Raw genomic sequence first — 59,624 nt, forward strand, 5'->3', positions numbered from 1 at the left:
ACAAAAAAGCCCAGCGCCATCGCTGCGTTCCTGCAAACGGCGTTTTGCAAAGCACCCTAACCTCAGGGGTGATGAAAAAGCTGCTGAAATCCATGGTTTGGCGATGTCAATTTTTAAATGCATTGGGGAAGACATTTAAGAAGGACTGGGTGGATGGTTGAGCAAATGACGTCAGTGATTAGTCTGACAGGCCACGTATGAAAACCAATGGGAAACCAGAGCGGGGGGGGAGGGTAGAAATCATGAAGGAATGGAAAAAATCTGCACAGATTTACGGAGGGACAAGCAATTGACAGACAAAACTGATACCATTTTTGATACATAGAAATGTTAGAGGCTCTCAAAAGGACTAAATATCTCAGTCAAAAATGCCAGGAGGCATTAAAATATAGTTTTAAATAGAGTCAAAGCATAGGTTCTGTTGCCATACATACATAACCAATATTTAAGCTATGCATAGATACATCTAAGCAAGGAATACTAGTGACTAATCATCCCCAGGAGGGCTGGAAAGACTTAGGGAGCAGGGCTCACAAGCGACCTCGTGCGAGTTCTCAGCCAGATGCTGAAGCTGACGGCATCTTTAAACGTTTAGTTATTTCCCTCCTTAAAAAAAAAAAAAAAAAAAAAAAAAAAAATCAAACCCCAACAAAAACGAGTGAGCATTTTTGTCCAGTGCCTAAAGTCACTTCATGATGATGGCAGTTCAGTCAGGCTGAGAAAGGCACACTAGGAGTCTGAGGAGATGAGGAAGCTGGAGGCCATGTGCCTTCAGTGAGATTTCAGGATCTGCTTGGGGTCCAGCACCTAAAGCAGTACCCAACTGGGTAACTAAAAAGCTGGAAATTACAGTGATTACAAACCACTTATTTTCTTCTGTCCTAGGACTCAGAGCAAGGCCAACAAAGGTTGCTTGCTTGTTTGGTGCAGAGTTGGGCAACGTTAGAGGAGGGCTTTAAGACCTGCAGTGTTAAGAGTTGTCCACCCAAACTACATGTATTCTCATTTGGCAACCTTGAATTTCACCCACCATTTTAACAACCCAGTCACTTGGTCACAAGATCCTTCTGCAGCTTTCCACAGGCTGATTCAGTGTTGAGTGTTCAGCATCATTTTGCGTAATCAACAAACCTTGGCACTCCATGCTCCAAACTGTGCTGAAGGTGTTGAATAGAAACAACCCTGGAGCCGATGTCCTCAGACACTGGCTGCTTGCACCTTCTCTCTCAGTCCCCACCAGCCTTGCCACTAGTTTTCAGCCTGGAAAGGGTGGTCTTCCCTGTCCTGGGGCAGTTTGGGTTCTTTAAAAGGTTTTACCAATTTTTTTTTTTTCCTAAATACAGTTGCTGTTCATCAAGTGGGAGCTGATGTGAGTGGTGAATTACAGCACGGTTGGTTCCCTGGTCATGCCTTTCATGCTGGAGACCACCTGAGTCTGGCACCTGCTACTGAGGGTTTGCTGCCCTTCATGTCATGGACATATTCTCAAGTCCTGACGCTTCGGTTTGCAACGGTGGCTTCAAGAGGATGGGGTCAGGCTCTTTTTGGTGGTGCCTGGTGACAGGACAAGGAGAAACAGACACAAGCTGGAACACAGGAAATTCCATCTGAGCATAAGGAAAAACTTTGTTACTTTGAGGATGGCAGAGCCCTGGAACAGGCTGCCCAGGGAGGGTGTGGAGTCTCCTTCTCTGGAGATACTCAAAACCCTCCCGGACACGTTCCCGTCCAGCCTGCTCCAGGTGAACCTGCTCTGGCAGGGGGGTTGGACTAGATGATCCCCGAAGGTCTCTTCCAACCCCTACCATTCTGTGATTCATCTCATTGCTGCTGAGGAAAAAAAAAAAAAAAATCTTGTCTGGGAACACCCCGAAGCTCCTCTGACAGCAAAACATCAGTTTCACTTACCTGCTGTGGCCTTAGCTTCCCTAATCACTTCCCCCACCATCTTCCGTTTTTTTGGCAGCTTTCTTGTCTCCAAGCTGCATTTGAAAAAGGTTTCCGTACTACCTTTTCTATTTGTCACATAGTTTCCTAAAATTCTGCCCTTTCTTAGGCTCTTAAGTTTAATTTGCTAGTATTTATGAGCTTTTTCTTCCATTTTCGTTTGACTACAGCTCCAGCTTTTTGAAGGCTGTCTTTTCAAATCCTATGCAGTGAAGTATAACCCGTTACTGTTGTTCCTTCTAGGAACGTTTAATTGCGACTAACTCCCTCAAGCAGATGACACTTCTATAGTAATATATGGAGGTAAGTTAGCTGTCCTGTAGCACAAAATTGTACTCAGCTCAGAAGAGTAACAAATTACTTGGTTTTTGCAGTGTTGCATACACCAGGATTGCCCAAGTGTAGGCAGCTTGTTTTTGACGAAATGCCTGCTTTCTGGGAGTACTGCCTGTGCCCGCAGTGGCATTTGCATACCCTGACTGTAAGTCGTCAACCTGCGCTCGGTGAATGGCAGCTGTTAAAAAGGAAGCATTTGGAACATTATCATTTAAGATCTTTGGCTTATACGACTGTCCAATATATGCCTTTGTAGTCTTTCCTAGCGGAGCCCTGTATCTCCTCTTCCTTGCACAGACCTTGTTGATTGCTTTGTTCAAAGCTTCATTTACTTTAGAAGTGGACAGACTACATTTTAAATGTCCAAGACTTATTTTTTTTTACTATGCTTATGCGGTCACCATTTTGTTACATTTTGGTGTTGTGTTTTTTTTTTTTTTTCAAGCAAGCTTAATTAGTTTCTATATCTGATCAAGACGATTTTCACTACATGGCCTCTTACTTAATGCTGAAGTTTCATGCTGACATCTTGAGAAGAAGGTGGTCTGAGGGCAACTAGCCGTTTCTTGGGGGAGTAATGCCTGCGTGGTAGGGTGTGCTAATACCAATGAAGCATAAAATAATCTCTCTAAACATTCAAAGCTGCCATGAAAGGGAATTTTCCTGTAACACCACTGCTAATTAGCCATACCGCAGCGTCACTTGAATTTCCTCTGTCTTGACAAAGAAAATAAAAGGTGCAACTTACCACCTCTAGCAATGGTTGGCTGCCCATCAGAGAAGCTGTCCCATGGGTCGGCCGGAGAGCTTTGTGTCAGTGCAGCCCTGCAAAGGCGTGAACCCAGATCTCACGTACATCCCTCTCCCACGATGGCCCAGCAGAGCGAGCCCTGGTACCCGGCCAGTCGAGGAAGGCGAGAGTCAAGCGTTTGGCCAGGGCTGGTGTCTTGCTATACCTTCCCCTTGCAAGGTGTTCATAAACCAGGATGGATTCTGGCTTATCGCAGCTGCTCTTAGAGCTGGTTTGTCCCAGCAGAGTAGGACGATCGTTTTTAGGTCCTTTGCTGAAGAAGAGCCTCTTTATGTCCGTGTGAGTGCCTGCCTTCCACTGAGCAAGCATTTCTATCAGTATTCCTTAGAAATGCTTTAAGAGCAAACCTGGAGCTCTGCTACCTGGGAGAAAAACTCTTCTCCAGAGAGAGAAGCAGCTGCCACAGCAGATCTCCCGTCTTTATCCCAATGCCATCCACAGTCATATATATCAATTGAAGTGGGGGGGGGGATTTAGGATGAGATTGCAGTTCTTGGACAGGTTGACCACTGAGCTAGCTTTTCCATCTGTCCGGAGGGGCCTTGCTGTGGTGCCATCTGCAGGCACAGTGTCTGGATACAGAAATGAGGATTTAGAAGAGCTGCGCTTTTTTGGGAGCTTATATGAGACAGGAAACCCAGCCCTCCAGGCGGTCCAAAGGCTGCACCACTTGTTTGCCATACTTGCTCTCCCTGTTTCCATACAAGAGCAACTGTGTTTTTTAAATTCCGCGATTCCCGGCGTGCCTTGCCTAGGTACCGTATCATTTTTCCAAGAATTTCAAGCAAGATAGTGTAAACCGGTTGAAATAGTATTTTAAAACACAGGGAACCTTTATCTGAGATACTCACAGCAGCTGTCAGTATGAGAGCACGCACTCTTCCTCCACCCCACCCCACCCCCCCCAGGTTGTATGAATTCGCTCATTCCCACAGCAATTTGATCTCAGGTTGAATAGGGCTCCCTCTTGTTAAATAACACAAGTTCTTCCCTCTGGGTGGATTTTCAGGCAACCGTACCTTGCTCAGGAAACTTAACACTTCTCAAATGAAAAAGGCAACTTGTTGACATGTTCCTACTTTAAACCCAGTTCAAAATATCTTTGCTTTGCATGGGAAAACAGGTTCCCCCTGCCCCCCCCCGAACAAAGTTGTTTCAGTAACCTCTCTGCACATCCAGATTACCAAGCAAGGCGCTCGCGCTGGCATGCACCCAAATCCGTGGGCAGCAGGGCACAGGATAGCCATTCAAAGCACCCAAGCGCAGCAACCAAGGACAGGATGGGACGAACCCAGGACTCATTTGTAAGCCTGACAGGCCCACGGGCTACACCTCTCCCCTGCAGAAGCCCAGCTCCATGGGAGGGCTGCCTCCAGACAGCCCCAGCAGCAGGCGGCTCCCATTTAACTCCAGAGTTACCTAAAGCTCCCACAGGGCCATTTGTTGGGCAAGCCAGGTATTGCTGCTGGCCCAGGGCTAGCGAGCTGCTCAGAGTCCCAGCTCCTGTCCAGGGGCAGGTTATTCAACCTTTTTTCTCTTTGCAAAGCAACTGTGAGTCATTGCCCTCGAGTCCGGTAAACATTCAATTTTTATGCAGACCGAGGGCTGGAGATAAGCAGCTCCAGGAAACTTATGTCTGACATACCTTGATCCTGGGAGCTTAAATCCTGCAGCTTAAGTCCTTGCTCCACCTCATGGAGTAAAGCAGTCGGTGTCCGGACAACAGCTCCAACCCTGCCTGCCAGGGAGAGAACGACTCACCACTCCCCAGCCAGTAAAACAGAGCTGATAAAAACAGAGCGCTGCATGATTTTGTGCGGCACATTGCTTATCTACCCCGGCACGCATAGGTCACGTAAGGCTCAGCCTCTGCCCGGCAGTGATCACGCTCCCAGGCACAGGCAAGGCAGTCCCTCAGCAGAGGGCTGACACTCACCTTGCAGAGATTTGCCGCTCAGGAGCTTAACTGCAGCCGCCCCTCCTTCCGCATTGAATTAAGCCAGAATTAAGACTAGCCACCACCATGGTGACACTGGCCTCTGACACGTCCCTAGGCAGCCATTTCCTCCAGGGCAATTCATTTTAAGAGGTAAAAAAGCAAATGAAAAATCCTCCTCGTAACATTTCTATTAAGACAAGGGGAAGGAGGAGAAATAATTGTTTCTTATGCCCCCAGGGGGAAGAAGAAATAATTCCTGTTTCTCTTGCCTCTTTCCCAAACCAAGTGCAAGAAAAAGACTACTCAGCACTTTACTCTGCATACACCCATCAGACAAGCAAATCCAGAGGGCTAGAAGGTGGCTGGCACAGCAGAGCTGCCTTCCATTCTGCCACGCAGCAGTCCTGCGAGCACAGCCCTGCACCACACCTTATTTTGGCTCACAGGCAGGAGCCTTGCCTCTCACATCTGGCAGTCAGGTATCCCAGGACCACACCGTGCCTACACATTGACCCAAGCTGTGCAAACAGCTCTTCTGGCACATCTCTGCCACCCACGTTCACAGCCTTAACATGGTGTCCATGCAGCACTGCCCAGCAGACCTGTCCCAGACACTGCAGCCAGGGCCCATCTTAAAGCAGTAACGTCCACTTGCTCATTACCCCCTCACTTTCTCCCATTTCCCACCAACAGACAGGCAAGGCACTTCAGATGGTGATCACTTTTATTGATGTAAGGTGGTACACAAACAGATCAGTTTCTATCAGCCTCTCCACCTCCCCCAGGCTCGGGGAGAAGTTGGAGGAGTGGGGGAGACAAGGGAACAGAACTGGCCTCTCACTGCAGGATGCAGAGCTAAGCGGTGGTGAAGAAGGGCAGGGGCTCCAACGAAGGAGAGTCCTGCTTCCCTAGGCAGCAGGGGGGCTGTGTGCTCGGCTCACTCCTTGGATGCCATGTGGACCATCAAGTCCACAACACGGTTGCTGTATCCATACTCGTTATCGTACCTGGGGACAGAAACAGAAGTGCTGTCAGGACTGACCCCATTTCGTGCATCCCCTTCCTCCTAATTTTCCTGCTCTTCTGCCCCATCCCACACAACCGAACCACTCAGCTTCCCAGCCACTTCTAGTAAAGTAAGTAGGAAGAATTCCATACACCCTCCAAATACAGTAAGGAGAAGGCTATAGTCATTTCAGATAAGCAGCAATTTCACTCCACAGAAACTTTTTAATACGTTGGAGCCACCCTACACAGCAGGGGTCTACCTATCACCCCACATTGCCAACCTGGCAGTGATGAACAGGACAGAAGCCTGCAACTTGCCTGTGTCAGCTCCTCATCCCCCCAGTGTCTCCCCCACCACCCCCAAGGCTGCACCTACCAGGAAACCAGCTTGACAAAATGGTCATTCAGTGCAATGCCAGCACCCGCATCAAAGGTGGAGGAATGGCTGTCACCATTGAAGTCACAGGAGACAACCTGGAATGGAAAGGAAATTGTAACACGTACAGTTACCCACAGCCTGAACCAGAAGTGCCCAAACCAGGATCCCAGCACGGCTGCTCCCACCAGAAACGCAAGGTGAGTGCCAATAACCACAGGCCAAGAGACTAGGAGTTACTTACCTGGTCCTCTGTGTATGCCAGGATGCCCTTCAGGGGACCATCAGCAGCAGCCTTCACTACCCTCTTAATGTCATCATATGTGGCCTGAGAAGACATTTAAGATGGTCAGGTGTCAGCTCCCACAAAATGTCTGCCAGGGGGAAGGGGGGTGGGGTGGAGAGGCAGGGAAGACACATGGGAGCATCGTGGCATCAGCCATGCATGGCAGGTGCTATTTTCACCAATGCAGAGAGGGGCAATTCCAGGTAAAAGGAATTTACAGGAAGCAGGGGCAGGTCTGGAGGTTGTTAGGGCCTTGGGTGCACAACACTTACTGCTTTCTCCAGACGGCAGGTCAGGTCCACGACAGAGACATTGGGGGTTGGCACACGGAAAGCCATTCCAGTAAGTTTCCTGTGAGAGACATGAGTCAGCAGGGAAGAGCACCCAGCACCCTTCTGCCAGCCCTCCATTCTGCTAGGGACAGGTCAGAGCCAGACAGGCACTAGTTGCCACCTCCTGACAGCCAAGGAGGGACAACACTCACCCATTGAGCTCAGGAATGACTTTTCCCACAGCCTTAGCAGCCCCAGTAGATGCCGGGATAATGTTCTGGGCAGCACCTCTGCCATCCCTCCACATCTTCCCAGAGGGCCCATCCACTGTCTTCTGTGTGGCTGTGATGGCATGGACAGTGGTCTGGGAAAAGAGAGCACAGGAATAAGAACACAGCCACTACTCTCCAGAGAGAGCATCCCTGGCACTTCCTCCCCATCCCAGTGGACAATGGGAGTACAGATGCTGAGGGGACCTGTGGATAAGGCACCCTCCTGAGAAGCAAGCTCCAGACCTACCATGAGACCCTCCACGATGCCGAAGTTGTCATGGATGACCTTGGCCAAGGGCGCCAGGCAGTTAGTAGTGCAAGAGGCATTGCTGGAGAAGAGAAAAAGGCTCATCAGCCAGAGGCAACACATCTACAGAGGCAAGATGAGACCCCATGCAGCTGGTGAGAGCTCCAGGCCAGAGAGCATCTCCCCCTCTCCTTACCTGACAATTTTCAGAGACTTATCATACTTCTCATGGTTGACACCCATCACAAACATGGGAGCATCAGCTGAGGGGGCAGAGATGATAACACGCTTAGCGCCACCCTTCAGGTGAGCCTGGAAAAAAAGGAGGAGATTAGATAACCCAGAATCTCTCCAACAGCTCGCTTTTTCAGACAACCTCTTCTGCCTCCCAGCCCCATCTCTTCCCCATCTTGAGCAACTCTATACATGGTAATGTACCCCACAGGCAGGAGCAGCGGTACCCCTTCTCCCGTGTGTGGCATACTCACCCCAGCCTTATCCATGGTGGTGAAGACACCAGTGGACTCCACAACATATTCAGCACCAGCATCTCCCCACTTGATGTTGCTGGGGTCACGCCTGAGAAGGGACAAAATTGTAAGCGGTGCTCCGTGAGACACCTGCTTTCATCCTCCAAAAGGGCAAGAGAGAAATACTTACTCCTGGAAGATGGTGATAGCATTCCCGTTAATCACAAGTTTCCCATTCTCAGCCTTGACAGTGCCACGGAAGTGACCATGAGTAGAGTCATATTTGAACATGTAAACCTAGTAAGGAAAGAGGGGGGAAGGTCAGGCACCCCAGCTACCTTCTCCCCAACCCTTGCTCTGCCTACACCACAATCTCAGCTCCCCACCTCCTCAGTGAGCTTGTCCAACCGCTTGGCTCTCTTGAACCTCCCAGCCCTGCGCCTCTACCCCACGCCCGGTTTTCCTAGGAAGGTACTAGAACAGAGCCAGAGGAGCTCTACTCGAAAAGGCCCCCAGGGGGCACTGCAAGACAACTCACCATGTAGTTCAGATCAATGAAGGGATCATTGATGGCCACCACTTGGACTTTGCCAGAGAGGATAGCAGCCCGGGTGACCAGGCGGCCGATGCGGCCAAATCTGGGGAGAGAGAGACGTGGGTGAGCAGGAGCGACATGGAACCTGCCGGGCTGGGCACGGTCCGCTGCCTTCCCTCGGGAGCATCTGCCGCTCCCTGCCCCGCGGGGCGGGCGGGAGCCCAGGAGCCGCGTCCAAAGGCCGAGGCACCTCGGTTAAAGATTAAGACCGACCCCCGCACCGGAAAGGTCAAGCGCTAAATTTACTGAGGGCCCCGGGGATCCGGTTACTCCTCGGCCCGGCGGCAGAAGGTCACGTCCCCCGGGGGACGCCGCCGACACACGATCCACCGGGCAACCTTTCGGGGGGGCGGGGAGGGGGGCGCTGCAGCCCGCCGGCGAGGTGCGGGGACCCCCGGGGCAGGCGGGCAGCGCCGCCGCTTCCAGGGTGAGTCACCCCGAATCTGCAGGGGGAAGTGACTCAGCAGCAGCCCGCCCTTCCCCAGCCCGGCCCGGGGGGCGACGGTGGAGCGGGACCGGCGGGGTGCACGGTTTACCCGTCCCCCCACCCCCCTCCCCACCGCCCTTGAGGCGACCTTGCCCCCTCCCCCCCCCCCCCGCCCCACCGGGCGCCTCCTTGTGCCGCAGCCCGGCCCCGGCACTCACCCGTTGACTCCGACTTTCACCATCTTCGCCTCTTCGGGATGTTCCTGCGGGCAGAAAACGCCGGTGAGGGTGAGGCGCCCACAGGGGCGGGGGGGGGGGAAGGGGGAGCAGGGAACCGTCCGCCGCGTCTCGCGCGGGCACCGTTAACGGCTCGCCCACCACTAGGGGGTGGGGAGGGGGGCGGCGGGGGTTGGGGTGCACGCGCTCCGGACCCGCCCCCGCGCCCCCCCTCTCTCCCCCCCCCCCCCCCCGCCCAGGTAATCCATCCCCCCCCTCACCGCCGCTCCCCTCCTCCTCCTCACTCCGCCCCCGCCGCCTCCATCTTGCGCCCCGCCGCCTTTGTGCCCGTGGGCCCCGCCGCCACGCTCCGCCCGGAGGCTGCCGCCCGCCGCCGCCCCCGCCCGGCCCACCCCCGCGGCGCCGGCCCCCGGGCGGGCGGGGGTCCCCACCTCACCGCCTCTCTCTTCCCCTGCGCACTCTCCTCCTCCCCAGCCCCCCCCTCCCCCCAACCGCCGCCGCCCCCAACCCTCGCCCGTTACCTGCTGCCTGTAAGCCGCCCCGGCGCGCAGTGAGAAGGTGGCGCAGCGCCGCTCCGCCGCCCTTTATACCCGCGGAGGGGAAGGGCTGGGGCCCGCCCCGCCGGGCCGCCGCCGAATGGCAGCGCGGGGGCCGGGCCGGGCTACGTGCGGCCGCGCTGCGGGTGCGGCTGCCTCAGTTCCCCCCCCCCCGCCCGCTCCCCGCTCTCTTGCCTGTTGCCCTCCCCTCCCCGTAACAAAGGCCCCGCGCCGGCAGTGGGGGGGGTCCGCACTGCACCTTCCCGCCGAGCCACCCCTGGGCAGTGATGGCGGTGGCGGTGATGGTGGTGAGAGATGCCCCGCTCCCGGAGGAAGCCGGGTCCTCGCCCTGCGGCGGGGAGGTGTCCCCAGGGCGGAGATGGGCGGCGGGGCCTGGGGAGGCGGGAAAGGACACCGCCGCCACCCCCCCGCGATGATGGCCGGTGAGGGGCTGCCTCCCCCGGGGCTCGCTGCCACCGGCGCCCTGGGGAACGGCGTGCACTGCTGTCGCCTGGTAACAAAGGAGAGACCCCGCCATACACACACCCACCCTTTCAGCCCACCTGCTCCCCCAGCATGGCGGCAAGGGCAAAGGGTCCGCAGGGATGCTGGGGACACCCCGAGGGAGCAGCGGGTCCACAAGCATCTCCCACTCCCCCCAGTGCTGGGAGGCAGCAGGTGCTGGCTGGGAGCTCTCTTGCCCCCGAGGTTGGGGACCCCCCCCACGCCTGTCTTTGGCTCCCCTGGGTGGGTTTAGCCAGGCGTGCTGTGGATGGGGCCAGCGGCCCGGCCGCTTCCCCGGCAGGCCACGCGCCACAGCGTGAGCACCATCTTAATGAGGCACTGCGGCACTGCTGCTACTCCGGGACGTGACAGCGGAAATCCTGCCCGTCTGCTGCCTTGGCCCGCCTTCGCCGGCTGCCGACGAGAAGGGAGGGCTCCCTCCATGGCTGCCGCCGCTGCCCAGCTCGCCACCCCCTCCATTGCTGGGCTCCCCCACTGAGCTGTGCCGGGCTGCATCCCCCCCAGCTTGGAGCAGGGCTTGTGGGACAAAGCCACGTTAGGCACAAGGCCCAGAGCACGCCCCGAAAGCCTCCGTCCCTAGGGGAGGGGGTCCTGGAGGAAGGTGTGGGAGCGGTGGGGATGCAGACCCGGGCTGGCAGGGGGTGGTGGGAGCAGGCCTGTCCCTCCGGCTGCTCTGCTGAGCAGGGCTCCAGCAGGGCTTTGAGGATAAGGAGGGAGGAACGGGCTGGGGGAGCCACGCAGGTACCGGGGCGGGGGGCAGAGAGGGGTCACGCAGCTTGAACGTAACCCAACTCCCCTTATACCACTGCTATTCCCGGTGCCACCGGGGGCCCGGCAGCTAAGTTTAGACCCGGCTGAGGTTACGACCTTTTCTTAAAGGCCAGGGGATGATGGCTGGCATGGTACAGCAGTGGGGCTGGAGGGGTGCAAGCCCGTGATGGGGTTCACGGTGCCCCATCCTGCCGAGGGGCCAGGGGGAGACTCTCAGGGGCAGCTACCGCGCAAACAGGAGGCCCCTGTGTTTGCTCGGCAAACACCACAGTGCCGGGGGGCAGAGTGCGGCTGGGATGAGCCAACGCGGCCCTTCTGCCCCGGCGCCCGGTCGATACCTTGCCCGCTGCCCCCCCCCCCCGCTGCCGCCGACCCGTCAGCGCCGCGCTGCAACCGTGCGTGCTGCCCAGCCCACCCGGAATGGCGGTGTGTACCCAACATGGCCCCGTGCCCGGGGGCCGGGGGCGGTGGGCTCTGCCGCCATCTCCCGGCCTGCCCCCCCACCGCCAGCCCCACGGCCTGGGGGCAGCCACGGCCGCTTGCGGATGCGGAAATTAATACAGCTCTGTTTAATTAGCACGCGAGTCCTCAAGCACGGAGAGGAGGGAGGGGGCTGCCGGCGGAGCAGGGGTCCTGCAGCTGAGGGGCAGCCGTGGAGCCGGGCAGCTCCTCCTTGTTACCACCGCGCTGCTTCCCCGCTGCCTCTCCCCTTCAGAGCAGGAGCTTCAGGACTTTGGCCGCTGTCGTGCTGTGCTGCTTCCCAAGCCGGTGCTGCGGCGCCTGGGTCTCCTCTGGCTGCGGAGAAGCGGGGTGGTGAGCCGCCCAGCGGTGTGTGTCCCGCCTGTTCCTGCGCCCCAGCCAGGCCCCCAGCACATCCCTGGTAGCACGGGTGGTCCCGCGTCCCAGACTTCGCCCCTGCTGCAGGCAAGGGTGACCCCACATCCTGCCCCACTGCCCCCATCCCCTCGCTCCTGGTCCTCCCTGCCATCCGTGCTCTCAGGTCTCCCCTTACTTCTTCCCTGCCCCTTGTTCGAGCCCTCACTGCTGGCCCTCTCACCTTGGAGCCCCTCCTAGGCTAACACCCCAAACCACTGAAGGTCCCGATCCTGTCCAGTTTCAGCCCAAAGCAGCCCCTGGGCACAGCCTTCCAGGCCCAATCTCCAGGCAGTGCCCACTTGCGACTGGCGAGGGTCTTGCGCCAGAGAGAGGGACGGGCAGCTCTAGCCCCAGACGGGAGGAAGGGGAGGGTGGAGGAGAGAAACTGAGGGCCAAAGCTGGACCCCTCCTTTGTGTCCTCTTCGGCTGGCGTGGACTCAGGCTCCAGGGGCAGCAACTGGGAAAGGAGCATCTGGGATAAACAGAGAGGAGAGGGGGGAGTGAGAGCGGAGCTGCCTGTGTTCCTGGCGATAAGCCTTGTACCCCACCGCCCGCACCTTCCTGAGGGCTCAGGCAGGACATAAAATGGTGCCTGCACACAGGCGCTGTGCCTGTGACATTGCATCCAGACGCTGGGAAGGGCTACACCAGCAGCTCCTGCAGGCTGAAATGATTTTGCTGCCCAGAAGAGCAGGCGGGCAGCTGCTGTGAGCCTCTGCCTGTGTGCAGATTGCCCTGCTCTTGTCAAACCGCGCCCCCCACCTCCATGCTTGGAAGGTAAGAGGCTTCAGTCCTTGCTCCTTTTGCTGATGCGGAGCACCTCCGTGTGCTCAAGCTGCTGTGCGGCATTTCTTTTTTTTCCAGAGGGCTGGTGGGGAGGATGGACCTGCCCCAAATACCTGCTGCTATGAAGGGGATGCAGGAGCAGAGCAGGTGTGAGGAATGGGGACTCCTCATCTGCTGGGAATGCTCTAGGTTATCTGTGGAGGCAGCGACACGCTGATTGTACCCCCCGGCACTGCCGGCAGCCTCCAGCTGTAGGGAGACAAGGGTTGGGAAGTACATTGGGCGCAGTGGAGGCATGGGCATGGCTGCCCAGGGAAGCAGCCTGCGGTAGCTGTTCCACATCTGTCCCTCACGTGGATGCTGAGCTAAGGCTGAGGATGCCTTTGTGCAGCTCTTTTTGGTAGCGAGTTAATTGAAGCGGACACAGGCATCTTCAGTGAGGAGTGAAAGCGGTGAGTCATAGCAGGATGAGTCTTGTGATTGTAGTTCACGTCCTAACTACTTCCCTGTAACTTTCCCAGGGTGACGTGAAGGCAAGGTGTTGGGCCTCAGGTTAGGGTTTGGGTAAGAGGAAGCTGGGTAGATTTGAAAGCCAAAAGTGTTACTGCTGTAATTGCAGAGGATAAAAGATTCGCTTAAGTGAAGAAGCTGGCATCCTGACAGGGGCTCTTGGCCTTAAAGAGGGGCTACTGGGGGGTAGTATTGAGCTTAGGAGTGAAAATCCTGGCCTAACAGGATGCTTCTTCCCCCTGAAATGTCAGAACCAGGCATGATGAGGAACATGACCGTTAATTTCTGGTGGCTGCTGACACAGGGCAGAGTTAGACAGGACCAGTCTCTTTATCGTTAAAAGCCTCTGCGGGCAACATGGGGAGTCCCACAGGCAGCCTGCCCCAGGCCAGACAGCACTAAAAAGCATTTGTTCTGTCTGCCATCCGGTAATGCTGGTGCTCCTTAGGAGCTGGGTTATAAAGATGCAGCCGCTCTAGAGCCGAGGCTGTTGGACCGAATGGGAGGGAGCAGTGAGAATAGACAGCAGCCTCCTGTAGCTGGAATTTTGGACCCCGCCTCATTCCAGGTTCACACACGACCTCCCCAAATTGCCCCTCCACTCCTGAAACCACCCTCAGCTCTCTCCCAGTCCCTCCTACCTGTAGCCTCTGTCCTGGCAAGGACACAGTCTGAACGCTGGCAGAGAGCAGAACTAAGAGGAGGAGAAGCGAGCAAGGCCACGACTGGAGTCCCAGCATCTTCTTCTTAACCCAGGGCTTGTGGGAGGCGAGGCAGGACCTGCAGCATCCGTGTCAGATGTAGTCCCTAGTCCTTCTTTGCCTTTATAGCTTTGGTTCTGGCAGGCGCCTGGCCCCCAGCTCTCTGCTCAACTACCCCCCGGAGCTCCTCAACCTTTCAGCCCTTTTGTCCAGGGTGATATATTTCAGGGTGAGCTCAGCAAGACCCCTTCCTCTAAAGAAAAAAGGCACAAAGGTGTTTACTGAGTGTCTGGGAAGACAAATGTGAGTTGAGCTGCTGCTGGCCAGGACCTGGAGGTATCTGTCAGGGTCAGGAACAGGGTGACACTTTGAAACACGTCCCAGAGGAGGATATTGAAGGTTGCATTGTATAGTGATATTGAACATACTCCTCATAGGCAGAGTGCTGTTAATCCTATTTCTCTAATGAGCGTAAGCATGAACAATAGCTCAACTAGTGGTGGGCGCACCGCTGGCTGCACAGAGCTGATATAAATTCATTTTTATGAATTTCATTTTTAATATTTATATCTTAGTGAGCTGGTCAGCCTGGGAATGAAGTGCTCTTGCTGCAGAAGGTGTATGAATTCCAGCACTAACTCTACGGGATTTGCAGCGGTGACAGGGAGCATGGGTCTAGTACTAGCAGGTGTATAACTTGCAGGCTGGTTGTCCTGAGTCACCATCTGGAGGGCTGGGCTGAGTTTCCAGAGGAACCAGCGCAGAAGAGAGCTCGTCGAGGCTCAGCTTGCACTTTCTCAAGCTCAGGCGCACAATGGAAGAGGGACGGCGAAGAGCAGATTCCTGCCTCCTAAATCTTCTGGCCATTAGTTCCCCCTCCTTTGTTTACCTCTCCCATTTTACTGTAGTTTCTCACCAGTTGAACAAGGCAATGAGGTCACTGTTTGGAGATCAGGGTGCAGAAGTCAGTCTGGGTGTGAAGACAGAAACTAATCAGGAAAGTTTGTCAGGGGAGAAGAATGGGGGGGGACTGTACCCCAGTACAGGGTTAGTAGTGGGTGTGCTGCATGAGTTTAGCAACACCTTAAACTCCCCTTTCTTCAGTACTGTTGCACAAAGCAATTGGGTCAAAACTTGACAGGCAGTGTTCTGCTGCCTGCTTTTGTTTATTTTATTTTAAGGAAAGAAAAAAATTAGAAAAAAAAAGTCTTTTGCAGAGATAACAAATGTCACGGTTCAGATATTTGCCCTGTCTTTCTTTCCCTTCTTCCCTCTCTTCCTTCCCAGCATTTTGCACTTGCAGACGCAGATTTGTGCGTCCCTTTCTTCCCTGCCCAAGGAGCCAGAAAGTTTTACATCCAGTCCACGAAAAGTGAGCGTGGGGCTTCAGTCTGGAGCGCTGATGCTGGAAGCAGGAGAGACTTTGTACAGCTGGGGGCATCCAAGTATGTTAGTGTCACCTGATATCTGTGACCTGTGGGTAGTGCTAGTTCCAGAGCAAGGCTCTGGTGACCCTGTCTGGCAGTCCACTGTCACCCCTCGCCTGGGCCAGGTGTCTGGGGCATGCCGGCAAACAGAGGGACTCCCTAGATCCTGGCTAACAGCCTCCACCAAGACATTTCGTGGGGAACAGGATTACTTTCATACCAGCCTTTTAAACTACAAAGCACGGGTGACTGCTGGAGAGCCACGGGACGCGCTGTTCACGTGGGCATCCATGCAGGGTGCACACATGGGTGCACACAGCCTCCCCTCTGTGTGCTGGATGGGGTAGGGTATGGATGGAGCTTTGCGGTGAGAAAGTCTCAGAGGGGTGGGAAAGAGAGGAAGGAGGATGGGAAGAGAGCACGTGTTCATCCCACATGCAGTATGTCTCAGAGGATGTTGTTCCGTACTTCCTAGTCACATTTGACCATCCAGAAGCAGCTGAGTCAGTCTGCTAGAGCATTCACGCTCCCGGCAAGACAGCCGCAGGCAGATGCATCTCAGGTTGAACGCACAGGTTCCAGGAGTCAGCTCTTTCCTGAGCAAAAGGTAAGTACAAAAGCAACAACGCTTTGGTTTTGATACAAAATATAGCGGTGGTTTGATCTGGCATCCCTTGAATGTGGTGTCCCCCAGACTGCATAGAAGAATGCCAGAAATGTGTTTGCAATTGCTCCAAATTCCAGCCCACTCGCACGCAGACTGAGCCCTGCAGGGATGGACAGGCTCTGAGCTCTCAAGTGACGAGTCCTCTCCTTGGGTCCAGCAAAAGCTGGGGCTAGCAAGAGGGAAGGAGTCATCACTGTCCCATACCAAGCAACAAACTTTGGAGACTGTAGAAAATTAGCAAATTTTCTTGCAAATCCAGCAAATCCTGGATAAATTGCAGGTGCTTGATGACTCAGGTGCCGTGAAGCTGCAGCTGCTCTGTGTCCCAGATCCTTGCTGGGACTGCAGTAGAACTGAATAGTTGCTCTGACATGTTCTGGCAATGACTGTGAAGTGAAAAGGCTTTGGCAGACAACGGGTCCCCAATTGCCCCAGTTTTCTCAGACTCAAATAGGTTATTGTCCTTCTTTCCTCTCTGGCACTAACAAGTTTCCTCCATAAAACCCCTTCCCCCTCTGATGATGGGCCACTGATTCTAGAGCTTGCGAGACCACCAGAAAAGTGGTCTCCTGCTGAATCACAATCAGTCTTTTGCAAACACTTGCTTAAAAAGGAAAGGAGCAGAGCAACTGGAGAGTGAGAGGACTAGGAACTGGGTGAAGTACCCTGGGGGAACGCCCCTTGGCCCACGGTGATGGAAAGGGCTGATGGATTACTGCAGGCTCTAGAAGGAAGGAAAACAGTCATGTCATTCCACTAGTACCATGTGTAGGAGTTTGGAGCTCACCATGGTCAGGAGTCCCTCAGAGAATGGAAACACCACTGATCTTGGCACAAAGTAATCCCACTGCCTCAGAAGCAAGGGAGTGGGATTACTCCTTCAGTAGCAATTCCTGGTCATTGTGGCGGCCAGCAAAATAGCTGCTTGGGAGGAACAGAAGGGCAGCAACCGTCTGCTTAAGGCAGCAGCCACTGTGTAGCGGATCAAACCCCTCTTGGTTTTTGCTTCATCTTTCTGCAGGACTTCCTCTGTCCATGACACAGGATTGCCAATTCCTCCAATGCCAGGAGAGACCAGTGAGGAGAGGGGGATGCTCTGCCTGAAGAGCCTGCAGAAAGGGACCAGCAGGAGCTCCCGCTCACTGACCTTCCACTCTCGCTTGACCAGGCAGTGCTGTGCCCAGGAAAGAGCAAAAGATGAACTGCAAAGCAGTGAGGGTGCCACCATGTCAGCCCAGTCATTGACTGCCAAACCCTCCTTCCATCTCAGAAAGCCAGCTGTGCGACTCTCCGGAAGGAAAAAGCGTTTAACCACTTGTAGTGGAAAAGCATGCCCTGATGGTAAGCCAATGCGTAGGCAGTTTTATGGCCACCTTGCTTCCTCTATCCACCCATTCATATCTCCCTCACTGCAGTACTGTCAACATATTATCTCATATATACACAAGATTTATTGCATGGACTCATAAAGCCTTGAGCCTGGGTAGAAATCCATATATGCTGTCCTTTCTCTTTCATTCCCATTTATGAGTGACGTACCCTGTGTGTGGTTGTGGGGAAATTACATACAGTATGCACAACTATGCGTCATATTTACTATTAATGCTGTAGCTGCTGCCTCTGCCAGTGAAGTAGCCTTCACTGAGAATTTTATCAGGGAGGACAGGAGAAAGGGACAATATTGCTGTAGCTTTCTGATCTTTCTATTTCACGTGATTGTTCGGTTCTTACTGGCGTGCTCTGGAGTTGGGGAGGGTATCTATATTGGTACCTGGCTATTACATTAGTGGGGGCAAGGCAGCAGATCTTTCCACTGAGGCATCATGTGATGTTTGGTCCACACGTCCCAGCCCAGTAAATATACCTGTCACCCCATCATTCCTTCCTCTACTTGTTTCTACAAGCATCTAACATGTTTATGTCCATTCAGCTATTGGCATTAAAAAAACGTATTCCCAGGTCAATGCAAAGTTATGCGATTTTCAATGCTTTCCTAAATTGGGATCAAAATAAGCTACAACGGTCTTTTATCGTTACTTATGCAGGCCAGAGAACTGAGCAGCAGGCTCTACTTACTGGCGAACCAAGGGTGACCACAACAACTGTAGGAATGTGGTAGAACCCGAGAGACGGAGAATGCAGAAGATCTGCAGGAACCTACCTGATAGGAGGACCCTTCCGATTCCTGCCCAGCTAGCGACTAGTCTGCTTTCTAGGCAACTGACAGGTAGGAGGAAATAATTCTGTAGTAATAGCTCTGGGACAAATGCCAACTTGCCTGTGAGACAGGAGGTTAAAGGTTGTTTATGCGATTAACACAAATTCAAATTTAGGGCACTTCATGTTCACAGGGCAGTCTAAGGAGTTGAACACTGATGTGGCATTCCTGGAAGGAAAGAGCTTAAGTGCCAGTCTTATTTGAAACATAATTGGATTGGCAGCAAATACATTCCAAAAAGCGCAGTGAGACAACCATTGTTACAGTATACTTGGTAACTTGAGCAAATCTAAAGTTCTTATGTTTGTGGTTTTTGTTTTTGCTTTTTTAAAAAAAAAAAAAAAACAAACTTTTAAAAGTTGTATTTTTTCCTATTCACTTCACATATTCTCTGTTGAAGCACTCAGGCTATAGCCTAAGTCAGCCGTTTTCCCTCTCTCCTCACCCCCCAATCCCTCAACAACTCCTATTTGATGAGATCTGTACGAGAAAAAGATGCAGGTAACTTCTCAACGCCCTGCTGGGCTTTGCAGGGCAAGAGCTTCGAGAAGGATGAAACAGAAAAGGGCCTAAACCCAGCAAAATCGTATTAGTCCTGTGTTAAGAGAAGCTGAACAGTGTACTTACAACCACATGAAAAAGGGAAAGAGAATGAGCATTTTGTACTCGGTGGTTAGTTTGGCTCTTCTTAGAAAGACTTTCTTCCAAACATACATACACATATATATATTTATTTTTTAATCAGAGCAGCTTACTTTCATCTGCAAAGCCAGTCAAAGCAGCAGCTATGTTCATCACTGCCTTTCTTTGTGGAGATATCAAAAGACAGGATGGGAATTGCTTTAGCCTGGTGTGCAACTTCCATTTTGTCCTCAGTTAAAGCACTGCCATATTATGGTGTAATTCAGACAAGAGAAGACGACTGCTGTATAAAACAAGTTTTATTTTTAGTTAAAGACAGTGGCAGATGGTTCCCTCAGCGCAACCGGCGGGCTGAAGATCTGGTGATGGGGGTTGTTTTGGTGGGGGTTTCTTCCTCTCTTAATTCTGCCGATAGCTCTAGAGAGAGTAAAATGTGTCAGTAACCAGCACACTACTGCCTTCAACAGAGACGTACACAGGCAACATAGGCCGTGCTCTGAAGCCCTACCCTCCTTCTGCCCTTTCCCAAAGGAACATCCCTGTGGGGCCAAATCTACAGCCTTTCTCCAGTTTCACCTTTTGAGCGTACAGGTACAATGCCTTACCGTCCTCAGAGCTGTTCTCCTCATCACTGGAGAAGGTGATAATGGCTTTTTTGCATGGAGGACGCTTTTGGGCACGCTTAGGGTTTCGGAGATTGCGAGGCTTGGGGGTGACAAAATCTTCATCCCTGTTGACTGTGTTCAGGGGATGGCGGCATGAACCTGCCAAGAAAAAAAAACACACACACAAAAAAAGGGAAAGGTAGCAGCCATTCTGTCTGTCAGGGTGAGGAAGAGTCCCTAGGTGTCTCTGCTGGACTGCAGGATCAGGGGGAAGGCTGCAGTCTCACAAAAGGAACATACCTCCTGTTGTTTTCTGCTTGGCTGGCTCTGGCATTGGAGTTCCACTACCTTCCTGGCATGTCTCTGCTGAATCCAGCCCTCGGTTATGGGAGGCAGCCAGCTTCTGCTCCAGTTCTTCAGCCAAAGCCTGATGGAGATGTAAGGGGGGGGGAGTGAAGGGGTGGGGAAGACAGGGGGAAAGAAGTATTACATCCATAGCAGAATTGCCATCAGGTCCTCTGATAAATTGTCGGGGCCAAGGAGTAGCCTGCTTAATACAGAGAACTGCAGGGCTTTCCAATCACTGTGTGTTAAAAGCAGTTGTTTTCCTGGCCCGGCCACTTGCCCCCCATCCTTACTTTAGTCTCAGGTTTGCCGCCTGCTCTGCGGAATCGAGCCATCACAGTTTGGAAACAACTGTAGACAGCTGGGTCTTGGAGCTTGTCTGCAAAGCAGTCAAAGTTGTCCTGCAGCTTGTGAAGGCCCCGTTCTGAGAGGGGAAGCAGAGTAAGGCAGTGGGCCAGATCCCGATATTGACGCTCAGTTCTGGGAGAGACAGAGATTGCCATTAGCTCCTATGAAGAGGGATGTGTAAGGATGAGCCAAAAACTATGGCACATGAGGATAAAGCGTATCCTGCAGGTGCTTCTGCCCGGCGGAACATGAGATTCAGGTTGTTCTGTTACACAGTGCCATGCCATACCAACCACTTCACAACCGTCACCGTATTCCCCCAGACACTGACTTAGTGTCTGTCAGAAAAACACGAGGCTTCGCTGTTAAAGAATGCAGTCATTTGTTCAAAAAGCATCCAAAGTTATTGCCAACTATGATGAATATATGCGCTCAGTGAGGTGACGTCTCTTCTTGAAGGGCCTTATTTCAACTCAATAGTAAAAAAACCCCTGGCTGCTCATTTTTGCATGTTTGAGATAGTCTCAAGCAAAGCTTTATTTGATGTTCTCTCTCTCTCTTTCCTGGGCAGTTACAGGCCAGTTACATAAAAGAAGGCCATTTTCATTAAGACATAAAGTGAACAAATAACAACAACTGTTTCAAAGGAGGACTACATTCAAATTCCAGCAAAAGTTATCGGGAAAAAAAGGCAAAAAAAATAATAAAAATCAGCAAACTAACATCCTTAATGTAGCTCACTGTGATGGAATAGAAGGAGAAAAAGCTCGGCCAAAGCCCCTATTATTCATATATACAAAGCAGAGGGCCAGAAGTCTGTCTTGCATATACCCTCTCAGAACGCACCGTCCAAATACAGACAGATGGAGAACAAAGCTGCAGCATCCAGGTGCTTCCACATTTTAGGTCTGAATGATACTTGCATTACTGCTAGCGTGCATTAAACTGATCATCTTTCTGGTACAGAAATATTAGGACATTTTAGTAAAGGCTTACACACATCGTTTTTAACAAATGTGGTGTGAAGAGCTCACCAGTGTTCTTGGGAGGCAATTTTGGAGAGAGGGGCCACTCTCCACTCCGGTTTAGGAAAAAATATCCAAATATTTCTGGGGAACATGCAAATCCCTGAGGCAGCTGAGCAGGTCACATGCCCAGGCACTGTGTACAAATGGCCAAGATAAACAGACACAGCTTAAACCTCAAGGGCAAAGCCACAACGATGGAAAAGGAAAACCACAGGAATGGAGGAGGTGCACCAAAATGAAGATATCACTGAAAGTACATGAAAGAGGCAGATAAATTTCTACTATCTCATTGGGAGGGGGTGGGGGGAAGTATACTTCTGTGTCAGTGAAGTTACAGCCTGGGGAAAGGAGCAACAAACACACCCACCCCAAAACCCAGGAAGCAAAATGATATCCAAGATTCATGGGATGGGTCCTGCGCTATATACTCTGTGATCAGCACCATGAGCCAGGTATGCCCATCTTGCAGAAGAGCAGAGCAGAGGCATAAATGTATAGTGGCACAGGCTCTCAAATAAGAAAACGGAGTCCCAGGCAGAGAGTTAGCACTGAGCAGCCCACGCACGCGGAACAAGGACGGGCCTATATCAACTAGACAGTTGAGATCACCCCAGACAGGGAGCTCCCAACTTCTCAGTTGAACGCGCCTATTTCTTAGCTGAGATGCAAGGGAACAGCCTGTGGAGAAGGACCACGAAGGTGCATAAAACCCACACACGGGATGTCTCCTTGCTCAGCTGTAATGCAGATCTAAATTGTCACAAAACCTTTTCCCTAAGAAAGGAGGGAAGGGAGAGGGGCCGATCACAGTGTAATGAGACCTGAAGCCTTAATTTATACATATTTATTAATGAATTTTTAGGAGGAAGATGGGGGGGGGGGGGGGAAGGAACCTAATCTAGGTTATCTCAACATTTGTCACTTTGCCACATGAAAAATATGATGGGAACCTGTTACAACCACTGTATACAAGCTAGTTTCTTGTAACAATTCCCAAGAAGATGATTTGTTTGTCAGGAAAATTACGATTACAACCCACCTGGCAGTCCGGAATCGCTGACAAAGTTTCTCCACCAAGCTCTCTGTCTGTTTGTCTTTTGTAATATAGGAGAAAAGATGTCTGCAAAGAGAAAAAAAAAATGGGAAAGTTGAGAGCTCAGAGAGGAAACCTCATTTCTGCCTCCACCATGGGATGCCTGCAGCTATCCTATCCGTCTGGGAGGTCCTGCAAAAGAAAACAAGATTGCTCTGCATGACTCAGTCTTGGTTCAGAAGCTAAAAGTGTGTATAAATATATTTCAAATACTAATCACAGACCCTGTTGGGGGACAACTGCTATGACGTAACGTATAATTAGAACTGCATGTTTGTGTAATAGCACCCACCTAGGATGAAACTAAGAAATCCAGCTAAAGTAAAGACCCTTGTAGGTCTGGAGTAAGAAGTGCTAATGTCTGTGCAGGGCCTGAGGCAGGAGGGACGCTGAGGAGGCTGCAGTGTCAACTTCTGATCAGCTCCTTCCATCCAGTTTTAAGAGCATACAACACCTCCAGACAATTTCCTCACTTCACAAGTTGTGCTGGCACTAGAATGTTTGACAAGCAGACTTTGAGGGAAGTGGGGTGGCCTGCAGTATTTTTTTGTCCCCCCACTCAAAACCATTCCTGTGACTTTTTTTTCCATTATGAGTTTCCTGAAGGCGTGTTACTGTATTTTGGTTCAATGTGAAAGTGGGTGTTACTTTGCACTACAGTGGGAACAAAGCCTAACAGAACTTAAATGCTAACCTGATCCCACATTTTTCCTAGCTTCTTGAGGAAAAGAGAGACATGGGCTTTCACACAGTTAAGTACTTCTGCATTTTGCATGATGTCCTCATCATCAAAATCACTGAGTAACTTCTATTTATTGAGTAAGAAGGTCCTGCTGGCCTCCCTTTTTCTCGTACCAGCATTTCTGTTAACTTAAACTCAGTTAGGTTGCCACTGGCCTTGATATAACTGCTCTAAGCACATCCTTGTTCAGTTTTTGTTATGTCTACAACCACCATGCTAAGCTTCTTTTCTCAGATACAGAAAAGAGACAGTATCATCAACAGTCCTCTCTCTGCATTTGTTCCAGCATCAATTCTTCTTTCTTTAACTTAAGTGACGAGAACCGTGGCAGCATTCCAGGCAAGGTCTCACCAGCAATACCAATGCTTCCCTATATGTAAACCAGAAAAAACTTGACTGCTAAAACAGCAAGTGGAATACATCTCTAGCTTTAGCCATAGCTTTAGAGCAGGGGTTAAACAATTTCTGAACATGCAACCTTACACTTTGTTCTGCTAATTTTCATCTCAGTTATTACTGTAGCCCTCTCAATCTCCATGAGCTAGTCCTTTAACAGCAATACTCCCCCCTACTATCCCTATCTTTTTTACACCTCCCTATTTTTCAATTTGGCAAATATCCCTGGAGCATAATCTCCTCCTGGCCTGTGATTTTGTCCACCAGGGTTTCTGAGTTAAACCAGATCCTCTCCACAATGGAAACATTACATATAATGCTACATGGGGAAACACTTCAGTTTCAACTACTATTCCCTTTTTTCCCTGTTTAAAGAATATGATGTGGTGTGCTAACTGATGATCAGATCTTCTTTAAAATTAATTTAGACTAATTTGATACTTGTCTACTTTATTAAATTAATACTGACTTTTCGCTTATTTGCTAGGCGGCTCCAGTTCTCTCTCTGTCTGTTTCTGGAAGTCAGAGAAGTCCATCTATAGCTGTCTTAAACAAACTTTAATGCAAGCGCTATGCATATTATTCTCTAGGTCTGTGGTAACACCTCCAGTTTGACATTTATTAAAAACTGTACTGAAAATTCCAAAATTGTGTCCTTTTTTTGTATACATGCTGCCTTCTTGTTTCTCTGCGATGGTTTGCGTCCACCTCAGACACTAACTTACACTTCTACATGTGCGGTCAGTAGCCACATGCTGAATTTCCCATTACTTCACATTACCCTCCTTACTGAAAGCTGAAGCAAAACATCCATATACTTTTGCAGACATAAATTATCATCAGTCTCATCAGCTTCACTAATGGACCTTTTTTGTGCCTTCCAATTCCTACCTGTCCAAAATTCCATCCCTCTTCCTAAATCCACTGGAGTCTCATGGACAGAAAGACTAGTTGAAATAACTCACCGGACATTTTACTATTCTTCTCTTCAGCAACAGCAATACTTTTGTTTTGTCCCAACACTCCCCTCTGTAATCCACAGGGATTCACGCAACTCATAAAAAACCCTCTCATGTGGTTAGGCTTCAGATATGAGAAGAAAATTTCTGTAATTTACCACTAAAGACATTCTTTGAGCTGCCTATGAGCAACCAATACCCTCAGATTGAAATATTTCAATGTGTCTTTATACTACGGAATCATGCTTTCTTGATAAAAAAACCACCAACAAACCACAACCAAAAAAACCCCACAAAACAACAAACAGATTAAAACCCCCTAAACCTAAATCTGTTACCTTAGCTACAGTTTTACTAAAATTGCTTACAGAAATCCAGTAGGCTACTAAAATTACACAGGTAGCCTTTAAAATCTGTTGTGTTCTCCTAATGTTGCATATTCACGTTCCCATGCATAAACCCAACTGTATTCCTTTTCTAGAGGCAAAGTAATTTTGAATGAGCCAGTGAAAACTCTTTGTGAAGTCTCTCCTCACCCCCAACTATGTGGCTTTAGAATCAATTCCCCTCAGCATGGCTCCATTTCAGATGCAGACTGAAAGAGTCGGATCAAGGAGAACAACTGAAAAAGCATGTTGTATATGTCACCATAGTTTCTCCTCCCTGGATCTGGCACCCCCTTTGCATGAACATAGTCCTGGTCGAAAAAGATTTCTTTAACCCCAGCATACCTCATAATAATGTGGAAGGATTCCTCCTCTACGCCACAGTTAGGATCTGAGAGACGACTGATTATGTCTGGAAGCAGGTTATAGATGGCATTATCCTGTGCAGAATATAAGGTTCTACATGAGATACAGAATTATGAAGGACAGCTCGAGTCAAGCCAAATAAGCTGCCCACTTAAAGTTACCTCCTTTCTCCCCACCCCGAATCTACTGATTGAAGACATCAGCTTTTCAAGATGAGCTGTACACAGCCAGCCAAACCTAAACTACTTGGCTGAAGCTAAGGGGGAAAAAAACCCCAACCAACTACACAAGCTAACAGCAACTGCAACCCTTAGTTTGCAACAGCTCTGTTCTTTGGCAGGCTTGGATGCAGTTTCTTTGATTTCCAACCTTGTCACAACCCAACAAAAAAGCTTCCTGGTAAAGGAAACTTACACAGCAGTTCAGCTCAAGCAACTGTCTCCCATCTTGCCTGATAAAGCCCAATTCAGACTCCCCTTCCCACTACTTTTTCACGGTTTTGTCATAGACACTGCAGAGGTAGGAAGTCAGCAGTCAGGTGGCCGGCTCTGCTTTTAACAGAGCAAGCCCAGTTGGTAAAGCCCCGGTATCACTGCAGCTTCTCAGGCAGCAAACCTCAAACTCTGAAGGGCCTGCAGCAGCCATCACGCTCAATGAACAGCACACAGGGGCTAATGCTACCACTGTTCTTGCTTGCTTGGGCTGCAACTGTTTCAATTTAAGGATCCTAATGTCACACAGCCAAGAGCAACTTTGAAAGGTTTCCCAGATGAGGCACTGCCTGAGCCATAAGGTCAGGGGACTCTGTTGTAAGGCCTGAAGGTAAACTGCAGAAAACCGTTCCCAACCCTGCGCTAGGCGTACACAAGAAAGCAAAGGGACAAGGCACTGGTTTGGAGCCTGCCTCTTGACGTGAATGGGTGAGGCCAAATTCAGCAACATCAGGGTTGAAACAAAACTCATGTTGCAAAATTTCCTTTATCTACCCTAATTTAGGCAACAAAGAGGAACAGACAGCTGCTCTACACCACTGACACACCTTCTCCAGGACTCAACTCTTGTGTCATTTACCCAGCCTCCACCAGCCCTCCCCCGCTCCTGTGAACTAAGGTCCCTGAGCGTGCACTTGCCTTGCTGGAGAGTTCACTGAAGAAGTTCTGAGCCACTCCCATGATTGCCTCCTCTGGGTCTATAAGCAGAGTTGCCATTTCGCTCACTTGGCCCTTCACCTTTACCATGTCTTTGAGGATGAGGTGAGTCATCACCAGTCCAGCCGTCTGCCTCACGCTTGGGCATGGGTCCCGCAACCTGACAGAAGCATATAGTTATAGTTACCACAGAAAACAGCTGAGTATCTCCAAGTTAGTGATACGCATGACAGCCTATTCCACAGACCAGGTCTGTTGTCTCCCTGCAGTGACACCTTAAAATTGGTTCATTTGGTTTCCTGGATCATTCCCACCTTCCGGAGGCCCAGTGTCACCCTTCCACAGAGCTCTCATCACCCGTCCTCTGCCAGCAATGAGTGTAGCATTACCTGGCATAGAGATGTGATGTCCAAGGCTCCACCAGGTTGGGGAAACGGATGGCCAGATCTCCTGCTGCAATAACGAGGTTGGATCTCACACCAGGCAGAGTGGACTTCTCCATCATGGTGAACAGCAGGCGCAAGTGGGAGTCACAGAACTCAGAGCTGACAGGACAGGGTACAGAAAAGAAGGCATAGATACCAAAATCCCATCTCTCAGAGAGCAGCGAGACAAAAAAAAAAAAAAAAAAAAATCAAATCTATGAACGCTCTTTTGTGTTTTGTTCTCTCCACAGGAAAGGAGTTGCAATGTTTGCTTGTGCCTTAGGACTAGGAAGGCTGGGAAGAGAACGCCAGCAGGGCTAGACATTACCTGATCATGCAGACTTTGCCAAGAGCGAGGGCTGCAGCAGCTGAGAGGGCTGGATCACTGTAGAGCCCAGGGTTGTTGCAGATCTTGAGCACCAGTGGAACAAAGGCAGAGAACAGGTGCTTCTCTAGAGAACAGGGACGAAGACAGCAATGATGCAAGCACTGTTTGTGCATCTCACTTTAAGAACAATTACTCAATTTATCCCAGAACTTCTGCAGACCATAGAAACTGGTTGACTCACTTTCACCATTGAAAAACCACCTCCAGGGAGGCACAGCAAAGAAACAGACAGCCTACATAGAAACTGGCACCGGGCAAAAAATGACAGTATTTCCTTCTGAAGCAAACAGCCTTCCTCCTGGGCCTGTTACCCACCACACCTCTTCTTTCACACAGGCAGACAGAGCCAGTGCTCCTCAGTGGCAGCCACACTTACCATCTAGAAGTTCTGTCTCACAAATACTGCGGATGAGTTCAGCTTCTGTGTCATCAGCTGAGGCTCCCACAAGGCCCAGCTCTTCCTCCATAGTGGTCTCATTTCCTGTGCTCTGTGCAGAAAGGAAGGCTATAAAAAGGACGACAGGCAACAATAACCCCTTCCTTCACAAAGTACTCTTCTCTTGGGCGAGAGGTGCATACATGTTACCAGCAGCACAACTAGAGTTGAGAACAACAGGCTGATGGAGAGTTTTAAAACCCACTTTTCCCCAAGAACTGAATGGAAATGTGAAGGATAGTCCGGGATTTGCCAGTCCACGTGCCACAGATCATCAATGAAACGAAAGCCTAGGCTACTAAGCTGAGACAGACATAGGACACATCTGGCATCGATGCCCAAGTACAGCACAACTTAAAGAACACTCAAATCCTAAAAGCATGAAGTTCAAAGTGGACTTTGAGTTCCTGGTCTTCTGAGCAAGACCACAGAAAACCTTATAGCAAGGCAAAAGCAACACAAGGGAAGAAGAGAGACATGAGTGTTGCACGGGGACCAAATCTGCATCCAGCTTCTGCTTCTTGGAAAATCTCATAGGAACCTCCTCCTGTGCGGGAAATGGTAGTGACACCGATAAGCAGGGCAGATGAGGAAACGAACTACAGATTTATCTGGATATAGCACTGTAGGCATCTAACAGAGACTGGATACCTAGGGACACATAACATTTTTCTCTATTCTTACCCACGAAAGTCAGCCTCACTACACTCTGGAAAATGTTCTGAGGTAGATGTAACCAAGCAGGGACTTTCTATCACACAGATCCTACCTGAGAGAGGATAGGACCCTCAAGCCCTATGGACCAAGGTTCCAGAAGACCTTTTCCAAAACTCAGGGCACAAATGGGTGTTTGTCACCGCTAGCAGCAATTGCAAAAGATTACACTGGTAAGAAAGCAGGTGATGAGTGGAAACGAAATGTTTGCCTGAAGCAGGAAGATAAGCACGGCCAGGGCATCACCTTCCATTCCCTTTCCTCTGTCTGTTCAAAACCCAAGACTAGTGTGAGAGTTTTATTGAACAGGGTCATGCAAGGACCTCAGCTCTCCCTGTCAATCCTGACCAAGACACGTCCATTTCCATTCCCAAAGCATGCATTACCCCAGACCTCCTGCATCCCCAGAAGCATGTTCTCCAGAAGTTTGCTGTGGCAGCAGCTGGGACACTAGAGCTGCCCATAGGAAAAAAAGCCCTCAGTTCTCACCTGGGGTCTCTGCTTCTTTGTGCTGCTGTCAGAATGCTTCTTGGTCTTCTCCTCCTCTCTAAGGATGCGGCGTCTGCGTAGCTCTGCACTCACAGATACTTCCAAATATGCTACCTGCTGCAGTGCCACCTGTCCCACAAGGGACACCAGGTGCATCAGCAGGAATGTGGGGAGACTGCTATCACCATCAGAAACTCTGCTGGGAGAAACCGCTGGATCTAGTGGAGAAAAATTACTACAGTTCAGTGTTGATCTAGACCTCTTCCCCCATCAGTTACTGCCAATTTTCACTGTATAACCCATCTTCATACTCCACAAACTCCTTCACAGCACTCGCGCCCTTCCACAGCAACACCTCCACTAGCCCCTCAGCTCTGTTTGCCTCTTGCAGTTATTCAAGGCCACCCAATTGCAGCACTAGAAATCAAGGGTACAGATTTCCTTCACCAGCTTTTTTCCTCACCAGCTTTCTGCCCATCAGCCTCCTGCAGCTTCTCCAGAGCTTGCCGACTGCAGTCTTGCAGGATTTGAGCACATATCTCCTCTGCCCCTTCTGCCAGCTGGTAGATGAGCATTACTGCTGCCTCCATGAAAGGGATCCAGTGACCACTTGGTTGGGCAAAGCCTAACGAGAAGAGGGAGCAATGTACCACACACACCAGCCACAACACGGGCTGTCTCACAGCCCAACTCCATCTCCTCCAAACCTTCCGCTGACTTGAGCTCACCTTTACTCACAGTCTCACTCAGGCAACCAAAGAGCATGTGGTTCTGTGGCAGTCGAAAAGGAGCCTTGTTCTTTCCCTGTGCTGGCTGCAGAGAGAATAGATGAGTTACTCTTACCACGTAAGAGATCCACCCCGTACCCTTCCTGGAACTAAACCTTGCTGTGTGCACAATGCTAATCAAACCCACGCTAGGCCCACTGCAGGGACATCCAGTGCTGCTGTGCAACTAAACATGCAGCAAGGACATTACTGTCACTTTTGAAGACACGGTGGCAGCACTGGGTGGATTTAAAGTTTGGCCAAGTGATGATCCGAGGCTAAGCCAGACAGTTCCACTATTTCACCTTAAATCAAAATAACTCTTCTGAAATCTGTTGTTCACTCATTATCCACAATGACTGAAGAGGGAAACTTTTAGAGCATCTTCAGCTACCAACAGTAAGTCAGCTAGATGCCCTTGCCTGAGGGTACTCCAGAACCATGAGGTTTTGTTTAAAAGCAAAATATCATCAGTAGAAATAAGAGAGGATAGCTCTGGATTCAACACCCACCTCACACTTAAGCTGTTGCAGTCCCACCACATTTTAGGTTGGGATGAAGACAACGCATAGAACTACTAAATCAAGTATCACAATGTCCGAGAAATCCCAGCACACCTGTGGCTGCCTGATCAAAATATACATGACCAAAACAAGCTACTGCTTGAGGATTTACCAGCTTTCGGTGGCTGGAAACAAAATTTCTCAATTCGCTACAACCTTACTCTCTGTACTGAATTTCTGGTTATGGGGGAGGAGGGGAAGGAAGAGCTACCACAGTCGTTCAAGTACCTACAGTTCAGTCCCTCGTCATGTACAAATTTAACTGCACAGTCAACCTAAAACTGAATTACAACCGCCTTCAGAAAATTTAATAATGTTATGATACACATTAATTCATTAAGGTCCTGCAGTAACATCCCCAGTGGAAGGGGCGAACACAGAATGATGGTGCTGTTTGAAGGAGGGCTGCTTTTATGCTGGAAGTCATGAACCAAAATGCCCTAAATGCTTGAGTCAAAAAACAAAGAGGGTTTTTTTCCTCCCAACTGCGTTAAAAAAAAAAAAAGCATAAACTGTTCCACAGACAAAGAAGCTGTCTGATAAGTGACCATCATGTTACTGTAAGTACAACATGGACAGGTTTGAAAACCTTTTATGTTTTATATTCAGCTGTACAGCTGACAACTCCCAAATATCAATTACTAGGGAGGGCAAAAGAACCACACCACCAGAAAACATCAGTAGGGGAAAGGGCTTCATGGTTGAGGAAACACAAATCTGCTTAGAACGGGGAGTCTGAGGAAGAGAATTGAAAGGAAAACAGATTTTTTTTTTGTGCACTGAACTCTTTACTAATTGAATTCAGCCTGTTGCCTAATGAAAATACTTTTATTACATGTTCACTGATGTGTGCTAAGCTTTCCAGACAGTGTTGCTGAATGGTCTCAACCTACTTAATTTCAAAATCCATAAAAATTTAATCACTTTTCTCTCTTCTCAATACAAACCATTTCCCGCCCCCTTTGTTTCTGGATAACTGTGTTTCTGAATGACCTCAAGAACAAGCTAAGAGTCTTACCTTAGGGTTACTGGCAAGTTTGGAAACTGCATTGCATACTTCTTGAGCCAGGCGATAGTCTTCACATGCCTTCTCGGACAACCCTACTGTCACCAAGACATCCAGGTTGCTACCTACGATCTCCGGCTTCCCTCTGTGGAAAAGAATGGGGGTATTACATGGAGTTCCTCCTGAAAGTTCACAGAAATATGGAAAACCAAGAGAAATACTCCTTGTGCCTTGTGGAAGGCAGTGGTCTGAGTAAGAGAAAAAAAAATATAAATCCATCCAATGACTATATAGTTACAGGAGCAGCAAGCAATATTCCACAGAAGCCAGTATAATCCATACTACATTAAGAGGTGAGGTTCTCCAAAGCAAACAACACTGAGCATACTGTCTCTTTGTAAAGAAAGACTTGACTCTTCTTATCAGAAAGGAGCAAAAAAAAACAAACAAAAAAAAGAAAAAAAAGGGTAACATATAGAAAAATGTTGAGAAACAGAAGCTCAGGACTGGTGAGATGTGACACTTCCTCTCCTACTGTAGGAAACAAAACAACACAACAACAAAAAAATCCCAAAACCCACTCCCACATCCCCCCCTCCTTTCCACCTCTGAAAGGCAGAATTGTACATTCCTCAGACCAGGCCTGATCAGAGGATACAATTAACTGGGTGAAGGCGGCAAGAACAGAACCTAATGTATTTAAAAAGAGAATCTACAAAGTTTACAACATGCATCTATAGGACAAAAGCAATAACAGGCAATGTTGTTGTTATTTCACACACACACACACAGACTCAATGCAGGATCTCATGGGATATCCTGGAAACCTACAGTTTTCTTGAAATCCCACAATTTTCAGGGAAGGATATTAATTTTGAGACGATGCCTACAATTCTGCCACAAGCATGTGGGATGGGGTGGCAGCAATACCTTGGAAAGAATATCTAATACTCAAATTGCAGAATTGGCTGCAAGCTCCAGAAATGGCTCTAACTCTAGAGCCAAGAACTTCAAGACCATCATTATGCAAGCCTATTTTTGACAGATGAAGGACTGAAGTAGGAAGAGCAAGAAGAAATCAGCAGATAAGCTAAATGCCAAAGGGTTCCTGGGCCGGGAAACTGAGGAATGAAAGCCTTATAGTACAATTAGACTCTTTTTGCCCCCAGAAAGGGAAGCAGATTCATCTGCCTCCATGCTAAAGACTACAGACATCTCTACTCAGCAGCTTCTCACTGTTCTTATCCAAACACAGACAAGGTTGCAGAGCTGTGACATGGCAAACCCCTGACAAGGGATGGACATTCAGAACACAAAGAAAGTAATGTTGTCATACTTGTTCAGAGGCTGTGCTGGTGGGACCCAGCACAACCATATTTAATTCCAAGTTTTGTTACCCCATGACCCAGTTGCTAATTTTGAAGCTGCAGAACAAAGGGTCAGCTGATGCAGCACCCACAGTTCTTCGAAAAAAATCAACTCCCTGTACATCCTTCCACCCACAGTATTAGACTAGGCCCTGGGCTCACCGTGCCATCATCCCCAGCAGCATCACAGCAGCACGTCGTTCTAGTGACGAGCACTGAGATTTTTCTGTGAACCGCTCCCATAGCAGCTGGATCACAGCAGGCTTTACTTCATCCTTCTGCACAAACTCTGAGATCTGGAGAAGTAATGCAATAAAACAAGTAGGGAGAGGCAGAGGAGGATCGACTTCAAACCAACAAAGCCATTAACTGAAATGACCACATTTTTAATATAAGACATCTAAAATTACAAATACACTCCAAACCCAGGCAAGGTAAGTACTCACTATTTCTTCTAAGCACTGTATTGTTCCTAGCGATGCATCCACCATGATGAGAGAGAGAGAATGCACCAGGCTCTGGGCCCTGGCCCTTTGAAGGAGAGGAAAAGAAAATAAAATAATTAAAAAACAATTAAAAGGTAAAGAAAAAGGAACTGTGACAATTACTCTCCTATTCAGAGAGTTAAGGACATCTATTAGATAACAGAGCTGATCCCTGGGGACAGGAAAACTTTCCCCTTCACTTGCTGAAGTTCTCCAGGTCACCCAGCTCAAGTGCCAATAACCATGACACGGGCTCAAAAGTCCACTGTCCTTGTGCACTGCTGCTCCTCCCGGTGCTCAAAGACCCAACCAGAGGCACTCACCAGCCACCTCCCAGTTTGCTCTCAACCACAAGTCAAACTACTAGAGCATAAGAAACCTGAAAATCTCTGTATGAACAAATAAGGCCAGAACTCAAACTGCAGGAGAGTCATCTCCAGGCAATATTATTAAGAAGAAATAAGCAGCAGTGGGTGCTGATGGTGCAAGTGAGGGTGAGGCATGGTGCATCTCGCCAGGGATCACACTTATCATAGTGAATGTGTATCCAGCAGGATTTACATGTGAGCAAGTGCCACAGTAGAGAACAGACATAGCTCATCCCTAGTGTGGAAGAAACCAGCATGCAAGCGGTACCCACCCGCAAATCCTCAATAAAGATCAGCAACAAAGACTCCAATAACATTCTCTCATCTGCCATGCGCAGAGATTTGTTACAGAAAGATTTAAGATTGGTCTGAATGAAATACAAATAGAAATGTGTGTGAAAGCACCCAAACAATAATAGTAACTAACCTTGTATAGTGTGAGTGATAAAGAAACGGTGTATATTGAAAAATCAAGGACACAAACTGACAGTTAGAAAACGAGTAAACACTGAGGAATGTGTTGTGTACATCAGAAGCAGAATGCCTACACTCAGATAAGGCCATAGCATGCATGACATATCAGCAAAAAACCTGAGCTCTGGTAACAGAAAGACAGCTCTAACTTCAGACCACACTGTATACCATTCCTCTTATTATCCCAGCAGGATGAGCTACGACAGCCATAAGAAATCCAAAATGAGGGAACAGACGTTGGGCAATGCCTTTGCCCAGCGAGGGTGAAGTATGCAAGACACTTAGTCATGGGATGACCCCATAACAACAGTCAACTCCCAAAGGGGTTGAAATAGCCATCCAAAAAATTGGTTTGTTGTTGCCAATTAAGAACCCTGTCTACGTGACAAACCTTCATAACTGACACCCCTTGTTCCCTATCACATAGAGGCCCTACCCAGACCCTTTGGGCACGTGTATCCTGGTGCAGTGCTTTGTATGAGAGTGAAAGTTATGAGCAAGTTAAGCATGAGTGCCCGGTAACAGTTTTATTTAAAGTAATTCTCAGCTTCTCCTTCCATAAGGTCTGATATGGAGTTTTGCTGTCTTAATTTCCTACACATGAACATCATGACAAACCAAAAGCAGAAGCTCAGCTGGAGGTCCCACAGGAAGATTGGGATAGTCAGATATATAAAAACATTTTAGAACTGCATGAATGTTAGTAACAGCTCAAAGAGAAAGCATCTTTACCACTGGACGCAAACCTTACATTTCAGCTCAGCATGAAACATGGCAAATTTGATTTCTCTTCCTGTCCATACCCAATTCCCAACAGATCCCCGAAATGGATTTAAAAAAAAAAAAAAAAAAAAGAAAAAAACTTCAGATTAGGAAGACCCTTACCTCTCTGAATCCCCAGTGGGGTTCAGATAGAGCCGCCTGTAGGCATTCAGTACAGCCTCCTTAACACCAGGCTCTTTTGACCATACGAGGGGGAGCATCCTGCGGACTCCAAGCAGTGCCTGAGGCACACCAAACTTTGAGACTGTCACAAAGAACTCAATGGCTTCCTGCACCACTGCAGAGAGAAGAACAGTTTTGTTAGTGCAGTTCTTTCCTAACCCCATTAGAGCGGCCATTAAACAAATTCACAGGCCTGCTGCTCTTACAGCAAGCCCTACAATCATCTAAGATCACTCCTACCGCCTGCAGCGGGCTCAAGTCAGAATGGGGTCATTAGTACAAAGTCATAGATGTCTTGCAGGAAAAAAGGCACAGATTAAAAATGTTACAGCTAAATGTAAATGAGATACATTTTTGAGACGAGCACAGAGGCCATGTCTGAGAAAGAACAAAATTCTCTTCAGGGAAGCAGTAGCTTTGGAAAAAAAAAGATCTCATGGTCACAGCAGATAAAAGCAGCTGAACATTAAGTCCCAGTGCGATGCTGTAGCCTGAATAACTAAGCTATTTGATGTATAAATGGGGTAAGGAATAATGTATTTGATTCCAGCTTAACTACTCCTGAAATACACTGTCCAGCCTTCTGTTCATGAGACAAGAAAAAACATTAAGTTGGAGAGCATTCACAAGGGAGCCGCAGCAACGATTAGAGGGACTGTACAATGAACAGTTCATAGAGTCTGACCTCTGGTTAAGTGGGAGTTTACCCAGTATAAGCTCTAACTTATAAATCTGAATAAAGATCTGATAAAGATCCCCTATCAGACATGTGTTTGCACCAAGACAAGCTGGTATGCTTCCCCTGCCTCCAGTCACACCAGAAGATACATATTTGCAACACAAAAAATAAAATTAAATCTTGAAATCTTAAATCTTTAAATAAAAAAACCTAAATCTGAGCACAGACATCCCTTACCACCCTCCCCCTCACCCAGCAGCATGCTATCTCCAAATGGAGACAATGTCTCAAACTGCCCAGTCCAAACACCCAACTTGCTTTCCTTACGCTACAGCATAGGACAACAGGGAGGTGGAAAGTTAGTAAAATCTGTGCAGCCATAAAAAAACAATAAACCAAACCCCATGTGTTTAAGTATCAGGTGAGGGGCATCCTCTCAGCCTGGAGCTTCACATGACCTGTAAAGAGACCGAACTCAGGAGTTTGTTTTTGTGTGTGCGAACAGCCAATGACATCCAAACCCTGCTGGGGAAGCCCACACGCTTATCACAGGTAACGTACGAGTTCTCAATACAGATGAAGCCTCAGAAGAGTCTGCGTGAAGCTTGGGAGCTGTAGTCCCCAGACCCATCTGTACCGCAGAACCATGCGAGCAGTTGGCAAATGGATCCGCCAGGCAGGATGAAAGAGGAGGGGGCTGCGCCTCAGCTCCCTTAGGGGTGCCAATTCGGGCAAGCACTTAAAAAGGGTCTAACTGGTTACAGCAGTCCTCATGTTAAATATGAATAGCTGAATTAACTCAAAGGCCTACTCTCCAACCACCTTTCACTACAGCACTGAAGACGACCAGGCCATGGAACCTGTTGATCAGGATCACTTTTAGCTACAGAACAAAGTTTAAGGAAAGGTGAGGTGGATGAGACATGCTGCTGAGTTCCCCTCTTACGGCCAGCATAACACCTGAAGCTGCATCAGGGCACTGAGCAAGTAACAGAACCCAGCTTCACTGGCTGTGCTTACTTTAGGAGAACCTCGGCTGAGATGATGAACATAAATCCCCTCCCCCGCAGGAGGGGGGAGTCACTATAAATAAAGTCATTTTGGTCACCTGGCTTCTAAAAACACTTTCCATGTTCATATTTAAAAAGTGGATTCCTAAACAGCCCGTTCATGCCCTAACACATCCTCTTCATGACACCCATTTAGACGGCACTTGCTGTTCCAATATCCTGGAAATGCCTGTGATATCCACTCAGTTAAGCGCAGCTCCAAACTTTTCTCCTTCCCCTGGAGCTCCACCACTCCCACATCTCTGCTTCAGCAATGGGAAAAATCTGGAAACACTGAATGGGGGCGAAAGAGCCCCATGGCTATTTCACACACCTGAGACAGAGTTTTCGTACATCATCCTGCTGATCAGGCTCAGGGCTTCTGTGATTTTCACTGAGAAGTCGTAAGCATCTTGCAGGTATTGCACCAACATCTCCTGTTTGACCAGCTCTGTCTGAGGCTGCTCTTCTGGTACAACTTCTTCAGTATTAAGACTACTGTTGCCACGCGGAGGATCCTCACTGTTCTCACCTGGGCATGAACCTGCACAGCATGAACACTTGTTTGTGAGCAGTATTGAACGTACGAGAGAAACAGGCACGGTTTAGGGCATTTTAACCCTTCTCTCCACTCCATACCAACAGCTTCAGAAAGCCAGACTTACTCAAAAATCCGTCAGACTTAGCTATAAAGACAAAAATCTCAACATCCTGGAGAACAAGTTCCAGCACTATAACGTGATGCACCGCAGAAATGCCAACGTAATACAGGGGTGGAGAAAGGCATGGTCCAGTTGGGGTAAAACACCATTAAAATGCTGAAGGGGCTAATCTGAACTTGACAACTACCCAAAGATGAATGAGGCCCTAAAAGTGAATCCAGGCAGAGCAAGAAGGCAGCAAACACTACGACTCTCTAGCAAAGTTTGTGCAAGTGTGGAGAGTTGACAAAGTTAAGAAGATTAAATTATTTAGACGGTAGCCTTTTGATAGAAATGAGCTTAAGGGGATTGGCTAGGAAACCTTATTTTGAAACAAAAGACAAAGCATGTAAAGTCTTATGCCCTGAGGCTTGAGCCCCAGATAAGCAAGACTTTGCTTGAATCAGATACTTGGACAAGGCTGCTAAGGGTAAGCATTATGTGCCACTACCTGTTCAGGAAGCAGAACTCCCAACAAATTCAGACAGGACGGGAAGACTGAGTGGATAACACTGGCTTCACTCCCCTCAGCAGATATTATGCGAGTTAAAGCATCAGAAATGCACTTCTAGTGGGAACATGGAGCTATTCTGACCAGAAATTAAATAACAGGGCTACTGTGATCCAGCTAAGATGCCAGGCCACTAGATGAGCAAACGATCCAGAGATGGTGCAGCTCTGTGAGCTGTCAAGTATACACAGAGAGAGCTCCACGGGTCAGAAGGAGGGATGGGGCATTCCAGAGGGTTTTGGTCTAGCTCTGGCATCAGCTTGGACTTAGGGGAGACAGAGCGATCTAAAGCGGTTACCTGTGTAAAGTCTCTTCAGAACACCCAAGATTGTTGCCTCCTCGTTATCCTCTGTAGGGCCACTGAAGGGCTCCTTCCCCTGGAAGCGACACAGGGCCTTCTGCGTAAGGCGGGCTGCACTCCTGGACAATGACATTGCCCAAGAGAAGAACATCAGCAACCCGTTAGGGCAGGACACAAGGGAAACCATCCAACTTTGCCCTGAACACCTGGGAAAGCAGCTCCTGCCCGCATCTTGCGCTGGGTGCCCATGTCAATCTCTTCCTACAGAGTAACGTTACTGGAAATCATCCCTCTACCCTGGAGCTCAAACCTTTCTTGAACAGAGAACTAGAGACCGACACATCCCACGAGATAAACACTCTCTCAAACTACAGAGCATTCTTACTTGTAATTCAGCTTCCTCAGCAGCCCAGTGATTTGCTCCGATGTACTCTCCGCCGTTTCCTCAACTTCCAGCACCTCCTCTTCCCCTTCCTGCGGTGGTTGAAAGAGCTGCTGTGTGGCAGCCCTAACTTCTGGCAGCATTGCTTCCCACTCTTCCTCTGGGGTGATTGCTGGAGCTATTAAAAAAAAAAAAAAAAGAAGGAATAAAGAATACAGAGACTCAAGTGACACCCTAAATGGGGAGAGAAACTCATCTGGAACTTAGGAATTCTACTTACCCCACCCCCACACCCCCTGCCGACTCCACCCCAGGCAGGCACTATTCCCATTGCTGATCCCTCCCAGACTGCACTAAGAATAGGCAAGAACTCTTTGGCATAAAAAAAGAAACCATTGAGGGTAAAAAAAAATTACAGGTAAGAGAAAACCATCATTTGCTATTTATTGTTTTGTAGACAGCACTGGTTCCAAGGCTAATCAAGTTTAAATTAATATCTGACCAAAATTATGGTTCAAGCAGCCCTTGAATGGTTGAAAATGGAAACCTAGGAGGGTGTTCATAAGTATTTTCAGTTCTTATCCTGAAAATAGGATATTTAGCTAAATGAACTGTTGGTCTAGGTATGGACATTCATACAGTCCTTCTACAACACCAGTGTATGAAAAATCATTTTGAGTTTAATCCCGGTTATCTGGCATCTGGCCTCACCGTCTCACTGTAAGATCTGAGACAAAAGCCACCACAACCTGGGAGCAAATTTAAGATGCGGAAAAATAAGCCCTGGTACGCCCTGGGAAGGGGAAAGAGGAAGAAAGGAAATTACCTGCTGTGGATCTGCCATGGTCTCTCATTTCTTGCAGTTTCTGCGTCTCTTTTTTCAGTGGCTCGGCCAAGTCAGCACAGCTTAACTGAAGATGCCAGGAAGAGAAAAAAAAATATGTTACTTATCCTCCTTTTTCCAAAATGCTCGAATTCTCCTTTCTCTTCCACTCCCTACTTTGTCAATCCCCTCAGATAACCCTGGTTTTGGAAACTGGAATAGTAGACTCCGGTCATCATCCTAGAACAGGAACAGCTGTCAATTGCCAGTCTAAGGCTCAGAAGCTCAGGAGAAGGTGCAGCTCAACACAAAGAGCTGCAGCTCTGTGCAGAATGTTCTAAAAGACTAATTCTGATCCTAAGGAACAAAACCCCACAGTGGATTCAAATCAAACTGCTGCAGGTTTTTCCACAATCAAGCACATCACAATTCTGGCCTTCAGAATACCTACCAGTTACACCAAGCTGGGGAAGAGCCAGACGAAACAAGATCTAAGCTTGGGAAAACGACCTGCAGGGTCAAAGGCTACGTCGTCCCTCCCACAAGACACATAAAGGCTGCTGCCCTGGCTATAGCACACTGCAGATATTCAGCCTGCAAACAGTCATCTAGCATATCCATTATACTAGTCAAAATTACCTTGCAGGAGAAGGGATTGTTGGACAAAAACGCAGCCAGGAGCTGGATCGCATTTTTAACTACTACCACAGATTTGTCTTTGAGACGCCCAACAGCCAGCGATACCACAGACTGAAACTGAGTCAAAGGCAGGGCCTAGCACACAATGAGAGCATAAACAAAGTTATCAGGAAGGCCTAGAGACTCATGAAGAGTTATTTTACTGCAGACATATGAATGTACTAAAAGGCACAGATTATAGATTCATAGAAAAGTCTAGGTCTGAAGGGACCTCTGGATATCTTCTGGTCCAATCTCTGTTGAAAGCAAGGACTTAGATTAGGTTATTCAGGATTCTGCTGAGTTGAGCCTTAGTATATCTAGTGAGGGTGATGTTTTCCCATGCCAACGTCCAAAAAGAGCTTGCATACTGCACTCTTCCTTCTAGTCTGTCCTGATAATAAAGAGCAGTGTTTAATTTGTGTTCCCCAGTTCCCTCACCCCCAGGACCTTTGGTCTCTTGGGAAAAAGGAATTGCAGATGCCACGGTACCCAGGGACAATACCTTTCTCTGTTAAATTTCAGTCTCTGCAAACGAAGAGCAGGGTGACAGAAACTCCCTTACAAAAGACAACGGGGGAAGTGACGACTGAGACAACACCATTTCCCCAGCACAGACTTGCCTTGCGCTGAACGATTCGAGTGAAAAGCTGCAGCACACGGCTGCGCACAAAGCCATTGATGTCACAGATGTGGGCCTGCAGCATATTCAGGAACTGGTCCCGAGTACCACGGGCAACTTCCTCCAGCTTGTCACCATTCAGCACCTGTGTCAGCACTTCTGCCATAGCCGCCAGAATGGCATTTCGCATCATATAACTCTGCAAAAGGAAGAGTTGTTGAGCCAGGAACAGACAAAAAGAGATGACTTGATGTGCCAAGGGGAAGGCTGGCCCAGAGTTCGGGCCTTCTAAGCCCAGGCTCCAGCCTTAAGTGAATTTCTCCATTATGGAGTTTGTATTAACCTTGGGTGAGTGTGGCTGTGCCTGCAAGACAGAGCAATCCAACCCTTCTATCCAGCTGGGTCCACAGAAGCCAAGAACTGATATCAGAAACACTCATGGCTTTTAAGGGCAGTTTAAAAAAAGGTAACACAATGACAAACTCATTAAGTACTGAAGAACGAGGGATAACAGCTGGGATGTCAGTAAGCAGACCAGTAAGCAGTCTCCCGTTCTCTGATATCTGGGAGTGACAGCCAAACAGTAGATGTCATGGTTTCTGTTTGCTTTTCATCTTTTAGGTAAGGGCAGAACCTATTCCGAAGGACAGGTTTTGACAATCGATCTCTATGAAAGAGGTTCTGTTTTCAAACAGAAAAACTGGATAACTGGATAGCAGCACCTCCATCGCTCGACTTCTCCAGACAGGTAATTATGTGGAAATGTACCTCCCCATCCAAGTGACGCAGGAGAACGCTCATGTTGGATAACACCAGAGCTGGAATCCGTTCAGACAGTTCAGTTATAAAGGTAGCATAACCTTTGACTCCAGAAGTATCACGAGCCAGATCCTGCGGAGATTTCTGTCCAATTTCCCTGCACAGAAAGATGAAACAAGGAATAGGGTGCCTCAAATTGCTAAGGATAGAAAGACAACCCTTGGGGTGTTTTTCTCACCTTAGCAATTCGCCCACCAGGCTCTTCAGACCATACTCTGTAGCCCAGAGGCTCACAGCCTGCGCAAACACTGGGGCTACATGTTCAAAGTGCTGCAGCATCTGCGTGATCTTCAGAGTGGCACCTTTTGCATGTGAGGAAGAAGAAAAAGGTCAGGGAAAGTAACTGGGAATGGCTTCAGGAAGAAGGTAGAACAGGAACTCACTGAACATGTGATCATAATGAACCAGAGCTGCAGCAAGTAGATGTGTCACAGCCTCCCGTGTGGCCCGGTGCTTCTGAAGACCGATACTTGGATTCTCCAGGATACGGTAGCAGCTTCCTGTCATTAAGCTAAAGCCACAGAACAGAGATGGTCAACCTCAGCATCACAACTTGCACCAACATCATTCGATGCACTGCACTAGACAAACATTTCTCTCAAACCAGAGAGATCATAGAATCATAGATTCATTTAGGTTGGAAAAGAGCCTTGGGATCATCGAGTCCAACCATCAGCTCCACTCTACAAAGTTCTCCCTTACACCATATCCCTTAACACCACATCTAAACGAGTCTTAAACACATTCAGGGATGGTGACTCCACCACCTCCCTGGGCAGCCTATTCCAGTGTCTGACCACTCTTTCTGTGAAGAATTTTTTCCTAATGTCCAGTCTAAACCTGTTGCAAATGTCCAGTCTAAACCTATCCTGTTTCAGCTTGAACCCAATACCTCTTGTTCTATCGCTAATTACCTGTGAGAAGAGACCAGCACCAACCTCTCTACAATGTCCTTTCAAGTAGTTGTAGAGAGTGAAGAGGTCTCCCCTCAGCCTCCTCTTCCTCAAACTAAACAGTCCCAGCTCCTTCAGTCACTCCTCGTAAGATTTATTCTGCAGGCCCTTCACCAGCTTCGTTGCCCTGCTCTGCACTCGCTCCAGCACCTCGATATCTCTCTCATACTGAGGTGCCCAGAACTGGACACAATACTCAAGGTGTGGCCTCACCAGTGCTGAGTACAGGGCGACAATCACCTCCCTCCTTCTGCTGGTCACACTATTTCTAATACAAGCCAGGATGCCATTGGCCCTCTTGGCCACCTGGGCACACTGCTGGCTCATGTTCAGCCGCTTGTCAATTAGAACCCCCGGGTCCTTTTCTGCCAGGCAGCTCTCCAGCCACACTTCCCCAAGGCTGTAGTGATGCATGGGGTTGTTGTGGCCCAAGTGCAGGACCTGGCACTTGGCCTTGTTGAAGCTCATACTGTTAGCATTGGCCCATCAGTCCAATCTATCCAAGTCTCTCTGTAGAGCCTCCCTATCCCCATGCATATCAACACTCCCACTTAACTTGGTGTCATCTGCAAACTTACTGATGATACACTCTATGTCCTTATCAAGATCATCAATAAAGACATTAAACTGACCCCTGAGGAACACCACTTGTGACCAGCTGCCAGCTGGATTTAACTCCATTGACCACCACTCTTTGTGACCGTCCATCCAGCCAGTGCTTGATCCAGCAGATCATATGCTCATCCAGGCCATGAGCAGCCAGTTTTTCCATGAGGATTCTATGGGGAACAGTGTCAAATGCTTTTTGAAAGCCTAGGTAGACAATATCCACAGCCTTTCCCTCGTCCAGTAATCGGGTCATCTTGTCATAGAAGGAGATCAGATTCTTCGGTATCCTTAAAAAAACTGATCAAGCAACATCTGAATTTGAGAGGCCTACATGAGGAAAGGAAGTGGTTCCTAAACACATTGCTTTTGCCTCAAGATGGCTTCCTCAGCTTCCCAGCGATCTGCACCCTACAGAGGGCTGTAATACCACATCACTGGCAGATATAACATTTAACTCTCCCTTCCAGAAGATCACTATCACCCATCCCACCTCTAGATTGGCTGGATGGTGACATCCACAGGCTAGTGGTCAACAGCCCAATATCTAGATGGAGATCAGTGACAAGTGGTATCCCTCGGGTCTGTATTGGGACCAGTACTGTTTAATATCTTCATCAAAGACATAGACAGTGGGATCAAGTGCACCCTCAGAAAATTTGTGGACATCAAGCTGAGTGGTGCAGTTGACATGCCTGAGGGACCGGATGCTATCCAGAGGGACGTGGACAAGCTCAAGAAGGGGGCCCATGTGAACCTCATGAAGTTCAACAAAGCCAAGTGCAGCGTGCTGCACCTGGGTCATGGCAACTCCTGGTATCAATACAGGTTGGGAGATGAAGCGATTGAGAGCAGCCCTGTGGAGAAGGACTTGGAGGTACTGGTGGATGAAAAGCTGGACGTGACCCAGCAATGTGCACTTGCAGTCCAGAAAGTAAATTGTATCCTGGGTTGCATCAAAAGCAGCATGGCCAGCACATCAAGGGAGGTGATTCTGCCACTCTACTCTGCCCTGGTGAGACCCCACCTGGAGTGCTGCATCCAGCTCTGGAGCCCTCAGCACAGGAAGGACATGGACCTGTCGGAGCAGGTCAAGAGGGCCACAAAAATGACCGGAGGCCTGGAGCACCTCTCCTATGAGGACAGATTGAGACAGTTGGGGTTGTTCAGCCTGGAGAACAGAAGACTCCACGGAGACTTTATTGCGGCCTTTCACTACTTAAAGGGGACTTGTAAGAAACACGGGGACAGACTTTTTAGCAGGGCTTGTTGTGACAGTCCAACGGTAGTGGTTTTAAACTAAAAGAGGGTAGATTTAGACTAGATATAAGAAAGAAATTTTTTTACAATGAGGGTGGCGAGACACTGGAACACGTTGCCCAGAGAGGTGGTAGATGCCCCATCCCTGCAAACGTTCAAGGTCAGGTTGGACGGGGCTCTGAGGAACCTGATCTAGTTGAAGACGTCCCTGCTCATTGCAGTGGGGTCGGACTAGATGACCTTTAAAGGTCCCTTCCAACCCAAACTATTCTATGATTCTACATCCACTACATCCTATACCTGACAAACTCTTCTTCCACCACCAAACCACCCCAAAGCTGACGGAGATCCAGCTGCAGCAGCTGCGTGAGCAGTTGTAAAAGTGGCTCCCTCTCCTCTTCCCATGAAGATTGAGCGGTCTTGGTACGGTTTTTCTTGTTCTAGAAAAAAGATTACATGATACGATACACCAGCAGCTTAACAACAGAAAAAACACCGCCACCCTGACTCCCTCAAAAAAAGAAAATGACTGTTAAATTCTGCAGCATTAAGAGACATACAGAGAGATGTATGAGAAGCTTATATGCCCACATCAAACGACCACTGCTGTCATCTTTGACCACAGAAGAGAACTTGAGAAATTACTGGCACACTAAATGTTTAGACACGTATTGTCCCTTTGGCTCTTTTCCATGTAGTCTCACAGAAATCTCAGTACTCCACATTATGCACTGCTCTTGATGGCATCATGTTTAAATAAACCCAGCTATAACATCTGATAGATACTACAGAGTTCAGCAAGCTTACATGTTTTCTACTTTTATCATCTTATTTTCCCCCCAGTCCCCTCACCTACCTTCCCACCAGGATCCACCTCCAACAAACTATTATTGCAGGTTTCCATTTCAAAGGCATCCATCAGGCCAGTCAGCAAATAGCAGTTCATCTTGAGAGCATTGAGGTGTGCACTGCGGTCTGCATGGCTCAACTCAGAATCACCCAAGATGGCAGGAAGTTCATTGGAATGTTTGGACACCACTGAAGAGAGGTAGAAAGCCATGAGCACTCCTTGCCAGACCCCTCAGCCATCCTCTCTTTTGGAGACTTCTTTTGGAGCAGTCATCAGATTACCAAAGACGTGTGCTCACATCTCACCAGCTGTAACACGGGCTACTCCCTGCAACCCAAACCTTGGAAACGCTGTCTTATCCTATTCCCACAGCCCCCTGTCAGCTCAAAGAAACACTCACTCAGAGCTGATGCATCCCAAAGATGTACTTTCCAGGGACGCAGGGAAGGGGATTTTCTGTCGGCCTGCCCTTACAGCAAACACGCACAGCTCTGCATTGTCCACCAAGATTACAGACCCGTATTACTGGAATGGGCTGAGGGTGCAACCCAGCTGGTCAAGTCACATTAGCCTTTATATCATCATCGAACTGCCAGAGGAGAGCAACCTCTCTATTACTCCTGCTTCAGCTGGAAACAACGGATACCCACCCTGCATCATCAGCTCCAGGGCATCCTCCTTGACAGCAGTCTGCACAGCTCGGAAGTGGCTGCAGGGCAAACACAGTGTGTGAGGGCAGCGAGTAAAGGCCATAGGGAGAGGCATGAGTGCCCGGGCGCCCCAGTCTCTCCTCAACCCTCCTCTCCACCCGCTTCATTCCCAGTGTCCCTGGCTCCGCGTTCGCCGCTCTGTACTCACTGGAGCAAGCTGTAGAGGGGGTCGAAGTGCTGCAGCACTGCCAGCGCGCCCCGCGCCCGGAAGGCGGTTCGGAAAGCTGCGGGGAAATACGGAGAGGGGGCGAGAGGGGGACGCAGTCACAGCCGTGAGCGGGCGGTGGGAGCGGGTCAGGCCGGGAGAGGTGGTGGTGGGAAGGCCTTACCTGTGAGGGCGGGCGGCAGCTCGCGGACGGTCAGCACCTCCCGCACCACGTAGCGCCCAGGGCCGCCATCCCGCAGCAGGTCGGCCGGAGCGAAGGGCAAGTGGAACTCCCAGGCCACCGCCATGGCCCCGGCACAACCCCACAGGCGGCCGCCGTCGCCGCCTCAGGCCCGGACACTCCAAACAGCGCGCGCGGGCCGCTCTGGCCCCACCCCCCTGCCCCGGCCTATCAGCGCCCAGCAGCGCAGCCCCGCGGCGGCGCCTCGCCCAATCGCCAGCTCCCTTTCCCACTCCGACCGTTAGCGTGACGTCACATTCTCGTCCTTCCGCTTCCCGACGGCCACAGCGACCGGAAGGGGAGCGTCCGAAGCCACGGGGCGGGCGGCCCGGCTCGGCTCCTCCTTCCCCGGCGGCACCGGTACCGCCCGCGGGGGTCACCCCAATGGCGTTGGAACTGGTGCGGGCGGCGGGGCGAGCCCTGCTGGGCCGGGCCTCGCCCCTGCTCCAGGCCGAGCGGAGCATTAGCGGCGGAAGGGAGCGCTGGGGGCCCGTGCGGCCCGGTCTCCCCGTGCCCCTCTCCTCCCCGCTGGCCGGGCTCACCCGGGCCATCCGCATCAAGGAGCCCCCGAAGCCCAAGCAGGTGGATCGTTGGACGGAAAAACGGGCCTTGTTCGGGGTCTACGACAACGTGGGGATCCTGGGTAAGAATTCATCCACCCCACTCCCCGCGGCGGCCCCAGGGCAGGAGGGGAGGGAGGCTGGACCCACCTGCGAGGCGGGGGGGAGGGGGGAATTGCAGCTGCCTGCCCTGGGAACAGCCTTCTCCAAGGCCTGGCTTCATTCTCTCTGCTCTGTCTTCCTGGTCTCAGGTGACTTCCAGATCCATCCGAAGAACCTCATCAAAGGGCCCAAGTGGTTGCGAGGCTGGAAGGGGAACGAGCTGCAGAGGTGCATCCGCAAGAAGCAGGTGGTGGGAGATCGGATGTTTGTAGAGGACTATCACAAACTCAACAAGAGGATCCGGTACTTGTACAGGCGCTTCAATCGTACCGGGAAGCACCGCTAGGAGCAACTGTGGGTTTGACACATGGAGATGTGGTTTTGTGGCATCATGGTCCGAATAAAACACAGTTGAGTTCTCAGTGCTTTCTGCAACTTTCACTGTGTGTTTCTGGCCCAGTCCCAAGGTCCTGCTGGTGGTCCAGGCCCGAGCTCCTCTGTGCAGGTTCTGCCCCCTCAGTCATTTCTGAAATACTTCTTGCAGGCGTCTGTTCCAGCCTGCATCCCTGAACTTGACCAGTGAGTTCTCTGTTTCTTGGCCAGGCTTCAAGCATCCTTTCAGTCTCTGTGAGCCCCAGGTTCTCACTTACTACTTGACAATTGCATTACCCTCCAGCTTAGGTTTTTCCTTGTAGCCAAGTTCTCACGTCAGTGTGAAGAGTACCTGCCAAAACATCTTCCTGCTCACTGCTTGCCCCCTTGCCCTCTATTTCTCTGTGATTAAGTGTGAATGATCCAAATGTTAATTGAAATGTATCAAAACCTGTCTTAAGAACAGAATTTGTCCCTGTTTCACACAGATGGTAACTGAACCCTGACAAGTGGCCTTTCATTTATAATGTAGGATTTGCGAAAGTAATTCAGGCACTTAATTGTTTTTAAAAACTCTAGCTTCTAGTCTTCCATAACTGTTATTGATTCCTTTATAGAAGAAGTTATGGTGAGTCAAAGTTGGCATCCCTCTAGTCCAGCATCACAAAGACCATTATCTACTTCAGAAAAATCTGTAAGACGAGCAGGTATTTCCCTCTTTCTTCTCCCTTGGTTGTTAATTCAGCTGTTAGGTAACTGGGGAGTTAAAAGAACTTCCTTTAGGTCTAAGCCTCAGAAAGGTGAAGCCAAAGTCTCTGTTCTAGCAGCTAAGCCCATGTTTCTCAGGAGTAAGGTGGCAAACCTGTAGTACTCCCACCAAAAGATATTGTGGATTCAGGAAACGTGCACAGATTGATGTGGAGACTGAGAAAGCACCTGGAAGAGAGCAGCTGGGGGTTACTACATACGCAGATCACAGATGTAGCAAATCTTTGGTTGAAAGTACGTCAGAAACCGGAAAAGCATCAGGGAAAAGTATCCTGTACCCTTTGTCAGCTCTTAGTCACTAAGCACCAACTTGGCAAGGGCTGTGTGGGCCAGCAGTTCCATGAGCTCCATCTTCTGCTACTTGCAGTGGTTATTGGAACGGACCTCAAACTGCGTCAGGAAGGTCGCCAAGCTACAGGAGCTTCATCCACGACTTGTCCCTTTGCAGCTTGTCTGAAGGCACAGCTTAAAAACCTTCGGTTCCGCTGAGGCAGCTGCTGGGTTGCTCCTCAACCCTCAACAGTCCTATTGGCAAATCATCTGGGTCTAGACACAACCCCGTCTTAAGTCTTCACCTTCCTCATAGCCATGGTCTTTTGGCTCTCAGGCTATAGTTTAGAAGGCGTCTATCTTGTGTTATCTACTAGTCTGTCACATTGGATGCTAAAAACTTTTATTAACGGCCTGCATTGCCTTATGGAAGGGAACTGAAGTTCAGCATAGGTGTGAACCAGTGGCTTGCCACCCTACTCACCACACCAAACGCTGTCCAGAAGGGGGACTTCTTCCAGTACCTTCCTGCATCCCTGTTTGTCCCGAGTTGGAGAATCCTCCCTTTCCGATCCATCAGGCCGCTCAGCATCCATGCAGGGGAAACCCCTCCCGACAGGCGGCAGCTCCCGGGGCTGCCGCTGGAGCCTCCCTCCCCCAGCGGAGCCTTTGGGGACCCCGTTACGCCGTGCCGTGCGCTGGGAGCGGGCCAGCAACGCCATGTTTTAATGGCAGGGACGGCGGCTTCACCGGAACCGACGGAGGCGGGGGCGGCGGGGGCTGCGGAGGCTCTCGGCCTATAACGCCACCAGCACTGGGCTGGGCTCCAAACCGCACGGGGCAGGTGACGCGTCCAGGCCCTGCGTGACCCGCAGGCCCGGCATCAGGCGGCAGGAGGGGCCCCGGTTGCCGCCTGGGCCCTTCGGGACCGCGGTGGAGGGCGCCCGGCCCGCTCCCCCCCCCGCTACTCACCGGCCCCTCCGCAGGGGGCCGAGCGGAGGGGTGGGCGGGCTCTGCTCCCATTGGACGGCCCCAAGGGAGGGGCGGGGCTTATCCCCTCGGAAGTCCAGCGAGAGGAAGGGGGCGGGGCTCGGCTGAATCGCCCCTCTACACAGGGCGCCTCGCTCCTCTGCGCTGATTGGCTGCGGAGGAACACACAGGCGGTGCTGATTTGCTGATCCTGGAGGGTCCTTCCTACTTCCGTTTCTGACTGGCTGCCGGCTCTAGAGGGGCGGGGCCCCGCCGCCTATAAATTGGGTGCCCCGGCAGCTGCCGTGCCGGCGCGGAGGTGAGAGGTGTTGGTGTGGAGCCGGTTGCTGTGGCGTGCCCGGGGGTCCTGGTCCGGCTCGGCGATGTGAGTGTCCGCCCGATCGTAGGCAGGTTGTGGTGGGCGCGTTGCGGGGGGGTGGGTGAGAGCGAGAGGGAATGGGCCAGCGCTGATCCCGTGTCCTGGCCGGCGGCGGGGCCGAGTGGCGCATTGCAGCAGCCGCAGGCGAGGCTGCCCGCACCGCCCCCCCCCGGGCAGTCCTGCTCCCCCCGCCCAGCGCCCGTCGAGGCCCCACCGCCTGGAGAGGGGGTATGTGCGTGGGCCGTGCCCCACCGGTGGTGTGCGGGGCTCCGGGCCGCCGCGCCCCCCTCCAGCCGCCGCCAACCTGGATGGAGGCCACCGCTGCGCCCAGACGCCCAGGGGCTGCTGTCTCTATCTCCCCGCCCCGGGGAGCCCCCGCGCTGCCTCCCCGCCGGCGTGGCCCCGTCCCCCTCCCTCCTCCCGGCGCTTGCGGCACGCTGCGGGCCGCCTCCCGGTCACCTCCCCGCGGACAGGCGGCTGTCACCCACCTCCCCGGGCCCCGGGAGGCCGCAGTGCCGGGTACGGCCGCACCCGCAAGCCCCCAGCTCCGGGGCTGGCCCTCCCCGCTGCTCTCCTGGGCCTGCCATTGCTCCAGGCTCACCTGCTCCTGGGACCCGGGGAGGGTTCAGGCCCTCAGAGCTGTTGCCAGCACTGCCTCAGCCTGGGAACACCGGGGTTTGGGTGGATTTGGGGAGAGGGGAGGAGGAATGTGTGGGTTCCTCTCTCCTGAGCGGCTGTTTGTGCGTTTCCCTAGGTCTGACCCAGCTCAGCAACCTGCTCCCGGGGCCCCTGAAGGGGGAGCCCCTGGTGGGGGCCCCTCTGGGCCACCCCCCAATCTGAGCAGTAACCGCCGGCTGCAGCAGACGCAGGCCCAAGTGGAGGAGGTGAGTGGCTCTGCCAGCTGCGCCAGCATCCCAAAGGCTGCCCAGACTCTTCTCCTCCTGCTCTGCAGCAGCCGTGTTCTTGACAGGCGTCTGTCGCTGAGGGGGTGGATGCTCTTGTCATGCTAATGCCAGAAAATACTCAATACTCAAGAGTATGATGGCAGACCTCTAAAGAGGCTGGAGCAGAGATGAAATTGCTTTAAGTTTAAACACCGCTTAATTCCAGATAAGACTTCAAAGGAGCAAGGCTGTTAGATTTTTTGGTACTTTGCATCATGCATCTGTTACGGAAATAAAGCTATACAGCATCCAGAACAACTCTTAATCCCTGCCTGCTGCTTGAAGGGAACTGTCTGTGTGCACGCTCAATGTGGGATGTGCGGGGAACCTTGCCTGACTTTCCAGGGTCAGTGTCTGTAGCATGGCTGCTGTCATGCAGTAACGACTTTATGCCTCACTGGGGCAGCAACATGTAGCTGTAAGTTATCTTTGCAGTTATTGGGGAGTGAGCATATGATTACACTTGTGAGGGGGGTGGCTTAGGCTTGCTGGTTTTGAGAGCTTTTAAAAACAGGTGATAATGTGGGGCTGAGGACCTGGTTTAAGTGTAGTTGAACTGATACTTTAACAGAGTGTCTAGGATTTTTTTTCCCCACTTCAAAGTAGGCAATGACTTGAAAGCTGTTTCATATCCCGACCTTTTTGTCTTGTTTGGGGCTTTCCCTTGTTAGTATCTCAGTGTTAGTTATTGGCCAAGTTATTTCTCTTACTTTTTTCAACTCTCTTTACCAATATAACTGCTCCTACTATTCTTCCTTCTGCAGGTGGTTGATATAATGCGTGTAAATGTAGACAAAGTGCTGGAACGAGACCAGAAACTGTCAGAGCTAGATGACCGGGCAGATGCACTTCAGGCTGGTGCCTCACAATTTGAAAGTAGCGCGGCAAAACTCAAAAGGAAGTACTGGTGGAAGAACTGCAAGGTGAGTTTTCCTAGTGCCATGATCTCCTTAATCAGAAGGAAATTGGGCTAGTCCTCTCCTGCAGGGCTTTGAGAGGATAGTTGGGGCTTAATAACTATTTCAAATGCTTAGGATTCTTTCACTGTGGAAAGACTTTGAGACCTTGGCTGTCCTACCTTCAGGGTGTGGCTTATGTTCCCTGGCTGTCAGGGAAGATGTGAACCTGTTAATCTGTTCTGAGTATTACTCTCTGACAATCTCTCTCTCCAGATGATGATCATGATGGGAGTGATTTGTGCCATTGTGGTGGTGGTGATTGTAAGTAAGTACCAAAAAGCCCAGGATCAAAGGTGAAGAAGTACCAACTCTAGAGTACTCTAAACTCTCTTTTTGGTTTGAGATCTGGAGGGTCTTGGTTGCATAAGTGTTAACTTCAGTCCTTGGGGAAGGGAGGTGGTGGTGCTGGAACTCCCACATCTATTGTGGAAATGGTATGCTTTACATAGTAATGGAATGAATTGGGGGTGGCCATTATTGTAGAAATGGGAAATTCTGTCTGCCAGGTCAGGTAAACCTGTAAGTATGAGGGGCAATTACCCTGGAGCGGGTGGGTTGACAAGTCCCTTCCCTGGTGGGGGATTTGGAAGTCTCTGGGGGACCTTTGGTGTAACTTGCCCTTCTGTTCTTTCCTTTTTTTTCCTATTGCTTTGTCTCCAGTCTACTTTTTTACTTGAATGTAGCTCCTTCAGTCTGCAGCCTACTGTCCCCTGTCACCTTGCCTGTCTCTTCTTGCCCCTGAATCTTTCCTTCCCTTCCACCTAGCTTCTTCATTGATTTCTTTATTGGTTTTAATTTGTCTTCTGTATAGACTCTGAAGCGCTCTATTGAACATGGTTAGACTCTTCAACAGCTGCTGCAGCTTTAGGGAGGGTCATCTGAGTTTAAAGGAAGGGGAAGCAGAGGAGGAGTGGGTAGCTAATGCTCCTGCTCTTCTGCAGGGAATTTTTGTGGCTTGTTTTTGGGTGTGAACTTGTCAAATAGTGCCTGTGTGGACTCTAGCAAAATAAGAATGCCTTAATGTAGTGCCTTTGGGGATGAAGGACTTCAGCATGTGAGATTCTTTAGTATTCTGCCTAAAAAGAGCAGCAGCATGACTTAAGCTTTTCATTGAGCTTCTGAAATAAAGGCTAGTTTGTGTTGGTCAGTGACTGTGAACCATCTGACTGAGCTAGATATAGTCATCTAGATTTCTCTAGCCATGGAGAGATGAGCACTTAAAGAAACAATTTATTCTGCCTGTCCTTATTTTCAGATGACTTGCTGTCTGAACATGGCCATTTCAGTTATTATAAAGGAGAGCCTACATGATTACCTCAGTCAAGTGCAACAGACTAAGGAGTTTTGTAACTATCTAGAAGGCATGTGTGGGAGTAAAATCTCCTGCCAGAAGGAACAAAAGAACAACAGTAAGGAGTCTGGTGGGGGGTGTCAAATATTCCTTTCATCTATGCAGACACAAGCCAGGACCTGTGGCTTTCTACTGTTTTGTAGCTTTCTGGAAGACTTTGGGGTAGTGGCAGAGTGGAAACGTTTTTCTTTTGTGTTACTGAGTTGAATGTCAAAGGACTGGGGATATTCCAGATGAGACTGAACGAGCCACACAGCTTTTTGATTATGAATACCTGTTCTGTTTCTGCTACTACAAAGTCCTAACTTGCAGCAGGAGTTAGAAAATACTTGGAATGGTTAGCTAGGGATTCAAAGGGAAATGCTGCTCTGGGCATGGGTATTACAATGTGACATCAGATGTCCCAGTTTGGCAGCGCAGATCTCTAGAGATCTTGCCTATCAAACTGAAATCCTCCTACTTGCTATGGGTTCTCTAATTTAGATCCAAGATGGTATCTGCTAAAAGTAAACTTGCAGCATGGAATGCTGTGGCTTCCTGTAAGCAATCCCCTTGTTCTCCTCCTTCAAAAATAGCAGGAGCTGTGAGTTGCTTAAGTGTGTTGACAAACCTGGGGTTAAATGAGCTGCCCTGTTCCTCAGTTTCTGCAGAGTCTTCTGAGGAAAGTGCATCTTGTCTTTTCTTACAAGCTGGGCCTGTAATCTAGACTGGAAAGAGGGCACTCCTTTAATTTAGGAAGCTCTACCTGGGTTCTAGAATACACTGGGATCTGTCTAGGCTTAAGAGGATGCGGGGAGGCAGGGGAGTGAAGTACAAAAGCTGTGAGGAGCAGAAGCTTGTTGTTTCATTGGGTGTGCCAGGGAAGCCCCTTTCCTCCTCACAGGGCATCTGGGAAGGGGCTAGGTTTTGCATGCTCACTTCCATGCCCCAGCATTTCATTTGCGCTGAGTTCATCTCCCTGCAATTCCATCCCTGTCCACCTTGGGTGAGGGCAGAGATGAAGATCTGGAGTGAAGCAGCCCTCGTCCCCTGAGCACTTCCCTAATTCCCTGTGGAACTGAGATGTGATGGACGGTCAGAAGTGCATCTACTGAAGAGGAGCCAGGGCCTGCTTGTACTACTTACTGCTATCATTTTAGGGGGTGGGCATACAAGCTTGAGGCCCCCAGACCAGCACTTCTCTTGAACTCTTCTAAACGAGCCTTTGGTGCCCCATTCTTCCTGTTCCTCTGGGGGCTGAGGTCCCCCTAGGCTGTCTCTTCCATTTCTTTCTCTTAGATGTTGTATGTTGCCTCTTCTTCTGTTCCCTTTCCCCTCCTTTGTGTCTCTATGCATGGGCAAGAAAAATCACCAAGGCCCTCTGAGTAAAAGCAAGGGACTCTGCTGTCCACAGCATTATAGCCACTCACGCACGTGCAGTTTATTTCCTTCCTCTATAAACACAACTGTAATCTCCTCTGGCATGTTATAGTAATCAGCTCATGTACTTTAAATGGTCTCTAAGAAACACAATTCACCACCTTATTGCGTCTGTCTGGTCTGTCACTGGGTGGGGAGGGGCTGGGATACCAAACTCTTGTTGGAACATCTGTTTTGGGGGGGGAGGGCGGGGGTGAGGCAGGACACTTCTATGCTCTACACACACCTGAAGATTCTGGCCCTCAAAGCAGTGCGTACTTTTCCATTACAATGATGGTAGTTCCAGTTGTACTGGAACCGTGTGCTGGACTGGCTCCGTGGTAAGTCTGTAACAAGATGTATGGACCAGCAGCTCTGGGGAAGAGGCTGCCCAATCCAGCTCTACTTCTGACCACCAAACGTCCAGGCACTGCATAATGCACGGGGAAGTAGTGCTCTGAATGGGAGTGTGTGTTGCTGGTAGCTCTAGTTCCTCGGGCTCTGTTGCTTTTGCATTTCAACAACTTATCCTCAGATCCTTAAACCCAGAAAACAATTCTCCATTGATGTTGGGACATGTGCTCGTGATCCAAGAGTAGGATGCTGTTCACAGTGTATCTTGGGCATGGCTGGAATAAAGGTAAGTGCCGCCTTGTTTTACTTCACTGTACACTTGAAACTCATTAAAAAGAAATGACAGAGCTTTGTCCAGTGCGGACTTATTTTAAAATGAGGTACTTGTGCCCTTATATCTGCTCCTGCTGTTACAAACTTCAGGTTGTAAAACAGTACTCTCTATGGCTTGTGGTTCCCTTACAGCCAGTCTTTGTCCAGTCTTAAACATCACCAAAATCATACTAGAGCAACGTGAATTTGGAGCAGTACAGCTAGGCTAATTCTTTCAAAGGTGAAAGCCTTCCTGGGGAAGGGGGATGCCTGGACTGGCTGATGGATTAACGCAGCATGTACAGTCTAAACTTCAGTCTAAACTTCATCACGGATCAGGCCTGCACAACCTGAATGAACTAGTCATGCTACAATTCCTGCCAAGTGTGTGTTGTAGTTCTTTAAAAGTATAATTAGAAATTCAGGTTCTGCCTTTGAACGTGGAACTCTGATATCAACTGCTTCATTCCAATACCTCCTGATCTGGTGAGGCCTTCACTCTACTGCTCTTAAATGGATGTGTTTTAAACCTTCATGTTTCTAGATGCCCTAAGCCTTGCTCTGGTTTCCTGAGGCTTCTATGTACTGATTGAAGAAGGCTGCATGCTCTCATCAGCTGAGGGGGTGTTGGTTTCTTGTCTCAGCTGGGGAGCAACCAAATGATAGTGGGGAAGACACAAAACACTTTTCTTCAGAGTAGGATTGCAGCATCAACACTTGTTCTGAAGTATCCACTGGGGTTGGAAGCCTTAACATGGCAAAGAGAGGTGATAATGGGGAAGTACAGGGGTTTTATGTTTGTTCTGACCTCTAAGCAAATAATTACTCTCCAAGAGATGTAACAGAGAAGGATATAGGTTTTACAAAATAGGCAAGCGTGCTGTGTCTGTTGGATATGTGAGTAGCCCAGTGTTTCTTCCAGGTTCCAAACAATGCTTCCTCTAGGAAGATGAAAGTGGGTGCCTTCACAATACTTCCCCTGTTTACAGGCCAAAATAAAGTTGTGCTTCAGCTGCCATACTTCTGAGAATCTTTGACCTGTTTTTCTGCTGGAGATAGCTACCCAGAACACCCTTATTTGCTCCCCAGTTTTCTGATATGAACAGCCCCATAGGATCCTTCCCTTCAGTGCATAGGCTGGCTAAATGATTCTTGCAGAGGCCAAAATTACTCTCTTTTTCCGTATTCTCTCCTGCCAGACTTCTTTTCCAAAACCACCTGTACTATTTTTTTATATAAATTTACCATAATCTCCAGATACTAAACTCTTTTTTAGTTCATTGCCTTTAAGTATGTACTTGGAAGGTGAAGGCACTTTTCTCTCATGCTCACAAGACCCTTTTAAGTATTGCACATTGGTAAGTATGAAGAACTGCAGGACTGAACACAGCCGTCCCTCTGGTGTGTTCCTGAGTTCCGTGGTTGCTTCTGTCCTTTCACCAACACCACTGCTGCCCTTTTCATTTCTTGATGTAGCACATCTCCACCCCTTAGATTTTTATTGAGCCTGTCCCAAGAGCCTGGTAACCCTTTCCTCAAATTCCTTCTAGGTTTGACCTCAATCTGTGCAGACAAAGCTTGCATTTTTCTGTCTGGCTTCTCTAAGCACTTCAGCAAGCAGAGTTTAGTTCTTCTAAATGTGTTGCGTATTTTCTGAAGTGGTTGTTTTCTCACTCTCTGGCTTCTCTAGACACTTAATGTTGTACTTCCATGCATTTCCTGTATTAACTTAATTCTTATGAAAAAAAATAATTTTGGGATCTGTCAAATTGTGGCTGCCACACCGATAAGGAATAAGTTTTCAGCAGATGGCAGGGCCTGCCTGCCTGTGGTGCTCTGTCCTTGTGTTCCCTGCCTTCTGAACTGTCCTCTGCTTAATTTTCCTCCTTCCTAGAGTGGCTAGCCCATTCTTCACTTTCTTCCAGTACTTTTATTCTGTTCCCCCAGTCCCACTACACTCCAAGTTTTTCTAGAAGTTCTCAGATCCTCCAAATTCATCTGATCTCACAGTTGGAGCCCTCAACCTTCAGTGTCCCGGCATTTCCCAGACTGACTGTATCCCTTTTCTCTGCTGCTACATGACTTCCAAATGCTCTTAGCCCTCAATCAACTTGCAAATGTCTGCCACCACTGTGGTCCCACAGACCCCGGGGCCCTTTGTACTTTGTCTCTGTGGGTTGTTCCACATCCCAAAAGACCTCATGTCTCTTTCCTTGTATTTCAGCAGCAACAAACACTTCCACAGTTCCTCTGCTATTGTTTTTAAGCTCCTAAACACTCATCGCTTTTCTCCCTCTGTAATTACCCCATTGTATAAACCTTCCTTTTCCTCATCTGCGTTCTTAAGCACATGGAACTACACACTTCTGTACTGCTTACTCCTGCAAACCAAACCACCTTAATACTCCAACTTACCCACAAAATTATTTCTCCCCTCGTGCACTTCCCTTCCCCCTTCAAGCACTTTTGTTCCTACTTCTCTGCCTTGCCCTTGCATGGCAGTCCAAAAAAGATGAAACTTGCTTTTCGTCAGTGTTGTATGACCTACAGTTGCTCCTTCCATGTTTTCTGTGTCCTCCAAATAACTGTGCTATGTTTCTAACATACCTATGATTACTGAGCATTTATATCGCCTGAACTTTCTCCTCATGTACAACAGCTCAGACCTTTAATTTGCCTTTTGCCAACTGATGAATCTCTCTAAATGCACACTTTCTCCCCTTTTCTCTAGTATTTCATATTCTCAGTGAAACACTCAATTTTCCTCACTCTCATGCCAGGACTGGTGGACTTGCCTCTTGTTTCCAGCCAGACCTGAAACGTTTGTTGAGCTGATATTTTGTGGTCTTGTCATCCTACAAGATGTATAGGGATGTTCCTGGGAGGATCATCTGATTTCTCCCAAGAGGGCAATTTTTGCACTGATCCTTAGGGTAGGAAGGGCTAATCTTGTATAACAACTTCATATTTGTACAGGCTTTTAACTCTGGATTTACAGCTACCCAGAATGGGGCCATTACTCTGAGTTCATCAGTCAAAGCCCATTTTTTTGCATTTTAACACTTCTACAGAAGAAAGAAATAATACGGTGCGAGCTTCCCCTAGGGGAATACATCACCACCACCTACAGCTATATTTCTTTATAGCTCTTTGAAGCTATATTTCTTTATGACGTTGGAGAGAATTTAATGTTTCAAGTAGTTATGCTTCTGATTAATCTTCCTTTAATTACCCACTTAATTATGCGTGATGCAGTGGGTCACACTAATTTTATGGTTATCACAAGGTACCGTGTGATGGGAAGAATCGTGTCTTACTCTAGATATTCTGGAAAGATCATGCTCAACATATGAATCATTGTACATTTATGATATACACAGACTGCTTTAGGTGTTGCACCCGCTTTTTCTCCTTTCTTGATTTGGAGGTGGTTTGTGAAGCAAACAGCTTTATGTGTCCAGTGTCAGGTTTTTGTTCATTCCTGTACTAGAAACTACCTAAGGCGGCAGTCTGTAGTACTGAGTTCATGACCAAGTACTGGGCTATGGGTGCAGCATCCTAACTCCTCTATTTGCCTTTCTTTCTTGTTTTAATTGTGAGCAAAGTTACTTGTTTGTTTGTTTTAGCCACTAAACCTAGCTTTTTAACTGCCTCTTGGACAGTGTTTTTATAGAACGTGAAAGTCCTTTCATTAAGACAACTTCGAGATTTCGTTCTTTCATTACTCACCCTCTTTTACTTCATCTAAAATCGCCCATAAACACAGCAAGTGGATTTTTTTTTTTTTCATGTTTGTAGAAATCCTGTTTTTTTTCCAGTGGGGACCTCCCAGGGGGAATACAAGTTCCCACACCTCCAAGTGCCTGCGGTTGCAGGCCTCTCCTTCCTGACGGGCTGCCCCCCTTGCTGAAGGACACCCCTGAATCACTTCTATTCCTAGTGGAGAGACATCATCTTCACTTTCAGACAAGCATCATCAGCTGAGCACTGGGATAAAGTTTGAAAAAAAAACCCCATGAATATTTGTGTAATAAAGAATATAATGTTCGTGTCCGTGAGGAAGAAGAAAATCACTCTCTGCTGGGAAGTGAAAAGTGCATATAGGTAATCAAGGCAGGAGCAGTACAGCAAGCATGTGTTTAACATCTCAAAGGGAAGAATTAGGCAACAGTTTATATACTGTGGTAAAATCCTCCATCTTCCCAAGGGCAGTGTATCTACCTTAATTTTTAAAATATCTGAAGTTTTTCTTTTGTTATGATTAACTAGTTCTTAAATTCAAAAGAGACTGTTTGCAGTGTGATTTGGTACATGGTACCACAAGTCTTTGCCTAAACTACATGCTTAAATTCTGGTATCTGTGTTTGTTTCTGGTCAAGTGGATAATCCTGTTTGTTAAGGACATCACCCTTGCTCTCTTGATACCACACAAAGTGCTGTGTAAACACCATTGCAGCAGAAGTCTGAGTATTTGTAAAAAAAAATAGAATGGCAAACTTACTGCAAGAAATAAGATGTGTGCTCTTATGTGAAGATCCCCAATTAGTTCCCGAGAAGAGGACTATCTTTGTCCTGGCCTTGATTTGCCTACACAGTCCATTCCAATAGGCTAAAGCTTTCTCTGAAAGGATCTTCGATTAAAGCCTGCAGCGCTTCTCCTGTGCTTCACAATCCTCAGCAGAGCCTCTCTGGGTGAACCAGAGAAGGGATGAGTGGGGCAGAGCAGGCACTGCATGACCTGTGCTATTCTGAGCCTCTTTTGCAGAATCTCATGGCAGCAGAGATAACGTTTGGGATGTTTTTGAGGGTGCGCTTTGTTTCCATAGCTCCTA

At 49.3% G+C, this 59,624-nt stretch overlaps 5 protein-coding genes and 1 non-coding gene across 7 annotated transcripts; 2 read left to right on the top strand and 4 right to left on the bottom strand.

Moving 5' to 3' along the window:
• Positions 1-5,739: 5,739 nt before the first annotated feature.
• Positions 5,740-10,133, bottom strand: GAPDH (glyceraldehyde-3-phosphate dehydrogenase). Its single transcript, XM_074593041.1, has 12 exons — positions 9,744-10,133; positions 9,205-9,248; positions 8,503-8,602; positions 8,155-8,261; positions 7,983-8,073; positions 7,691-7,806; positions 7,495-7,576; positions 7,188-7,339; positions 6,976-7,054; positions 6,662-6,745; positions 6,418-6,515; positions 5,740-6,040 (listed from the first exon to the last, which is right to left on the bottom strand). The coding sequence occupies exons 2-12, from the start codon at positions 9,225-9,227 to the stop codon at positions 5,971-5,973; spliced, it is 1,002 nt and encodes a 333-aa protein (XP_074449142.1). The 5' UTR covers positions 9,228-9,248; positions 9,744-10,133; the 3' UTR covers positions 5,740-5,970.
• Positions 10,134-11,782: 1,649 nt separating this feature from the next.
• On the bottom strand, positions 11,783-13,966 carry LOC141745407 (C-type natriuretic peptide 2-like). Its single transcript, XM_074593120.1, has 3 exons — positions 13,868-13,966; positions 12,112-12,402; positions 11,783-11,849 (listed from the first exon to the last, which is right to left on the bottom strand). The coding sequence occupies exons 1-2, from the start codon at positions 13,964-13,966 to the stop codon at positions 12,130-12,132; spliced, it is 372 nt and encodes a 123-aa protein (XP_074449221.1). The 3' UTR covers positions 11,783-11,849; positions 12,112-12,129.
• A 5,196-nt stretch (positions 13,967-19,162) lies between these two features.
• NCAPD2 (non-SMC condensin I complex subunit D2) lies at positions 19,163-46,901 on the bottom strand. 2 transcript variants are annotated; one of them, XM_074593059.1, is made up of 31 exons: positions 46,765-46,901; positions 45,817-45,892; positions 45,609-45,667; positions 44,965-45,146; positions 44,409-44,548; positions 41,673-41,800; positions 41,468-41,591; positions 41,239-41,386; positions 40,472-40,669; positions 39,810-39,944; positions 39,174-39,258; positions 38,351-38,525; positions 37,963-38,084; positions 36,787-36,996; positions 34,665-34,839; positions 32,899-32,983; positions 32,615-32,748; positions 31,098-31,230; positions 29,478-29,562; positions 29,213-29,374; positions 28,750-28,967; positions 27,487-27,598; positions 27,051-27,174; positions 26,687-26,842; positions 26,280-26,457; positions 25,129-25,223; positions 22,247-22,327; positions 20,125-20,311; positions 19,787-19,913; positions 19,487-19,645; positions 19,163-19,298 (listed from the first exon to the last, which is right to left on the bottom strand). In XM_074593059.1, the coding sequence occupies exons 1-31, from the start codon at positions 46,835-46,837 to the stop codon at positions 19,216-19,218; spliced, it is 4,149 nt and encodes a 1,382-aa protein (XP_074449160.1). In that variant the 5' UTR covers positions 46,838-46,901; the 3' UTR covers positions 19,163-19,215. The 2 variants fall into 2 exon arrangements, with proteins under 2 accessions (XP_074449160.1, XP_074449153.1); XM_074593052.1 differs by lacking the exon at positions 46,765-46,901 and adding an exon at positions 45,998-46,262.
• LOC141738157 (small nucleolar RNA U85) lies at positions 45,226-45,548 on the bottom strand. Its single transcript, XR_012585334.1, has one exon. It is a non-coding gene; the product is annotated as a small nucleolar RNA U85 (small nucleolar RNA).
• Positions 46,323-47,138, top strand: MRPL51 (mitochondrial ribosomal protein L51). The gene is made up of 2 exons (XM_074593094.1): positions 46,323-46,697; positions 46,866-47,138. The coding sequence occupies exons 1-2, from the start codon at positions 46,439-46,441 to the stop codon at positions 47,060-47,062; spliced, it is 456 nt and encodes a 151-aa protein (XP_074449195.1). The 5' UTR covers positions 46,323-46,438; the 3' UTR covers positions 47,063-47,138.
• Positions 47,139-49,354: 2,216 nt separating this feature from the next.
• Positions 49,355-54,252, top strand: VAMP1 (vesicle associated membrane protein 1). Its single transcript, XM_074593135.1, has 5 exons — positions 49,355-49,480; positions 50,229-50,358; positions 51,183-51,341; positions 51,591-51,642; positions 52,038-54,252. Coding segments are annotated over exons 1-5 (360 nt in total). The 5' UTR covers positions 49,355-49,478; the 3' UTR covers positions 52,055-54,252.
• The last annotated feature ends 5,372 nt before the right edge of the window (positions 54,253-59,624 follow it).

The sequence above is a fragment of the Larus michahellis genome, chromosome 1 (genome assembly GCF_964199755.1).
Source record: "Larus michahellis chromosome 1, bLarMic1.1, whole genome shotgun sequence".
NCBI classification, from domain to species: domain Eukaryota; kingdom Metazoa; phylum Chordata; class Aves; order Charadriiformes; family Laridae; genus Larus; species Larus michahellis.

What these genes read in the sequence shown, in the direction of transcription:
- GAPDH (XM_074593041.1), bottom strand. Translation starts at nt 9,227, where the DNA reads ATGGTGAAAGTCGGAGTCAACGG. An exon ending in AAGTCTCTGAAAATTGTCAG is followed by an intron (nt 7,577 to 7,690) that starts GTAAGGAGAGGG and finishes TCTCTTCTCCAG; the next exon opens with CAATGCCTCTTGCACTACTA. An exon ending in GCATCGTGGAGGGTCTCATG is followed by an intron (nt 7,340 to 7,494) that starts GTAGGTCTGGAG and finishes CTCTTTTCCCAG; the next exon opens with ACCACTGTCCATGCCATCAC.
- LOC141745407 (XM_074593120.1), bottom strand. Translation starts at nt 13,966, where the DNA reads ATGCTGGGACTCCAGTCGTGGCCTTGCTCGCTTCTCCTCCTCTTAGTT. An exon ending in TGCCAGGACAGAGGCTACAG is followed by an intron (nt 12,403 to 13,867) that starts GTAGGAGGGACT and finishes TGTTTATCCCAG; the next exon opens with ATGCTCCTTTCCCAGTTGCT.
- NCAPD2 (XM_074593052.1), bottom strand. Translation starts at nt 46,121, where the DNA reads ATGGCGGTGGCCTGGGAGTTCCACTTGCCCTTCGCTCCGGCCGACCTG. An exon ending in CTCGAATCGTTCAGCGCAAG is followed by an intron (nt 39,945 to 40,471) that starts GCAAGTCTGTGC and finishes ATTGTGTGCTAG; the next exon opens with GCCCTGCCTTTGACTCAGTT. An exon ending in TGAGACAGAACTTCTAGATG is followed by an intron (nt 27,175 to 27,486) that starts GTAAGTGTGGCT and finishes CCTGTTCTCTAG; the next exon opens with AGAAGCACCTGTTCTCTGCC.
- MRPL51 (XM_074593094.1), top strand. Translation starts at nt 46,439, where the DNA reads ATGGCGTTGGAACTGGTGCGGGCGGCGGGGCGAGCCCTGCTGGGCCGG. An exon ending in CGACAACGTGGGGATCCTGG is followed by an intron (nt 46,698 to 46,865) that starts GTAAGAATTCAT and finishes TCCTGGTCTCAG; the next exon opens with GTGACTTCCAGATCCATCCG.
- VAMP1 (XM_074593135.1), top strand. An exon ending in CGCAGGCCCAAGTGGAGGAG is followed by an intron (nt 50,359 to 51,182) that starts GTGAGTGGCTCT and finishes TTCCTTCTGCAG; the next exon opens with GTGGTTGATATAATGCGTGT. An exon ending in ACTGGTGGAAGAACTGCAAG is followed by an intron (nt 51,342 to 51,590) that starts GTGAGTTTTCCT and finishes CTCTCTCTCCAG; the next exon opens with ATGATGATCATGATGGGAGT.